Source organism: Lathyrus oleraceus, chromosome 6 (assembly GCF_024323335.1).
Source record: "Lathyrus oleraceus cultivar Zhongwan6 chromosome 6, CAAS_Psat_ZW6_1.0, whole genome shotgun sequence".
NCBI lineage: Eukaryota > Viridiplantae > Streptophyta > Magnoliopsida > Fabales > Fabaceae > Lathyrus > Lathyrus oleraceus.
Window position 1 is genome coordinate 337053891 of NC_066584.1, and position 72089 is coordinate 337125979.

Genomic DNA, 72089 nt, shown 5'->3' on the forward strand with positions numbered 1-72089 from the left:
CAACCGCGACAGCTGACGACTCTGCTGGGGATTTCTTATACTTTTCCTAAAGAGAGTCCATCCTAACCTTGGGTTTTAGGGTTGTGCTTGTTTCTCTGCGTATTTGGTTTCTTTTATTTCTCTTTTTTTTATTTGTTTAATTTATTATTTATTATATTGTTATGCCTATAATATCATATTGGTTGGGATTTTCAAAGGTGTGAAGCTAAAACTCAGGCTTGAGAAAAAATAATAAGCTTAAGAAAGGGGTCATCCTGTCTTGACCACTGGGGTTCTCATCATGTGGGATCTTTTATGACGATTCCGCCTAGAGTAGATCAATTCAAAAGATTTGTCATAATAAGGCTAGAACTTATTCATGATGGAACTTTGAATTTGGTCTATGACTCTAGGGACCTCTTCTAGAACACCCTCAAATCAGGGTGACCTTATGTTATCAACCCGCAAGGGTCGTTACTAAGGTCCTGCCTAGATGAGACTTATCCCGAAAGATTATCATAGGAAGGCTTGTTCCTTCTTATGGTAAAACAAGGGTATAGTCCATGAATCTAGGGCTACCATCTTACCATAAAACTTTATATCCTACAAGTGAGGGGATTGGGTAGTCTAAACCTAGATCTGGCATATAATAAGGTGCTGGTGTAAGCCCTGGAGGCCAATACTTTTGGTACTTGTATCGAATTATTTATTAATAATAAAAGGATTTTTTCTTTATTATTTTTTTTAATAAAGTCCCTACAATAGCTAGTCCGTTTAATGTATCAAGTGTGACTTAATCATGAGATTCCATTAAACATAAGGACACTATTCTTAAAGTATCCGTAGTCGAGCTTTGTTATGAAGTGGGATAACGTTAAAGCATGAAGACTATTATGTATACAGACTGATGATCACATCTCATGAATCATGGATAAGGAGTTATCAAGTCTTAAACATAGGTATGAATATTAGGAGTAATATTTATATTGGATTAACCCGCTATGAGAATACTACATAGAATGTTATACAAAGTGTCATAAGTTATTCTCACGGTGATAATGGTGTATACCACCATTCGACCTGAAACCACTATGGACCCTAAATGTAGAGTCAAGTGCTTTACTGTTGATCAAACATTATCCGTAACTGGATGACCATAAAGACAGTTGATGAGTACTCCATGAAGCATGCTGGAGGACATGAGTGACCTAGATGGAATTTTCCCATCCTGTGTAACAGGATAAATGTCTAAGGGCCTAATATTGAACTGGACAAGGATGACACGATATATGTCTTGTGTTCAATATTGACATAAGGGCAAAAAGGATAATTGTACATATAAGTATTATCATAAAAGGATTTGTCAGATCACATGACATTTTCGTGTCTTGGGTAGCAGTGATGTGTTGTTAGATAGCGCTCACTGTTTATTATGTTAAATATGTGATTTAATATAATTGCCAATGTCGTAAAAACCTACAGGGTCACACACAAAAGGACGGATTGATGATAGATAGAGTAAATAAGGAACACCGTAAGGTACGGTGCACTTAAGTGAATTGTAGAACATCGTAAGGTATGGTGTACTTAAGTAGAATACGAAATATGGTAAGGTACCACGCGCTTAAGTGATTTTGGTATATCATAAGATATGACCCACATACACTTAAGTGGGTTTTTTAGCGTGCATCCCACATAAGTGGTTCTATAAATAGAACCCTTGTGCAGAAACATTAGTTCAGATGAAATTTCGTTTCTCTCTCTCTCTCTCTCTCTCACTCACTCATTCAAATCCTTCATTCATAGCAGCTAGCACTGAGACTTAAGGAATACGTTCGTGTGGACTGAGTAGAGGTGTTGTCACCATTCAACGTTCGTGATCACTCCTTAGACCTGCATCAAAGGTTTCAATCGTCACAAGAGGTAACGATTCTATCATTGATCATGCCCATTCGTAAGGATCACTAAAGGAGAAAATTTTAAATTTACGCTGCATTTTGGATCACTATTCTCCTTCATAAGGAACCCACCCTTAACTAGGTCATGCTTGCATATTACCTTACATATCCCGAAACCCATTTCGGTTTCCCATGCCAATCATTATACCTATCTATAAGGAACCTTCTTAAACAAGGTGTCCTTATATTTGGCACTATCCTTAAACCCATATGTGGGTTCTATTGTTGGTGTAAGCCCTAGAGGCCAATACTTTTGGTACTTGTATCGAATTATTTAAAGGTATTTTCTTTATTATGGTTGATTAATAAAGTCCCTGGAATAGATAGTCCATTTAATGTATTAAGTGTGACTTAATCATGAGAACACATTAACATAAGGACATTATTCTTAAAGTATTCGTAGTCGAGCTTTAGTGTGAAGTGGGATAACATTAAAGCATTAAGACTATTATGTTTGTAGACTGATGATCACATCTCATGGATCATGGATAAAGAGTTATCAAGTCTTAAACATAGGTATGAATATTAGGAGTAATATTTATACCGGATTGACCCGCTATGAGAATACTATATAGAAAGTTATGCAAAGTGTCATAAGTTATTCTCATGGTGATAATAGTGTATACCACTCTTCGACCTAAAACCACTATGGATCCTAGATGTAGAGTTGAGTGCCTTATTACTGATCCAACGTTATCCGTAACTGGATGACCATAAAGACAGTTGATGAGTACTCCACAAAGCATGCTGAGGGACATGAGTGTCCTAGATGGAATTTTCCAATCCTGCGTAACAGGATAAATGTCTATGGGCCCAATATTGAACTGGACAAGGGTGACACGGTCTATACCTTGTGTTCAATATAGACATAAGGGCAAAGGGGTAATTATACACATAATTATTATCACAGGAGGTTTTGTCAGATCATATGACATTTCCGTGACTTGGGTAGCAGTGATGTGTTGCTAGATACCGCTCACTGTTTATTATGTTAAATGCGTGATTTAATATAATTGCCAATGTCGCGAAAACCTATAGGGTCACACACAAAGGACGGATTGATGAGAGATAAAATAATTAAGGAACATCGTAAGGTACGGTGTACTTAAGCAGAATACGAAATATGGTAAGGTACCAAATACTTAAGTGATTTTGGCATATTATGAGATATAGGCCAAAATGCACTTAAGTGGGCTTTTTGGCTTGAAGCCCATACAAGTGGTTCTATAAATAGAGCTCTTGTGCAGAAGCTTTGTATGGGAATACAACACAACTGAAGAGTTGGAATTTCGTATCTCTCTCTCACTCAAATCCTTCATTCATAACAGCTAGCACTGCGATTGAAGGAATCCGTTCGTGTGGACTGAGTAGAGACGTTGTCATCGTTCAACGTTCGTGATCGCCCCGTGGATCTGTATAAAAGGTTTTGATCATTATCAGAGATCTGCACCAAAGGTTTGAATCGCCACAAGAGGTAACGATTCTATCACTGATCATGCCCATTCATAAGGATCACTAAATGGAGAAAATTTTAAATTCCGCTGCGCCTTGGATGGCAATTCTCCTTCATCTATATCCATCATAATCCCTTAACCTGGGTGGGTTCTCCTATCAGTCACTATCCTAATGTGACACTTGCATTGCATCTCAAAAAAACTTGTAGCATACCTTCAAAATTAATTTTTTTTTGCATACCCATGCATTTTCATACATACACATACATTTGTGCATCCTTTCCGCTTTCGCCCCTATCCAACCGTCATCTAGCTAGCAAGTCTCCTGATGCCCCTACCACCTTTTGACAAATAACCTCGTTACACAAGCAACCTTTCTAAGTATTAACCATTCCATTACTCACCATAGGGGTACCCGTTAAAAGCATTCAAATCATCATATGAATCATCATCATGCATCAATCATGTCACTCCACTCTAGCATCTAATCATGCATATCATCTCATTCATCTGGCATATTCCTAAAACATGATTTTTTCCTCCTCATAAAAGCCTAATCCTACTTGGCACCTCACAAAAGCCCAACCTTCCTTGGCATTCAATACACTCATAAAGCCCAACTCTACTTGCCACACCATAAAAGCTCAACACCCTACAAAAGTTCCGACCTCCCTTGTCATTTACCCAAAAAGGCCAATCTTGTTTGGCATCCAACATTCTCAAAAATCCCAAACCCATCCTCATTAATAATTCCAGAACCCAGGCTTCAAAAGTCACTTTTCGAAGGTCCCGCTTAACTCTTCACTGAAAGAAAATAAGACATATTCTTCGAAATAATATATCATCCATGGGAAAATCATCCACGACATCTCATTCATGCATCATATCAGGCCTAACATATCCATAAATGTGGAGCATTATGCCATATAAACTCTAAACAACATACATAACATAAAATAACGTGCATGCATAACATATCATAACATACATAGCATAGGCTGTGACTCAGGACTCATCATAAGAGTCTGGATCCATCCCTAGCTAAGTCGGCGATAGATCTCAGTCCAAGATTCTCCCCAACTTTTTTCTCACTGTACACCCTATTGAGTCGGTCTTAAGGACAAGTCCCTAGCAAGTATCCTTGGAACTCATTCTCCAAACAGAGAATGCTTAGCAACAATATCTCTAGTATGCCCTAATGGTATACAATTCCCTCACCAAATCCTTGCAAGGATTTCTTAGGACTTCCCCCAGCACTCATTCTCCTTAGGGAACCTAGTCTGGAAGCCTATTCCCCAGTAGACAGTCGTCTTTATGTGACACTAGTCCTCTCCAATAAAGACATTGAGTTCTTCTATCAATCTCTTTTTTACACCATTTTTCTCAGAGAACTCCCCAACAGAAGTTTTTTCTCTAGTATTATGCATGATAATATCGTATTTATGGTTCTTACACTATGGTCACTCACTTTGGTTTTCATGCTGTTGTCATCCAGTCACTTCGGTTCTTACATCGTTTATCAATTTGTTTGTACGGTCTCTTATACCATTTTCCATTTCAGTTTATGGTTCTTCTACTACTATTATTTCCTTCATATTTTTCGAGTCTTTCATCAATTTTCTTGCCAATAATGAGTTATCGGTTCTTATACTGATGGTGATCGAATTCCAATCCCCAGTTATACCAGTATAATTCCCCAAGTAGGAATGCTTATTAGTCTTCCTCAGTAAGTAACATCTCAATAAAATCTTTTCAATAAAGGACTTCCCCAGCAAACTCACTCACCGTGAGTTGTCAAAGGAATCTATCCAGTAGTCAGTCATCCTGAATGATCGTTATCAACTATTGAGCGGGTCTTCACCTCCCACATCTCTAACTTATTAACATATGCCACACACGGGACACGTTCCATATACCACATTTGTCAAGGGATTTTACCAAAAGAGTTTTATCAAAGGGGTTCAATCAAGGGGTTTCCATCAGAGCATTATCCACCAAGGGTTCATCAGGGTTTTACCAAGAAGTTTCAACAAAATGTTATTATCAAAGAGTTTCATCATGGATTTATCAAAGGGTTTCACCAGAATTTTCTATCAAAGGGTTCTACCATAATTTTATCAAGGGATTTTATCAAAAGGGTTTATCAGGAATGTCATCATAAGATTCCATTAAGGGGTTCTGCCAGAATTTTACCAAGGGGTTTCGTCCAGAGTGATCGGGGTATCAGTAGAGTACTACCTGATTCCTGTGAAATGATCAGATGATCATGGTAATCGTAAGCAAGTTGCACCGAGAATGTTAAAATTGATCAAAAAAGGTTTCATAAAGAGGTTTCATCAAAGGTTCCATTAAGGGTTTCATTAGGGATTTCATCAGATTTTTATCAGAGGGGTTTCATCAGGGTTTTATCAAAGGGTTCCACCAGGGTTTCACCATGGGTTTTACCAAGGATTTTATCAGGTGTTTCATCAAAGGATTCTATCAAGGGGTTCTATCAGGAGTTTCATCAAGGGGTTTCGTCAAGGGGTTTCACCAAATTTCTATCAAGGGATTTCATCAAAATGGCTCTATCAAGGGTTTCATCTAGGGATTCCATCTGAAGTTTCATCAAAGGGGTTATATCAAAGGGTTTTCATCAAAAAATTATCCACAAGGGTTCACCAGGGTTTCACCAAGAAGGTTCAATAAAGGTTATTTTCAAGGGGTTCTATCAGAATACTATTAAAGGCGTTTCATCAGACCTTCATCAAGGGGTTCCACCATATTTTTATCAATGGGTTCTACCAAAATTTTATTGAAGGGGGTTTCATCCAGAGTAATCAAGGTATCAGTAAAGTCCAACCTGATTCTAGCAACATGATCGAATGATCATAGGAATCGTGTGCAAGTGTCACTCGAAGAGGTTGAAATTGATCAAAAGGGATTAATCCAAGCCAGGGATTTGTCAAAAGGGTTTCATTAAGGTTTTATCATCATGGGTTCCATCAAAAGTTGTACCAGGGGTTTCATCAATAGTTTTGTCAGGGATTTTATTAAGAGTTTTATCAGTGGTTCAACCAGGGTTATCAAATAGCGACTTGAGAATCGTCTGAGTCCTGCCCGATTTCTATGATTATGGGAATCATATGCAAGGAGGTATTATCAAGGATACATCAAAGTGAGATGCCAACAGAGCACCAAGGATTGGTAAATCCTTGCTCGGCTCCGTAGTTTATTAACCCCACGGTTAAAATTAGACTATCTCTTTATATTTGACCATCTCTTCCTTGAGAAGATGAAGCCTCATCATCATCATCATCATCTCGGTTTGAAGCTGATTAAATAGGGGCAGTTGTCATATCCTAAATTTTGACCACTATTTATTTCTTGTTATTGACTTAGAATCTAGGTCATTGACATGTTTTGGGCCCTTTATAAGGCATCTGATCAACCCCAATGACCTAAAAAGTAAAACGGGAACCATTTTAACTTTTTAGTCTCTCTTAGGGATTTGTTTTAATTCATGGATGTTTGGAACATAATAATTTGAGGATTTATGCTAGAGGGATATTACCATTTGTAACTAGGACATTTTGTTTTATTAAAACACATTAGTAAAAAATAATAATTATCATGATTATTTGTTTTAATAACAGTGATATAATATATCATAATAACATTATTAGTTAAATGGTGATAGATTAATATTAATACTATTTTTATTTTTTTATATATTAATATTAAGTTATATTATTGTTATTTAGGAATAAATTAATCTTGGGATTAATTAGGGTTAAATTAATTTTTTTAATCAAATTATCATTAATTGATATATTATCAAATTAAGATCATAATGAGGTTATTAGTATTATTATTAAGCTTATTATTAAGATTATTATTATATACTCGCTAATGCTGTTTTATTTCTGTTGGTTCTAAGTGTTGGCAACAATTTTGGTAAAACAAAGAGTGTTCACAAGATGTTGTCTGTGATGTCTTAACATAAGATATCCTATGTACCTGATGGAGTTTAAATGGAAAACATAATTATGCAGGATTGTTTCAGGATGTCATACACAATGTCATGACATCTGACATGTTTGTACCTGCTGGAAACTATAAATGGAATTATGCAATTATACAGGATTGTTCCAGGATGTCAGACCCGATGTCATGACATCCTGTACACAGAACATTCAGTATGAATGTCTGGTGTTTTGTGATTGCGCATTTAATGGCAATCTGTGTATGATTGAAGATCTGATTTGCAGGCGCATTCAATCATTGATTACAACCTGATTTACTTATTTTCCAAGGAGATCTAACCAGCTGTCATGAGAAGATTTAATTGGAAAATAGTTTAGGGTTTTCAAGATGTCCAAGCCCAGCTGAAAGCTTCTATAAAAAGGGACTTGGAAAACCTGATTTCACAGACAACCAATACTGAGCGAAATACTGAGAGAGAGCTAGGGTTTGTGTCTTGTTTAGTCGTGAGACTTGTAAGCCATTCAAGTCATCCTTAGATGATTGAATTGGTCTGATTTGTGGTTGTAATTTGTCACTCAAAGCTTGTAAGCAAGAGTGTGTGTCTACTTGATCAAAGTTGTTAAGTAAGATCAAGTGTGTGTCTACTTGATCAAAGTTGTTAAGCAAGATCAAGTGTGTGTCTACTTGATTGAAACTGTGAAGTAAAATCAAGTGTGCGTTATTGAAAAGTGTTTTCTTTTCTCAAGGAATTGTTGTTTAAAATCACAGGTGTGATTGTAGGGAAGTGAGTGGGTTCTCATATCTAAGAGTGCTTAGGTAGAAATTGCACGGGTAGAGATTAGGTGAGAAAGACTATAACTTGTTGAAGTGTACGGAGAGTCTTTGAACTGATTCTATTTTAGTGGATTTCCTTCCTGGCTTGGTAGCCCCCAGATGTAGGTGAGTTGGACCGAACTGGGTTAACAATTGCTTGTGTCTCTTGCATTACTATTCTTTATCTTTATCATGTTTGCATAACTCAGATATTAGTGTCGTGACATTACCTTCGACATCTCATATCTGATACCAGAATTTCAATTTCGAATAAATAGAATGATCTAGTTAGTTTCAAAAGGAGTACAAGGAGTTACAAAGGGGAAAGTCATGAGTTTGAATCTCACCTTTATCACTTTTAGTGTTTTTTCCCTTTTATTTGTTTTTTCTTTACTTCTAACTTTTCTATTTTATTTTTAAATCACAAAAATAGCATTTTTTATCATTTAATTATTAATTTTCATATTTTTATTTAAAGTATATTTTAAAATATTATTTTTGCATTAAAATCATGATTTTATGAATAAAATCTCAAAAAAAAAATCTAAAATCTAAATCATTTATTATTATTATTATTAGGTAATTAGCTTATTTTCATTTATTTAAAATATTTTTTTATCTAAATTCACCAAGCTATGAATCCATTTAGATTCTAAAAATAGACAATCTCATTAATATTTTAACCTAATTTTATCTATAAATAGAACTCATTTTTCACACTTTTCATGATCCACAATTTACAAACCCATTGTCCCAATATTGTTGCTCTTCACACTGAAAAACAACAACATCTAAACCCTAAACCTTCAAAATCCATAAGCAAAAAAAGGAAGAAAGAATCTCGCACCACATGAGAACAAGAAGAGGAAATAGAAGGAGTTTTAGGCAGAAAAGGAAAATAATGAGAAAAGAGTCGACACCTTTACTGAAAATCAAGAAAAACCTCCTCCTTGTAGGGCAAGAAGGAGTAGAAGAAAGAGCCGAATTTTACTGTTTAACTAAGGACAATCTCCTCCCCATAGGTCAGTTCTCCTTACTCTCCCAGTTATATAATTGTTTTGATATTTTGTTTCTTGGGATTTAAGGTTAATCTGTGGAATAATTTATGGGATAAAAAATTAGGGATAAGAGATATAATACTTGGGTTTATATAATTACCATTTTAATTTATTTTATTAAATAAAATAATAATTATACTTATGCAAATAATTAAATGAGATAATTTTAGGAATAATATGGGATAAAATTATGGGATAAATTTTTAGGAATTTTAATCAGGGATATGATATTTTGTTACTTTATAATCATATAATATTATTATGGGTTTATTTTTTAAAATTAAAATAATCATCATATTTTTGTAAATTAACTCAGAGATAAAAATCGAGGATAAGAGATATGATCTTTGGGTTTATATAATTAAACTTTTAATATGTTTGTTAAAATAACTATATATATATATATATATATATATATATATATATATATATATATATATATATATATATACATACATATATATATATATATATATATATATATATATATATATATATATATATAATATCATTATGAGTTCACTTTCTTAAATAAAAATAGTTAGATCTTTCTTTCAATCAATCAAAAGAGATATGTCATATAAATATATAATATTTATTTTCATAAATAAATTAAGTATTATATTTTTTTTGTAATCAATAATGGGGATAATCATAGGATAAATCTCTAAGAAAATTTTAGGGTTTAAGGGATAAAAGAAAATAGGGATAAGGGATATAATATTTGGATTTATATAATTAACCTTTTAATACTTTCATTAAATAAATATATAATATCATTTTTCTTAAATAAATTAATAATTATATGTTTGCAAATAATCAATTGGGATAAACTCAATCTAAACTCACCTCAAACTATAAGTCATCTGCCCTAGTGCATTGAGACATTTTTCAAAACCAATTACTTCTCCTCTCCCGATGCATGAGAACTTTTAAGGGATAAAAAGAAAAAACAAACAAGCATTTTTAAGACGAACTACGAGGCTTTGATCCTTTAATAAATTTGAGGGTACGTACGCATAGAGTTGGAAGACTCTAGCGAGTATAATAATCAAAAATAATTTTTAGGGCTTCCCTTATTAAAATAATAAAACATTTTTGTAAATAAATAAATAATTAAATAATTAATAAATATTAAAGCAAATATTCCTTAGAAACACACTTACCCTAGGATTAAAGAAGGATCCCATTAAGTACAATGGAGGTAAGGGGTGCCTAACACCTTTCCCTGACTTATCCGACTCCCGAACCTAACATCTTACTCTTAGTTCATAGGTTTTATCATTATTTCCCTGTTTCTTAGGAATGAATAAAAGATGGTGGTGACTCTGTCATTTTTCCAGCCGCGATAGGACCTACACTTCACAATAGGAGAGAACACATCATTGAAGTCGAAACCTTCTTTCTAAGTTAAACCCATTGCATCCAATATTGCCTTGTATCTCTTCTATGTCACTCCTTTGATTCCTTCCTTAACTTTTAAAATCCACTTACAAAAGACTGACCTGGCTCCAGCAGGTTTCTTGATCAGTTCCCAAGTGTGGTTATCATGAAGAGACTCCATATCATCATCCATGGCCTTCAGTTATTCTATCTTATTTCTAATCCTCATAACTTCTTTATAGTCTCTAGGTTATTCACCTAGAACCTCACTTGCAGAGATTAAGGCATAAGCTATGAGATCTGCATACCCAAGTCTTTGAGGTGGTTTGATGACTCTTCTCGGCCTATCTTTTACAAGAAGGTTGTCATCGAAAATTTCCTCATCTTCCTCAGTATCTTCATCATCTTGTGCTTCTTCTTCAACTTGATATGAGATACACAATTCAATATCGACATGCTCCATCTCAACAGTAATCTCTTCTTGTTCCATCTCTTTTTCAGATATCTATGCACTTCGACTAACACCATCAGTTTTCTTGAAAGCCATCTTAGCTTCATTCGAAACTATATCTAGACTGGTGATACACCTCCTATAACATGGCTTTAGGCACCATAGCCTATAAGCTTTGACTCCTCCAGGGTATCAAATGAACATGCATCTCAGAGCTCTAGGTTCAAACTTATCTTGCCTAATATGAGCATAGACTATGCAGCCAAATACTCTAAGTTTGTTGAGATCTGGTGGGTGTCTCGATCAAACTTCTTCAAGTGTTTTCATATCTAACACAGTCTAAGGAAATCATTTTATCAGATATGTTGTTGTCGAAACAGCCTCTACTCAAAACACCTTATTTAACCCAACATTAATCAACAAGAATCTAACTCTTTCTAAAATGGTTTGATTAACCTTTCAGCCAAACTATTTTATTGGGGAGTACCTGCAGTAGTTCTGTGCCTTGCAATACCAGAGGCTACACAAAAAATGTTGAACGCCTCATTGCAAAATTCAAGGCCATTGTTGGTTCTCAACCTCTTGACCTTACTTCCAGTCTGATTTTCAATCAGAGACTTCCAAATTTTGAAGTTATCAAAATTTTCATCCTTAGTCTTCTGGATGAATACCCATAACTTTCTGGAATAATCATCAACTATGGATAGAAAATACCTTGCTCCTGAATATGGTGGACACCTCGCTGGCCCTAAAAGATCAACATGGATGTAATTTAGGGATCCATGTGCTCTTTGTTTGCGTTTATTGAACTCCACAATGCAATATTTTCCAAGTACACAAGATTCACAAAACTTCAGCTTTTCGACCTTGTCTCCACCAAGTAGATTTTGTTTCCCCAATTCGACCATACCCCTTTCACTGATATGGACCAATCTCATGTGCCAAAATTTTGTCTTCGAGAAAGGTTTCATGGATGCAACATCTGCAGAATCACTGACAACTTCAGCCTCAAGGGTATACAAGTCTTGTTTCTTCACACCTCTTAAGACTTCCTTCGACCCCTTCATGACTTTTAGAATACGTTTGTCTCCTTTGAAAACATATCCTTTCTTGTCAGTTAACCAAGAGAAATCAAATTTCTTTATAATCAGGTGCATACCTGACTTCAGTCAAGAACCTTATTGACTCATCATAGAGCTTGAATCTCACAGATCCAACACCTACAATCTTGCAAGCTTTATTGTTTCCAAGCAATACGGATCCACCATCTTGATCACATAGTTCCTCGAACAAGTCTTTGTTTGGAGTCATATGCCAAGTTCAACCTGAATCCATAATCCATTCTTTACTTGAGTCGCCGCTTGAAACCATAAGAACATCAGATGGGTCAAAATCATCTTGAATAATGGTTGTGTTGCCATTATCCTTACCTTCATGATCTTTCAGGCATTCAGGACACACTTTTCTTGTATGACGCTCTTTCTTACAGTGATAACATCGAATACCAGATGCATCACCACTATAAGATTTATGCTGACTTTTACCCTTCTTCTTCTTGAACTTGCCATCTCTCTTTGTGAATTCCGCCTTAATCGGCAGACCTTCATCAATCGAAGATGGCCTGTTCTCCTTTCGTTTGTTCAAATCCTTAGAGTACAAGGCTGATTGAACTTCTTCAAAGGGCGGAGACTCTCTACCATACAAGAGACTTTCTTTGAAGTGAGCATGTGTTATGGGAAAAGAACACAATAATAACAACGATTGATCTTCATCCTCGATCTTTACATCAATATTTTCAAGATCAAGAATCAGCTTGTTGAACATATCCAACTGCTCATCAAGAACTTTATCTTCACTCATCTTGAATTGAATACAGAGCTTGCTTCAGGTAGAGGCGATTGACCAATGATTTGGTCATGTACAAACTTTTGAGTTTCTCCCAAAGACCCGACACTATCGTCTCCTTCGAAACCTGTCGAAGAACTTTATCACCAAGGCTCAATAAGATGGCGTTGTGCGATTTCTCTACCGCGGTCTAATTTTCTTTATCTTTTAACGCAGCGTCCATGGCCGCGGCTCCCTTCAACGCTTCTAAGCAACATTGCTGAACCAGTAGGACTTTCATCTTAAAGCGCCACAGACCGAAATCGTTAACTCCGGTGATCTTTTCAATATCATACTATCTTATCCATGCCACCACGCCAATTTGTTGTGAAAATGATGCCGAAAATACAAAGTATAGTTGATTTCTTGGTCGGTAAGAAACCCATAAGAGTAGAAAAGAAGAAAACAATAAGAACATAATGAAATTGATTATAAGCTACTATTCTTTACTTTCTCTTTGAAACGAGATTACAAGTGTTACAAAATAGAAAATAACCTCTCTCACCCTAATTAGGATTTGCATTGTGCAATGATGAGAGACTAGTATGCCATTTATAAGAAAACTAACACACTAAACTAATTGGCTTTTACACACAAGTCCATTACACAAGTTAACTTAGAGAACAAACTAACTTAAACAATTAGATATAACAAACATGCCCAATTCGACATGCTAACAAACCTAGCATACTTCGACTACAACATGTGAATAAACTTTGATGGTATATTAAGGTCCTATCGAATTGTCGAGACAAGAAGCTACCATTCGACCATAATAAAGTTCAACCCAATATCTCACAGTTCGATTTTATGAATGACTAATCAATCTTCTTAGCAAACTAGATTCTTTCATTAGAAATTTTGTGTTGACGAGTAGCATAAATAATAGAAAGTTAATTACTAGGTCTTGGAAGGTTATTTGATCATCTTTGTCTAGTCACATAAGATTTATACAAACTTTCTAGTAGAAGTTAGAGATCTCAAATTCAAAACTTGACCATGACTCTCATGATAATAAATCTTTAGAAAACTTTCCACACAAGAAATGATATTGCTTTTAAAATGGTAACGTTGACTTTGATAAATATATTCTTCATGTTAAGCAATTAGTCTATATGACATCTACTTCTTTCAAGGAGCACATGTACTTCTCAATTCACGAGTTTATAGTTATTAAATGATTTGACATCAAATGTCGACCTCCTAATGAACCTAGAATTATACAAGTTAATTGGTGATTTTCTAGTCATAATTGGATTAAGCGAAACAAAGATGGAACTTCAAGAGAAAATCCTGAAATATCAATTTGTGGTGACATATTTATAGATAATTTAGTAACATTCTTGGGAGCTTTTTCGGATAAGATTATAGTTTTAAGCTCCTTTCAAGCGAAATTGTATGGAATCATGATTCCTATTAAATACGTTACCAAGAAGAATCAGAGAAATCTTTACCTTAAAACTGACTTAATGCTGGCTATTTGTGCATTTTTAATTTGAATATTGTCCATTGACATTTTTTAATTAAACGGAAGAATATTTTACACTATATATTTCTTTTGATTCAATATATCTTACATTTTCAGAGAGAGAAATGCATTTGTAGATAGATTAGTAAATGCAATTTTTTTTGATGATTCTGACACTTAATGGAATTCACGTATTATTTATGTTTTTGAAAGTTTTTTAAGAAATAAATTGGATATGTTCAACTATCGTTTTTGTTAATTTTTTGATGGGTTAGGTTTTATGTCATCTATCCTTTTTATTTTTTATTAAATAAAATATATTTATTATTATTATTTAAATAGAAATAGAATTGGTGATTGAGACGAATAAAAGTGAAATGGAGGGAGTAATGGATAAATTAATAATAAGTTAATTGAATTAAACCAATGGTATATTAAAAATGGTGATATATATATATATATATATATATATATATATATATATATATATATATATATATATATATATATATATATATATATATTTTAAAATAATTTTTTTTCTTTAAATTAACGAATTTTTGATTTTGATTTCTGTATCTCTATTTTGTTTAAAAAAACTGACTTGGTTAACGAAGCACGTCACATATTTTGTTTTTCTTTTTTCATTTTTTTATTAACGTATTTTCACGTCAGCTTATTTTTTTAATTTGATGTTAAATGCTGTTTATAAAAATGGTGTTAAGAAGAGTTGGACCCATGACAATTGGATTAAAATTGCACTACTTGACCATTAGATCAACCAACAAATTTATTTAATTTATTACTACAAATTTATATATTGTATAAATAAAATATTTACTATTTAATTCATTAACATGTTCAATAAACTATTGGAATATATTACTAGAATATATTAGTGGAATATATTACTGGAATATATAATTTGATATAAACTATTTAATATTTTCGGTATTTATAATTTATTATTGAATATATTATTTAATGTAAACTATTAAATAGTATTAAGTAGTTTATTACTGGAATATATTTATTTAATTAAATTTAATAATCATTTTAATATTTTAACTATTAATTACTAATTAAATTTTATTAAATAATTCAACCATTTAATATTTAAACTATTAATTAATGATTAAATAGTAATTAATAAATAGTAAATAATTATTTTATATTGTTTTATATCATTATTAAATAGTAATTAATAATAGTAATTAATGATTAAATAATTAATTATTAATCAATTTATTAAATAGTAATGTTAAGGGTTATTGATAACTTTTATAAATTCATTTCAAAATGACAAATAAATACTGAAGTTAATTATTTGACATATTAAAGGTCCAATAAATAAATAAATAATAATTGACCTGTTCCACGGTTGAGCAGTCGAATTTGGTTTTTATTTTCAAAAATAGATTAAGACATAGCACTTCTATGAAAATGATGTTGCCGCATGTCACTTTCTAACGCTGTTGGCGTTTGCGTATTGGGTCATTAAGTGGCTGCTCCCCGTCTTATCTTCTTCTTTTAATTAAACAAACTCTTTTGATATTATGTTGCTTTCCAAAAGGACTATTTGATATGTGTGTTTTGTTATATTCAATAAATCCAGATGGATAACGTCACAGAAGAAAATGGATGATTAAGAAGAAACTAAAAATAAGAAACAGATGCATAAGAAGGATATGTTTATCATGATGTGATTCGGATAATGTATTATACAGTGTTTGTTTTCGATTCTTTATGAAAAATTATTCTAACAACTTTTAAATATCGTAAACAGTGTGAATATACCCTAAAAAAAGTTTCTTTCCCGTTTGGTTGTGGAAAGATTTTGTCGTCTTCTTAGGTGGAACGTGGGTCTTTGATTTTATGTTAGGGTTTAAGATTGACTCCACGGATTTAATTGTCGTTATCTTTAGTATGATGATGATACATTAATTATTGCCAAACCATTGAGAAAGAATTTTTGGACTATTAAGGCTATGTTTAGAGGTTTTTAGCTAACTTTTAGTCTTTGGGTAAATTTTTCCAAGAGTTGTCTTATTGGTATTGTGAGATATTGGATCGAACTCTAATATGGTCGAAGAATAGTTTATTGGTTCGACAATAGGATTGTTAGTATGTCGAATTGGGCTTGTTTGTTATGCCAAATTGTTTAAGTTAGCTTGTTCTCTAAGTTAACTTGTGTAATAAGTCTGTGTGTAAAAGTCAATTAGTTTAGTATGTTAGTTTTTTTTATAAATAGCATATTAGTCTCTCATAATTGTACAATGTAAATTCTAATTAGGGTGAGATAGGTTATTTGTTATTCTATACACTTGTAATCTTGTTTCAAACAGAAAGTAAAGAATATAAGTTTATAACCAATTTCATTGTGTTCTTATTGTTTTCTTCTTTTCTATCCTTGTGGGTTTCTTACCGATCAAAAAACCAATTATACTTTGTAATTCTGACATCATTTTCACAATAGGTATTAATGTGTGCTTTACTTTTTTAGATTTAACTACTGATTTTCTGAATTACTACCATGAAACTCTCCCTTTTAAGTATCTCAGTCTCCCAGTTAGGTTGAACCCCTGTTTAGAGGCAACTTGGAAACCTCTTGTCTCCACCTTGTTTAGACGTCTGTTTTATTGGAAGCATAGGTTTATTAGCCCAAGAGGTAGGGTGACCCTCATTGATTCTGTTATGAATGCTATTCTTATTTACTTTCTATCTTTCCTCCAAATTCCAGTCAAGGTTTGGAAGAATATTGTTAAGCTTCATATGAGGTTCTTGTAGTGCAGGATTAGTGGCAATGATACTATTCCTTGGGCTAGTTTGAGAGATGTGTGTAAACCTAAGAGGCACGGTGAGCTTGGAGTCTGTGACTTTCGTTTAGAAAATTTAGCTCTCTTAGACAAATGAATGTGGCGTTTGATTTCTAAGTCCACTTATCTTTTGGGGGATATTTTGACTTCTAAATATGTGATTCAGGTTGTCACATCCTTTAGAGAAGGTAGGGTGTCAAGACTCTCATTCGGTTCTCCTTGGTGGAAAGGTGTCTCCTTTATAGATTCTAAATTTACCGAGTCCTTGGATTGGTTTGTGGATAGTTTAAGGCGGAAGGTGGGGTCATGTATGCAGACTTCTTTTTGGAATGACTCTTGGGTGGGGCTCATCCCTCTTAGAGTTACTTTTGATGGGTTTTTCCCAATTTCTGAGCAAAAAAGGAGTAATGTGGTTGATATTGTGTTTGGGAAGATATGGTTATGGTGTAAAATTTTCTCTGGAGGAGAACTTTTTTTGACTATTTGCAAGATATGATGGATGACATCATCCTGACCATTAAGAGTCTTACTCTCTCATTGGATAGTCCTGATTGTCGGGTGAGAATAATATCTACATTGTAGCCTCTACTTACGACAATCTTTTTTAATCTCATGCGTCTAATTCCACATCTCCTTATAGTGTTAGTTGTTTATTAACTTCCATTTGGGGTATTTGGGCTCCCTTGAAACTGGTGGTATTTTTTTGGGAACTTTTCCTAGATAAGATCTCAATCAAAGAGAATTTGCACATTAGGCATGTCACTTTAGATCTTTCTAGTCTTTAATGTTGGTTTTGTGTTGGGTCTTTAAAGTCGGCCTCTCACTTGTTCTATTTTTGCAACCCTCTTATGTAATATTTTTTGGGGTTAGGGAGGGTAGTGGTCTTACCAAGTGACATTCTATCTTTGTTTGAGATATTCTCCTCTTTAGCGGATTTGACTAGGATTAGGGGAAGTCTTATCCGCTAGCTTCAACAACTTTTTCCACTATATGTAGTTGATAAAGCTGCATGAAGAAAGCTAGTTTTTTCCCGTGATTTTATAGAGTTTGTTTCAAGATGGAGATTTGTGAGATATTAGATTGAACTCTAGTATGGTCGAAGAGTAGCTTCTTGGTTCAACAATTGGACAGGACCTTAGCATGCCATCGAAGTATTTTCACATGCTGTAGTCGAAGTATTCTAGATTTGTTAGCATGTCGAATTGGGTCTGTTTGTTATGCCTAATTGTTTAAGTTAACTTGTTCTCTAAATTAACTTATGTAATGGGCCTGTGTGTAAAAGCCAATTAGTTTAGTATGTTAGTTTTCTTATAAATAGCATACTAGTCTCTCATCATTGTATAATGCAAATCCTAATTAGGGCGAGAGAGGTTATTTGATTTTCTATAACACTTGTAATCTTGTTTCAAAGAGAAAGTAAAGAATAGCAGTTTATAACCAATTTCATTGTGTTCTTATTGTTTTCTTCTTTTCTACCCTTGTGGGTTTCATACCGATCAAGAAACCAATTATACTTTATAATTCCGACAACATTTTCACAATAAATTAGTGCGGTGAGCATGGAGAAGATGTCGTCAACAAAGCATGAGATTAAAAAGTTCATCAGAGTGACTGATTTTGGTCTTTGGCGCTTGAAGATGAAAGCCCTACTGGTTCAACATGATTTTTTAGAAGCGTTGAAGGGAGCCCCAACCATGGACGTTGGGTTAAAGGAGAAAGAAAATGATTATGGTAGAGGAAACCCACAACGCCATCTTATTGAGTTTTGGTGATAAGGTTCTTCGACAGGTTTTGAAGGAGACGACGATGTTGAGTCTTTTGGAGAAACTCAAAAGTTTGTACATGACCAAATCATTGGTCAACCGCCTCTACCTGAAGCAAGTCCTGTATTCATTCAAGATGAGTGAAAACAAAGTTCTGGATGAGAAGTTGGATATGTTCAACAAGCTGATTCTTGATCTTGAAAAAAAAACAAGGATGAAGATCATGCGTTGTTACTATTATGTGCTTTTCCCATAACACATGCTCACTTCAAATAAAGTCTCTTGTATGGAAGAGAGTATTTGATCTTTAAAAAAGTTCAAGCATCCTCGTACTCTAAGGATTTGAACGAACGAAAGGAGTACATGTCATGTTAGACTGGTGAAGGTTCGTCGGTTAAGGAAAAATTCACAAAGAAAGATGGCAAGTTCGACAAGAAGAAGGGTAAAAGTCAGCAGAAGTCTTATAGTGGTGATGCATCTGGTATTCGATGTTATCACTGTAAAAAGAAGGGTCATACAAGAAAAGTATGCCCTAAACTTCTAAAAGATCATGGAGGTAAACATAATGGCAACACAACCATTGTTCAAGATGATTTTGACTCATTTGATGTTCTTGTGGTTTCAAGAGGTGGCTCAAGTAATTAGTGGATCGTGGATTCAGGTTGCACTTGGCACATGACTTCAAACAAAGAATTGTTGAAGGAACTATGTGATCAAGATGGTGGATTTGTATTGCTTGGAAACAATAAAGCTTGCAAGATTGCAGGTGTTGGATCTGTGATATTCAAGCTCCATGATGAGTCAATAAGGTTGTTGACTGAAGTCAGACATGTACCTGATTTGAAGAGAAAATCGATTTCTCTTGGTGAATTCGACAAGAAAGGATATGTTTTCCAAGGAGAGAAAGGTATTCTAAAAGTCATGAATGGGTCGAAGGAAGTCTTAAGAGGCGTGAAGAAACAAGACTTGTATACCCTTGAGGCTGAAGTTGTCAGTGGTTCTACAGATGTTGCATCCACGAAACCTTTGTCGAAGACAAAAATTTGGCACATGAGATTAGTTCATGTCTGTGAAAGGGGTCTGGTCGAATTGGGGAAACAAAATCTACTTGGTGGAGACAAAGTCAAAAAGCTGAAGTTTTGTGAACCCTGTGCACTTGTTAAATCTTGCAGAGTGAAGTTCAATAAAGGCAAACAAAAAATACATGGATCCCTTGATTACATCCATGCTGATCTTTTGGGGCCTGCGAGGTGTCCATCACATTCAAGAGCAAGGTATTTCTATCCATAGTTGATGATTATTCCAGAATGTTATGGGTATTCATCCAGAAGACTAAGGATGAAGCTTTTGAGAACTTCAAAAGTTGGAAGACTCTGGTCGAAAATTAGACTGGCAGGAAGGTTAAGAGGTTGAGAATCGACAATGGCCTTGAATTTTTAAAGGCGTTCTACATTTTTTGTGCAGCCTCTGGTATTGCAAGGCACATAACTACTACAGGTACTCCCCAACAAAATGGTTTGGCTAAAAGATTTAATCGAACCATTTTAGAAAGAGTCATATGCATGTTGATTAGTGTTGGGTTAAAGAAGGTGTTTTGGGAAGTAGCTGTTTCGACAACAACATATATGACAAACAAATGTCCTTCGATTGTGTTAGATATGAAGACACCTGAAGAAATTTGGTCGGGACATCCACCAGATCTCGACAAACTTAGATCATTTGGCTGCATAGCCTATGCTCACATTAGGAAGGACAAGGTTGAACCTAGAGCTCTGAGATGCATGTTCATGGGATACCCTAAAGGAGTCAAAGCTTATAGGTTATGGTTCCTAGAGATAACTCACAAGAGGTGTATCACCAGTCAAGATGTAGTTTTCAATGAAGCTGAGATGGCTTTCAAGAAAATTGATGATGTTAGTCAAATTGCACATATATCTAATGAAGAGATGGAACAAGAAGAGGTTCTTGTTGAGGTGGAGCATGTTGATTCTAAATTGCGTATCCCAGAACAAGTTGAAGAAGAGACACAAGATGTCAAAGATACTAAGTAAGATGAGGAAACTATCGATGACTACCTGTTGGCAAGAGATAGGCGGAGAAGAGGCATCAAACCACCTCAAATACTTGGGTATGCAGATCTCATAGCTTATGCCTTAATATCTATAAGTGAGGTTCTAGATGAAAAACCTATAGACTATAAGGAAGTTATGAGGAGTCCAAATAAGATTAAATGGCTGAAGGCCATGGATGATGAGATGAGGTCTCTTCATAATAACCACATTTAGGAATTGATCAAGAAACCTGTTGGAGCCAAGTTAGTCAGTTATAAGTGGATTTTCAAAGTTAAGGAAGGAATTAAAGGAGTGAAGTCGAAGAGATATAATGCAAGATTGGTTGCAAGGGGTTTCACTCAGAAATAAGGTATCGACTTCAATGATGTGTTCTCTCCTGTTGTGAAGCACATGTCCATTCGAATGTTACTTACCATAATGGTACAATTCGACCTAGAACTTGAACAAATAGATATGAAGAATGTTTTCTTATATGGAGATCTAGATGAAACAATTCTAATGAGGCAACCTAAAGGGCATGCAAAAAAGGGTAAGTAATATTATGTGTGAAAGCTGAATAGATCTTTACATGGACTGAAACAATCTCCTCGATAGTGGAATAGGAGATTTGACAAGTTCATGGCACACATAGATTTCATTAGAAGTCTGTTCGACCAATGTGTTTACTTCATATTTAGACCTGGAAATTCAATTGTTATTTTATTGCTTTATATGGATGATATTCTCATGGAAAACAACAATGTCGAGGATGTAATGACGGTGAAGGCTGAACTCAATAAGGAGTTCGATCTGAAGGATCTAGGAGCAACATCCAGGATTCTTGGGATTGACATCTGAAGAGACAGAAAGTAGTCAAAATTATGCTTATCTCAAGAGACATACCTACGGAAGATTCTCGACAAGTTTAATATATCAAATTCAAAGCCTGTTGTGACTCCGACAAACCCTCAATTCAAGCTGAGTATAGATCAGTGTCCCAGTACTAAGGTCGAAAGAGCATATATGAATAACATCCCATATGCTAACGTAATAGGATCTTTGATGTATGTTATAGTCTGTACTAGACCCAACATAACATATGCAGTAAATCTTGTAAGAAGGTACATAGAGAATCATGGAAAGGCTCAATGACAAGCATTGAAGAGGATTCTAAGGTACATAAATGGGTCTCTGAACAGAGTCATGATTTATGGTGGAGCATGTGCTGAAAATAGTAAAGCAGAATTCGAAGGGTATGTCGACTCTGATTATGCAGGTTGTATGGATTCTAGAAAATATATTTTTGGATATGTGTTCACTATGTTTGGCACAAAAATAAGTTGGAAAGCAACAATTCAGAAGGTTGTTGCCTTATCAACCACTGAAACGGAATATATCGTCTTCACCGAAGTTATGAAAGAAGCATTGTGGCTTGAAGGTTTTGCTAAGGAACTAAAACTTCAAGGTCGAGTTATCACTGTTAAATGTGATAGTAAAAGTGCTATACACCTTTCGAAGAATTCAACCTATCATGAGCGAACCAAGATCATCGATGTGAGGCTGCGTTTTGTTAGAGGGGTAGTCGAGCATGGAGAAGTCCAAGTGCTGAAGGTTTCGACAGATCACAATGTTGCTGATATGGTTACCAAGACATTACCAAGTTACAAGTGTCATACCCCAAAATTTGCCCTCCCCTTGTCATTCTTCATCCAACCTTGGGCTTAAGATTCATTTGTATTCATTCATGCCTCGTTCATTCATGTTAATACTTTCTAACAAGCATCACAAATTCAAAGTTTGTGGTTAATTCAAACTAGGATTTTGTATGAGGATTGAAAAATTTCTCATCATATGGAATGCAAACCCTAATTTCATGCTCTCTAGGATCTTGATTCATGGAGTTCATATCATGAAACTCATTTATGCATTCAAACCATAATCCTTGAGGCATTGGCTTAGAACGGTAATCCACATGGTTCATAGTCCAAAGTGACACTCATTTATGCATTCAAACAGTTGACCAAAGTCAACAAACTAATTTATGACTAGTTTAAGTTTTGGTTCATAGTCCACATGGTAATCCATTCCATTTATTAGGGTCATTTGTCACTTATGTGTTTTTTTTATTTGCATTACATTAATAAAGTGCATTTAAAGTGAAAGTTATGGACATAAATTACATTAATTATAACTTGCATACACAATTTGAAATGGCAAGCCAAACCAATTTGACTATAAAAATAGCTTGCATTCATTAACATTTGCATACAATTTGAATTGAAAACATTAGATCAAAATTGATTAAAATAAGCTCAAAGCTTTTGTTACATTTGAATATTTATGCAAAGTCCATATAAAAGTCCTATATCACTACATGATATATTAGCCTTTGCTTAAAGGTTGAAAAGGAAATTGCTCCTTGTTTTCCTAAGCTTGCAACCATCACCTTGCTTTTAATGTACTTCCAAGCTCCCACATGCACCAACCTACAATATCACAACCACAACGGTTTAATTCGCAGCATGATAATCAACCACTAACAATTTTGAGAATAGGAGTTAATAGCAAGCTACATAGTGTAATCACAAACTAACTGCATATTAACTATTTTCATCAAATTAATCAACAGAAGTAGGGAATAACAATTGACAGTCCAAGTGTATTCTAACTAACAGTTTTACTAATTAGCATGCTACACCATACACTAACAATGATTAATAATCCAATTTCATTAACAAAAATCAAACCATTTAATACAAGACTAACTACTTAACTGTTTCACCATCACAGTTTTTTTAACCAGATCAATATAACAATACATTTTCACTAACTGTTTTCACTCTTTTTCATCCAACGGCAACATTTAAAATGGCAGTAGAAGCTCATTTATTTACAACAAAATCGATTCAAGAATAATCTGATTCAAAGAATATGTAATAACAATAACAACTTGCGTTTCATTCACTAACCCCAATTGAGTTCAATTCACCTCACTAACAGAGTTGAAACCTAAAAATCAAAACCAACTAACCGTTCTGCTGCTAATCAACAGATTTCTAACTGAACTCTCCTAAGGAATTCAGCAGGCCAGAACTAAGTAATTAACGGAGTGAACTCTGCAACAAACTTGCACTATCAATTCTAACAGATCGATAACTCTGTTAGTTTCAATCGCTCTATATATTGCACTCATCATTCTTCATTTTTGGGGATCATCATTCTTCACTCAACCAAAATCATCATCTTCTTCACACGCACAACTTCACAGTTCCAGAGATCTCTCATACTCCCTCTCATTCATACCTCTCTCTCACACGCAAGTCGAGCAGAGGAAAGCAAGAAGAACAAGGTAGAGTATAAGAGGATTGAAGCAACAGAAGAAAGCACGAAGAAGATGAGATAGTATCACTGCGTATCTGATTCGAAGCAACTCTGATTCATCTTCTTCAATATATCATCACGCCGGAAAAAGCCTCTATTTCGAAGGTATTTATTCTTCCACCTTTTCGCTTATTTATAGTTACCGCTGCGTAAAGATCCTCTTGAGGAATAATCACCCTAAGATTATTGTTTGATTCCACGCGAATGCGTCATTTAATTTTGGTTGCAAGAATTAGGGTTCACGCCGACATCGCCTCCGGCGGTGGCGAAGTGCAAACCACCATCAAAATTACATCATTGAGATCTTCTTTACATCCTCATGGCTTACACCCCTTTGTGCAGTGATTCAGCGCCTGGGCCTAAGGCCTCAGGCCCAACCATCTTTTTGGCTCTGTGCCCTAGTTCGTGGGCCTGCACCCCGCCCTCAATCTTAAGTAATTAATCATTTAAAACCACATTTAATCATGCTTAATCAAATTCTGTTTTTGTGTTTAATATAGTTAATCAAGATTGTTAGTTCATAGATTAATTATAATTGTGAGGTTAATTAATTAATTGTGATTACTAGAATAATTATAATTATGATTAATCGATTAATAGAAACCTTTAGAAATGTTTGGTTTTAGTTAATTAGACTTAGCCTATATTTTTAATCTTATATTCATGTATTGTTAGTTAATTGGTTTTAATTAATTCTAAATAATATTGATTATTAATTCCATTAATTAATTTATGTACATTGACTATTTTATCCTTAGGGTTTAGGAAACTCTTGATTTTTTTCATGATCCCCTTAGTTAGGGTTTTACTTAGAACCACCTGATTAACTAATTAACTCATTAGGTTGTTGTACAAAACTCAACTGATTCCTTAAAATCCCACTAATTAGTGTTGATCAAAGGTCACGTTGATCAACCAAATCCTTTGCATCATGCTTAAATTCTCAAATCTATTCAAGTGATCAAAAGTCCCTTGGTCACTTGATAGGGCAAGTCCATTGTGCTCAAGCTGTACCGGATATGCTGGATCTCAGGAGCGCAAAACCTCAATATTCAAATCCAAGTTCAAGACTTCAAAGTCAATACCAATCAAGTATATCTGACAAAATGGACTACTCCTCAAGTACAACAAAGGTATCAACCCTTGTCAATCATGATTCAAGTTGTGTGACATGAGCCTTAAGAAATAGAGAAGGAGTGAGTGGAGAACTCCTTAACTTATTCTGAATATCTTTGTGTAGATGTTTAATTAGCTGCATTATATGGTAAAACACTAGCTGGATTCTAATGTCTTGACTGATGTCATGACATGCTGTGGAGATGTCTGTTTGACTGCATTGTAGGTTAGAATATCTAGCTGTACTCTGATGGCTTGGCTGATGTCATGACATTCAGAGTAGTGTACTGCAGGTTTAGCTAATACATGATTTATTGAATATCAAACTGGATGTTATGATATTCATCCCTGTCAGCAGATACTGAGGAATAGAACAGTGGGTGTTCTGCTATAACTCAGCATTTAGTTTCAGACTGTTTATCAAGAGGATAACAGACCTGGCATAAGGCCTACTGTCTGGATGTCAAACTGGATGTTATGACATTCATTGACAACATTTACTAAACAATAGGCAGATTGGTTTTCTGCTACATTTCAGTATACAGCTCAGTCTGCTTATCAAGAGGATAACAGACCTGATGTAAGGCTCTATGTGTGAATGTCAAATTGGAGGTGTTGACATTTATTATTGTACGCTGATACTGAAGTATGGACAAATTGGTTCTGTACAGTACAACAAATTGTACAGTCTGTTTTCAGGAAAAACAGACTTAGCATATGGTTAATGTTCTGGACGTCAAACTGAATGTTGTGACATTCATTCCTGACAGCATATGCTAAATTGTAGGTTGTTTAGTTTTTCTGTTTCAGCATTTTTCTCAGGCTAAAATCCAGGAAACCAACAACCAAGCTACAATTAAGGAACCTAACAAATAGCCTATGTGTTAGCACACTAATATGTGGAAATTAGTTAGAATCCTATGTGGTTTTTTTGTGTGGAGGTCTTGAGATATTTTAGGAACTAAATATGGAGATATTTTAGGAACTAAAAGATTGAAGACCTTGTTTGTAGCAGAAAGTTTCTGTTGATGTTGTAACAGCAAAGAACAAGTTTGCTGCGATTTCTGAAGGCCCAAATCCAGTTGGGTGATTAGGTTATAAATAGCATATTGTAACCTAGTTTTTGTAAGCCTCTTAGAATGAAAATTTAGGGGTGTGTGTGAGGTAAACCTCCCAATCTGTGGGAAGGTTACCATGTGTTTCTCAGTGTTCAAAGCTGAGAGTATTTGTAACTCAAAGCCTGTAGGCAAGAGTGATTATGTTCTTGAATGAAGCTGTGAAGCAAGTTCAAGATGTTTTGCATTACATTGTAATTGTTGTGATAGGAATGGAAACTGGAGGTTTCTATCTAGGAGTTCCTAGGTATAGATTGCATTGGGTAGGGATTAAGTGAAGAGTTGTAAATGGGGGAGTTTAACTCTGAATTAATACTGCTAATAGTGGATCTTCTTCCTGGCTTGGTATGCCCCCAGACGTAGGTGATGTTGCACCGAACTGGGTTAACAATTACTTGTGTTTTACCTTCTGCATGTTATAATTTTGTCTGCTATAAAATAAGGTAAACCTATAATGTTGTAACAGATGATGTTCAAATCAATGTTGAGACATCATGCTGTTAACTGTGCAGGCTCAACAGAAGTAAGTGCTATGTTTGATCTCTGTTGTGCCTTTGTACCAGATGGACAGAACTGGGTGTTCTTCCATTCTATGGTGATATAGTAGCAGATGTCGTGACATCTGTGAATGTGTGCATATCAGTACTAGGTTGTAATTTGTATAACTGTCTTGCTGTATTAGTAACAATGTTAGATCAGATGTCATTACTTGGAGTAGAACATCTAAACTCTGACTACACCAGAATTTTACTTTGGGTACGGGACGAATAACCCAGTTGCTAATCGTATTCACCTATATTCATAGACTTCATTGTAGCGGTGTATTCGTCGCTATATGATTTATCGATTAAACCATAAGCAAGGTATACAATGAAATTTCGAGTCGCCACCGCACTTTTATTTATCCAAAGGATTGGCTAAAAAGCGAACAAAAGCCTAAGAAGTTTTACACGTAGAAAACTAATAAAAAGATCAGAGAGTCTGGGTAAGGGGTAAATTACGCAATGGGAAGGTGTTAGGCACCCACTACGTCCTAGGTACTCCTAGGGAGCCCTTTTCACACTTGTTGTAAAAGATTGTTATTTGTTATGACATAAATATTGTGCAAACATGATTGGGATGATGAGAAAAGAATATACAATTTTTATTGGGTTTGAACGGATGAACCCGTTGCCTACGTACCTTCCATCAAAGGTAAGGATCAAAACGCCGTAGTTCGGCTAAAAGATTTCCAAAAGTTAGTTGGGTTCAATTTTAAACACAAACCCTAAGGTCTTACGTTATCCACAGGAGAAAACTCAACCTTATGTAATCAACAAGTCCACCATGTGAGAACAGCTTCAACTTGTCAGGGAGGGGTTAACCCTATAATAGGCAAGGAAGACTTACAATTCAATCAACTAAGGACAAAGGTGAGATTAACATCAACCACTAAGATAAATCAAACCTATAGCTCATGTATGAAAAGATTAACAATGGACAAAGCCAAAACAAGTGAATGGGTGAAGTTAATTGATTGTGATTATGAAAAGGGAGTCAAAGTATGATTAAGATTAATTCAAAGAAGTATTATGAAATGGAGTTTGAAAAAGTCAAGGACTTGGGTCCAGGTTTTTAGTTAGAAAACATGAAGATGTTTGCACGATATCTATGTCAAGTTTGAAATCCAAGTGTGAAAAGGTTTAGGACATAATGAGAATGAATGGATGAAGATGGAAAGTAAAACTTCTCAGGAGGTTCACTTCTTGAGATCATATAGAAGATGATTCAAGGGTGTCCTTTGGAATAGGTAATAAGCAATAATAACCTAAACAAACAAATGATACCGGATGCCACTCAATGGTCTTACTCCAATCTCACAAACAAAAGCGGATATCGGATACCAATAGCTGGATTTACACCAATCTCCTAAAACAGAAAGGGATATCAGAGGCCACTCAATGGTCTTACACTAATCTCCTCAAAGGGAAAAACAAGAATGAAATATGGAAATCAACTGTATCTGGACTTAGGTTAACTCCACATATGATCATAGGAAAGCAAATGCCAACTTGCGGGGCTTACAATTGCATCCTCTCATATAAACAATGCAACAAGCAAAGATAAGATGAGTGGCCAATGTGATGGTCTTATACTCACTTCCATATCATAGGAACAAATGCCAAAGCAATGGACTTACAATTGTCCTCAATGGGTAAACAACAATGACAATGTCACACAGACAAAAGAGATGATCATGCATTAATGGCAATTGATGATAAATTCATAACATACAAGCAAACAGGTGCATATGAAGCAATCAATCAATCAATGAGAATCAAACAGCACACTCTATAGCCAAACAAGGGGGCTCACACAAGAGGGTTTGACTATGAAAGTCCACTGTAATAGGTAAATGTCGCTCTTAACCTTGCCATTGAGAGGCTAAGGTGAAGCAGATGAAAGGAGATGAGGGGTGTGCCTCATTGCTTCTATCCCTAATCAGGGAGAGCATGTAAATATAAGAATGTGGGGGAGTTCAGAAAGATGGAACTCTCTCCCCATTATTGACTCGATAGATCTTGGGTTTTTATCTCAATGCTTCAACCATGTAATGGGAGCAAGGAGAAGACTCACTGAATAGTAGGGGATAGGTTACTTATCCCTTTGATCTACCAATTGCCTTACTTGAAGGACTTTTCCTGCTTGGGACAAATTTAAACACACACAAGCATCGCCTCTTAAGGAGGACTTTAGACAGTTTGCCCGGCCAAATAACAGGCCGGGTCTCCAGACTACATGAAGAGAGAGTAATTATACCTCAAAAGCAAATTGCTAAATAGCAAAGCAAGCAAATAAAGCAACTAAAGGGTACCTGAAAAAGTCAAACTAATCAGTAAACAGTTCAACAGTTTAAATCAAAAGGAAATGAATCAAACAGTTAAATCAGAGGGACCAATGTGCAAAGCACAAGACTCAAGTCACATGAGTCACACCTACAAAACAAAGGTTAGCACATGATATATAATCAAGCTCAATCAAATTGGCAATGGTTCTTTGAGGCATTACTGCTTAACCTGAAACAAGTGAACTCAACATAAGCCAAGAGACCACTAGGACAAGCCTCGGGTCAAAAATAAATGATAAAAATCAAAACAGCAAACAATATCCAATCACAAACAAAATCAAACATTTAAGAAGCCAAACCAATTGGTCTCAAGTTTATATCATGCATCATCATCATTTTATAGACCAAAGAAGTCAAAACATGGCAAAAGGGAGCACATAGAGGTCAACAGAAGTACTTGGCTCAAACCCAAACATAATCAATTCCAAAAATCATGAAATAATTCATGCTCAATCACAATCCACATAATGACATGCATATAAAATTTCAGCTCAATTGGATCATGGGAAGATGGTCAATTAAAATCAGGAAGTCAAACAAGTTTCAAGCATGCACAAAAAAGTCAAACATACATGTGTCATCTTCAAAAAATCATAACTAAATGAAAACAGATGAGAAATGGATGGGATTAACACCAATGCAAAGCTCAAGATGTCTAGTATGCACATGTAAAGTTTCATGATCATCCAATAAGATATGAGAATTTCCCAAATGAAATGGCAAGAGGCATCACACAAAGTCAACAATTGACCAGGCAGGAAAGAAAAATCTCAAACAAATTAGAAATGGCATAATTAATTCCAGGAAAATTCACACATCAACTAGACATATAAGAGATGGCTTATGCAAAATTTCACATTATTTGAAGGCCAGGAAGCATGTCAACAAAAATCATGAACTTGCATATCATTGGTGTGACACAAATTGTCACACCCTACTTCAAAAATTTATATCTCACAAACCACATATGATAAATGCACAAACTTTACATCAAAATGAACATGAATGAGTGTAGATTAACCACAAAAAATTTCAGGGTCATTGGATGCATCATCATTATTTCACAAAAGAAATGGCAAAAGGTACAAATTAAGCATACATGTCAAGAAACCTAGAGCCATTAACAATCCAACCAATCAAAAATTCAGCAAAAATCATGATAAAATAGTGGACATTCATGTGATCATGATGGAAAAAATTTCATGAATTTTGGAGTTGAATTGAGTGAATTATGAATTTTGTAAGATGGGTGATCAATTGGAAGAACATGGATAAAATAACATGAATTAGTGAGTCAAACAAGTTGACCAGTGGCACGGTGGTAAATACCACCCTCACTAATTGAAACGGTGCGCATCAGACCATGGCCATGAAATGTTTTAATTGGTTAATACCAATGGAACAGTACCAACAAGCAGAAAAAACCAACAACAGCAGCCAATCGCATATGAGTTCATGTTCTGGGCAGGTGATTAGGGTTTTGGAACAGCAGGGCAACACCATCTTCATGCTTATTAACATCAAAAAATGAATTTCCACAGAATTTGCACAAAAAGCATGGCAATGAAACAGTTCATGCAATCACAACATAAACAACAGTCAAGCATATGCAGCATATCAAATAGCTTCTGGGTTTGAAAATCTCTAGGGTTTCAAAACAGTAGCTTCAACTTCATCAAATCATGAAAAACAATTTGCCCAGAAATCAACAGCAAGCATACCATTCAAACAAACAAACTTCAAACATTACAAATCCAAAAACCACTTGATTTGGAAGAAATGGAGGAAGCAGCTGTTGTTTTGATGATGTAGCTCGATACAGATGAAGTTGATGGTTGATAATGGTGACTGCTTGAAGAAATCGAGCTCAGCAAGGCCTGGACATGTTCAAATCAAGAATCACCATGGTTGGAGCTTTGGAAAAACAGAACGCAAGGTGAACTTCCAGCTGAGATTTTATGCTTGAAATGGCTCTCAAACGTGGGCTAGATCATGGAACAACCAAGGATTGCTCGAGTGTTTTGGAGGTTTGAGCAGAAAAATGCCAAGATCATGAAATCGAAATTAAGAGAGAATGAAAGTTTTTTGTGTGTTAGAGGCTGCTACTAGGGTTCATTTCTGCAGAAAATGAACTATTTATCTTCTGTTTTAAGTCTGCTAATCAAAATGCTAATCATCATTATCCCAAAAGAACCAAATTGGACATTTGCTAAGTTTTTACCAAATGGAAAGGAGGGTGTAGGTTCTGTCCGAATTTGGGCTTGGAACATGTTTCAAATATCAATTTAAATGAATCCCAATTGGCCAAAGTGAGTGAAAACCTTTAATTCAAAAAGTCAACTCTTGGTCCACTTGAATTTTAAATGGAACAAGTCAAAAAATGCCATTTTGATTGGCAAGGTTTTGGTACATGATGTTTATATTTTTGGAAAGAGGGGAACAAATGTGGTTTGTAGGAAAAAACCCCACCAAATTTGGCCTTTTGGTTCATGAGATATGGCTTGTTGAAGTTCAAAAAAAAGTGAAAATGAAATGATCATATCTTGCAAACCATTCATGGGATTTGGGAGTTCTTGGACTTTTTGAAAATGGGAGAACAAGATCTTCAACTTTCCTGTTGGGCAAAAATTCATTTGAAGCTTGTATCATGATGTAAGTTTAAGATCAAGAAGTTTCCATTTTTGGCAGTTAAAATTACAGGTCCAGTTTCTATTTTTGGAAATTTTCTGATTAGCTTCAAATTCTTCAATGATATTGATTGCCATGATATATGAGGCCTATTGGGACATGAATAAGCTCTCTCAAACCAAATCCATCCATCAAAACTATCAAAATCAACCACAGTTGACCAACTTTGACTTTCTAGGGTTTTTGACTGTCTGTGCATGAACTGATGGCTTCTGAACATCCAACCCTTGACTTGAACACTTCAAATGGACCTCCAAGATATGTGAACTTGTTGGACAAACCCTAGGGCCTTGGCTCCTTGAGAAACACCCTTGCTTGCTTGGTTGACTGATCTCCTGATCAGTTTGACCTAATTCTTGACTTGCTTGCTCTTGAGGCAACTGGGGACAATGCAATGCTATGCCATGGATCATGATATGCTATGACTTAATATGAAAATGTATGTACAATGATAGGTGCAAATTTGAGGTGCTACATTCATCACAATTCGAATCAAATAATTGTCAAGTCTTCTTCCACAATAAGCAACATTGTATCATCAGGATCAACAATCAAAATCTCCTATCAGCTACTTATCAATCCTGATTCAAGTTGTAAGTCATGAGTCTTAAGTAACTAAGAATGATGAGAGTGGAGCATTCCTATCCTTGTCTAGAATATCTTTGGGTATCGAACGAATGAGCCAATTGCTCAAGGTATTCGCCTTCGTTCATAGACTTTAGTGCAATTTGAGTCATATAATTGACAAGTCTTCTTCAAGTACATCAATCATTCTTCACTCTTTGGATCACTAATCATACTCTCTTTTACATTCATATATTCTTTGGATTAATTCCCTTATGATCAAGTCTTTGAATCCTAATCAATCAATCTAATCATTGTTTGCCTTGTCAGTCCTCTTGTGCTTTGGCAAACCTTATTCAATCATTGTGAGCCTTATCATTCCTCTTGTGCTTAGGCTCAATCTATTCAATCATTGTTTTTCTTATCATTCCTCTTATGCTTTGGCAAACCCCCAATCATTGTTTGTCTTATAAGACCTCTTGTGCTTAGACAAATCTGTTGAGCTATTTTTTCTTGTAAACCCTCTCGTGTGTTGGCAATTTATCTCCCATTAATTATTCTCGTTCTAAGATCTCTCGTGCTTAGGCGAACCCTTATGATCTTTTTTCCATGTAAACACTCTTGTGTGTTGGCAAATCATCTCTTATTCATTGCTTGTCTTATAAGACCTCTCATAATCCAAACCAGACATGTCTTGATAGTGAAGGAGAAGAGCGATCCAAAACGCAACGGAATTTAAAATTTCTCCTTTAATGATCCTTACGAATGGGCATGATCAGTGATAGAATCATTACCTCTTGTGGCGATTGTAACCTTTAATGCAGATCTACGGAGCGATCACGAACGTTGAACGATGACAACGCCTCTACTCAGTCCACACGAACGGATTCCTTCAATCTCAGTGCTAGCTGCTACAAATGAAGGCTTTGAGTGAGAGAGAGAGAAACGAAATTGTAACTGTCAAATGCTTCTACACAAGGGTTCTATTTATAGAACCATTTGTGTGGGCTGCAAGCTAAAAAGCCCACTCAAGTGTATGTGGCCCATATCTTATAATATGCCAATATCACTTAACCGCGTGGTACCTTACCATATTTCGTATTCTACTTAAGTACACCGTACCTTACGATGTTCTACAATTCACTTAAGTGCACCGTACATTACGGTATTCCTTAGTTACTTTATCTCTCATCAATCCGTCCTTTTGTGTGTGACCCTGTAGGTTTTCGCGGTATTGGCAATTATATTAAATCACGTATTTAACATAATAAACAGTGAGCGGTATCTAGCAACACATCTCTCCTACCCAAGACACGAAAATGTCATGTGATATGACAAATCCTTCTGTGATAATACTGATGTGTACAATTACCCTTTTGCCCTTATGTCTATATTGAACACAAGGCATAGACCGTGTCATCCTTGTCCAGTTCAATATTGGGCCCATAGAAATTTTTCCTGTTACGCAGGATGGGCAAATTCCATCTAGGTCACTCATGTCCCTTAGCATGTTTCGTGGAGTACCCATCAACTGTCTTTATGGTCATCCAATTACGAACAACGTTTGATCAGCAATAAGGCACTCGACTTTACATCTAGGGTCCATAGTGGTTTCAGTTCGAAGGGTGGTATACACCATTATCACCATGAGAATAACTTATGACACTTTGCATAACATTCTATATAGTATTCTCATAGCGGGTCAATCCAGTATAAATATTACTCTTAATATTCATACCTATGTTTAAGACTTGATAACTCCTTATCCATGATCCATGAGATGTGATCATCAGTCTACATAATAGTCTTAATGCTTTGATGTTATCCCACTTCATAATAAAGCTCGACTACAGATACTTTAAGAATAGTGACATTCATTGACAGCATTTACTGAACAATAGGCAGATTGGTTTTCTGCTACATTTCAGTATACAGCTCAGTCTGCTTATCAAGAGGATAACAGACCTGATGTAAGGCTCTATGTGTGAATGTCAAATTGGAGGTGTTGACATTTATTATTGTACGCTGATACTGAAGTATGGACATATTAGTTCTGTACAGTACAACAAATTGTACAGTCTGTTTTCAGGAAAAACAGACTTAGCATATGGTTAATGTTCTGGACGTCAAACTGAATGTTGTGACATTCATTCCTGACAGCATATGCTAAATTGTAGGTTGTTTAGTTTTTCTGTTTCAGCATTTTTCTCAGGCTAAAATCCAGGAAACCAACAACCAAGCTACAATTAAGGAACTTAACAAATAGCCTATGTGTTAGCACACTAATATGTGGAAATTAGTTAGAATCCTATGTGGCTTTTTTGTGTGGAGGTCTTGAGATATTTTAGGAACTAAATATGGAGATATTTTAGGAACTAAAAGATTGAAGACCTTGTTTGTAGCAGAAAGTTTCTGTTGATGTTGTAACAACAAAGAACAAGTTTGCTGCGATTTCTGAAGGCCCAAATCCAGTTGGGTGATTAGGTTATAAATAACATATTGTAACCTAGTTTTTGTAAGCCTCTTAGAATGAAAATTTAGGGGTGTGTGTGAGGTAAACCTCCCAATTTGTGGGAAGGTTACCATGTGTTTCTCAGTGTTCAAAGCTGAGAGTATTTGTAACTCAAAGCCTGTAGGCAAGAGTGATTATGTTCTTGAATGAAGCTGTGAAGCAAGTTCAAGATGTTTTGCATTACATTGTAATTGTTGTGATAGGAATGGAAACTGGAGGTTTCTATCTAGGAGTTCCTAGGTATAGATTGCATTGGGTAGGGATTAAGTGAAAAGTTGTAAACAGGGGAGTTTAACTCTGAATTAATACTGCTAATAGTGGATCTTCTTCCTGGCTTGGTATGCCCCCAGACGTAGGTGATGTTGCACCGAACTGGGTTAACAATTACTTGTGTTTTACCTTCTGCATGTTATAATTTTGTCTGTTATAAAATAAGGTAAACCTATAATGCTGTAACAGATGATGTTCAAATCAATGTTGAGACATCATGCTGTTAACTGTGCAGGCTCAACAGAAGTAAGTGCTATGTTTGATCTCTGCTGTGCCTTTGTACCAGATGGACAGAATTGGGTGTTCTTCCATTCTATGGTGATATAGTAGCAGATGTCGTGACATCTGTGAATGTGTGCATATCAGTACTAGGTTGTAATTTGTATAATTGTCTTGCTGTATTAGTAACAATGTTAGATCAGATGTCATTACTTGGAGTAGAACATCTAAACTCTGACTACACCAGAATTTCAATTGGTATCAGAGCAGGCATCCTGTTCTGTTTCTGGATGAGATCCATGGGTGATACCTTCTGGTATCTTGCAAGGAGTTATGTTAGTACTGATGGTGGAACCGTTGGAAGCTTCTGTGATTACCCTGAATGGTCCCGTGAAGTAGGTGGATGGACTGTTCATGACTGGAATGGTGTGTACCTGTCTCTGGAGGTTGGCAATTGGCCTATGTGTGGGACACCTGTGCTAGTATTGAATCATATTCAAGCCTGGTATGTTCTTGGAGGCTGATCTGGTGAAGGGTGTGTACATAAGTTGAGTTGTATTATGATTTCCGCTGCATAATACCTGGCAAAACTCAAACTCTGATGTAGTTTCTCCTCTTGTGGATGAAAGGTTGCTGTATTCAAGATTTCATCATAACCTACTGAAGATGTCAAAGATACTTGAGTCTCCTCAAGTCCACCCATCATGACGTTCTCTCTTCAGGATGGTAAGAATCACCTGATCACTGATTCTTTTACACTCTTGGGTAGTGTATATGAAGAACTTGAAGATTTTCAAGGAGGGTTTGTTCCAAGCAGGTGGAACTAATGTTCTATGTGATGTTAGAACATGCTGTTCAACAAGTATGCACCTACTGGTTGAAGAGCAGATGTTTTTAGGCGTCAAACAAAGAGATACTTTTGTTTGGAACCTACTACTGACCTGTAAGAGGAGACATCTGTGTGTGCTAAGTTGACAAGGGTAGGGTCAACTGGGTGTGTGCTCAAGAAGGTCACTTTTAGAAGTCTGATCTCTAGAAGTGGAGTTGGTTGAGATGTGACATTGTGCAATCTCCGCTGTGTGCCTTTTTCCTGTAGATTGATCAGGGTTGGATAGTTGTTCCCTGAAGTACTATGGTGTACTGGAAGATAAGTCCCCTGGATGATAGAAGTCAATAATGGGGTAACCTGACTGCTATTACATTTAAGAGGATTGGGACCATGAATCTTGTTATTCAAACACCACGATCAGAAGTGGCAGTTCTTTCAAGGAGTGAGAATATGAAGATTCAGTGGTTGGTTGAGGTAGTATGCTCTGGCAATGCATATCTACTATTAACTGGTGTTGTTTTGTTGTCACTAGTACTTATGGTCAGCTGGAGTCTGATTGGTGTGATTGAAGTATGTATAGGTATAACTCATAGAGTTAGTTGCCACTGGTAGGGATGGTGTATGTCATGTTGAGACATTTGTGTACAATGCATGGATATTGGTGTGGAGTGTCCATGTTTGTTAATTTGAGGGGGAGTTTGGCTAACCTCCTCACGTTTGGTCAGCCTGGGGTCTGGTTGGCTGTTGACCTGTGTCACATGGGTTCTGGCTGTTGTGTGACACAGTTGCAAGGAAGGATTCATCTCTCTCATTCCTAAGGGTGAATCTAATCTGGAAAGATTCTCAAAACTGTTGAGGTGCTTGCAAGCAGAAGATCTTGTCACAAGAAGAGTATTTTCAAAGTATTCTTATGGTGGAAGTATCTGAAAGGATAATTGGGAAAGGATTTAAGATCAATGTCTACTTGTGCCAAGTACAAGTATTTAATTGATTGTCCTTGGAGCTCCAGATAACTGATGTTCTTAAAGATGTTGGAACATCTATTCGTCAAGACCCTGTGCAGAATCACAGGAAGGCTAGTACATTGGCTTATGATCTATCTCCTTGGTGGCAGCAAGAGCATATGATCTCTGAAAGGGTTTCCTGGCAAGAAACATGTTCAGCCTTGTGGTGTACAAGAAGAAGAAGACATCATAGTCTTGATGGTGGTTACTTGGATCAGTTTATTTTTGATCTAGGTAAGGAAGTGCATTGGCTAATGCACACTGTGGAGTTAAGAACAAGTGGCAACATTCTTAACATCATGGAAACAGCTTTACCTTAGGAAGTAGAATCCTTGGTATAGCTGAAGGGTTAGTCTCTAACTGGTCCTTCTGAAGACTCATGCATCAGAGTGTCTGATGTCTTTGGAGAAGAAGCAGGAATTCATCAAGGTGTGAGCTTGGATGACTTAACTGCAAACCTGCAGGATGGAGGTTGTTTACTCAAACTTGGTTCCACAATCAAGTCTGTGAGAACATTGAACTCTTGTTCTGTGAAGGGAGGAAGTTCTTTCAAGTGGCAGAAGAAGGAGCTGAATTCAACAGCTAGATGTCAAAACACAATGTTGTGACATTTGGTTCAACATCAGATTCTTAGTTGGTGAAGTGGCACATCAACTTGAGATAGAAGGGTCTACAGGGCTGTAGATTGGATACTTCAAAAAGGTCGTCCTCGTTGCAGTTCTTTGGAGTTGCTGGATAGAAAGGATGTTACATGTTCATGTCTTAGAAAATCTAAGTTTTGTTCAACATGTAGCTTGAAGTTCAAGTCTCACTTGGAAGTTCAGAATATCTTTGGGAGATGTCTGATAGACGTGGAGAGGTCAAAGAATGGCATTTGACTTTTTCATATGAGGATTCATAAAGGAGGTAATCAACCAGTGGCATTTGGTCTATCTCAGAAGTGAGTTCGAAGAATCAAGATAATCCACATATGGCAGCTGATTATTCTTGAGGAAAGTCTGAGGCAAATTACTTTTGTGTAGAAAAGTAGTAAGTTGAAGACAAAAGGAGGTGTTTTCTATTCATCTCTTGGAGCTTGTGGTAGGAGCTCTGAGCTATCTATGGAAGATTATCTCTCGTAATGGGATGAGAATGTATATGTCCCAATTTATGTCTGGGTTCTTTTGGATCAAGCTGGTGACTCAGTGATATCTGAAGATTATCAGATGGTGTTCCTTGTTATGTTGTGAAGGATGTCCTAACTAATGTTAGAACACTTTGTGAAGTGGTTTTCTGTTCTGGCTAGAAGAGAGATTGACACAGAGTGTGGATGTGTTCAACCAAGAGGGTTGAACAGAGGGTGTTCTCTTGAAGACATGAAGATGCGTCTTATGTTTTCCATTCATCAAGTGGTCTAGGTTCTCTTTGAATCAGGAAGTATGTGAAGGTCCAACTTTGGGGTGTTGGATATGTTCATGCGTGATCTCCAAGTTTCAAGAGGAGAGTTGGTTGTTCATGACAGGGGGAGTTCTGTCTTTGCGCTGCAAGTAATCATCAAGCTTGTGGTCTATGTGTTCTCAGATAACAAGGTATGGCACCTTGTCAGTTAGTGGGATGATGTGGTGTGTGTCAAGGCTGAGTGAGCAGAAAAATGTCTGACCGGATGTCATGACATTGCCTTGGACAATATTGTTATTTCCTTCCAAAACTTACAGTCATAAGGAAATATGGATGTTGTGTGTCTCATTATGATATATTAGAATGAGCCTGTGTGTTACAGTTGTGTGGTACAGGGGGAGTAACCATCTACTGTTGTTTTGGTTGTAGTGGTGCTAGATGTCAAGCTACCATTGGATATAAGAAAGTGGTTTAGGAAAGAGTGTGTGACTACTTGATCCAAGTTGTGAAGCAAGATCAAGTGGGTGATGTCTTGATCAAAGTTGCAAAGCAAGATCAAGAGGGGGTATTCTTGATTAAAGCTGTGAAGTAAAATCAAGATTGTCTGTCTGACATTTGTGTGTAATTCTGTTTTATTTTGGTCTGTAATTTAAAGTGTTGCTTTGGCAACATTTTTGACAAAAAGGGGGAGAAACACCTGTGATGCCACAAGACAACAGATTATGTGTTAAACAGATATTGAAGATCCTCTAATCCAAAGGTTGTGCTGCAGCTGTTGTTCCACTTCTAATGAGTGTGAGTGTGCTGCAACTCTGAGTGTATTAGCTAGGTTAATTTCCTGCTAGATGTGAGATTTCCGCTGCTATGGACACTGTTGTGAGAACCAAAGTGTTTTAGCGAAAAATTTGCCAAAGGGGGAGTTTGTAGATGTTTAATTGGCTGCATTATATGGTAAAACACTAGCTGGATTCTAATGTCTTGACTGATGTCATGACATGCTGTGGAGATGTCTGTTTGACTGCATTGTAGGTTAGAATATCTAGCTGTACTCTGATGGCTTGGCTGATGTCATGACATTCAGAGTAGTGTACTGCAGGTTTAGCTAATACAGGATTTATTGAATATCAAACTGGATGTTATGATATTCATCCCTGTCAGCAGATACTGAGGAATAGAACAGTGGGTGTTCTGCTATAACTCAGCATTTAGTTTCAGACTATTTATCAAGAGGATAACAGACCTGGCATAAGGCCTACTGTCTGGATGTCAAACTGGATGTTATGACATTCATTGACAACATTTACTGAACAATAGGCAGATTGGTTTTCTGCTACATTTCAGTATACAACTCAGTCTGCTTATCAAGAGGATAACAGACCTGATGTAAGGCTCTATGTGTGAATGTCAAATTGGAGGTGTTGACATTTATTATTGTACGCTGATACTGAAGTATGGACAAATTGGTTCTGTACAGTACAACAAATTGTACAGTCTGTTTTCAGGAAAAACAGACTTAGCATATGGTTAATGTTTTGGACGTCAAACTGAATGTTGTGACATTCATTCCTGACAGCATATGCTAAATTGTAGGTTGTTTAGTTTTTCTGTTTCAGCATTTTTCTCAGGCTAAAATCCAGGAAACCAACAACCAAGCTACAATTAAGGAACCTAACAAATAGCCTATGTGTTAGCACACTAATATGTGGAAATTAGTTAGAATCCTATGTGGCTTTTTTGTGTGGAGGTCTTGAGATATTTTAGGAACTAAATATGGAGATATTTTAGGAACTAAAAGATTGAAGACCTTGTTTGTAGCAGAAAGTTTCTGTTGATGTTGTAACAGCAAAGAACAAGTTTGCTGCGATTTCTGAAGGCCCAAATCCAGTTGGGTGATTAGGTTATAAATAGCATATTGTAACCTAGTTTTTGTAAGCCTCTTAGAATGAAAATTTAGGGGTGTGTGTGAGGTAAACCTCCCAATCTGTGGGAAGGTTACCATGTGTTTCTCAGTGTTCAAAGCTGAGAGTATTTGTAACTCAAAGCCTGTAGGCAAGAGTGATTATGTTCTTGAATGAAGTTGTGAAGCAAGTTCAAGATGTTTTGCATTACATTGTAATTGTTGTGATAGGAATGGAAACTGGAGGTTTCTATCTAGGAGTTCCTAGGTATAGATTGCATTGGGTAGGGATTAAGTGAAGAGTTGTAAATGGGGGAGTTTAACTCTGAATTAATACTGCTAATAGTGGATCTTCTTCCTGGCTTGGTATGCCCCCAGACGTAGGTGATGTTGCACCGAACTGGGTTAACAATTACTTGTGTTTTACCTTCTGCATGTTATAATTTTGTCTGCTATAAAATAAGGTAAACCTATAATGCTGTAACAGATGATGTTCAAATCAATGTTGAGACATCATGCTGTTAACTGTGCAGGCTCAACAGAAGTAAGTGCTATGTTTGATCTCTGCTGTGCCTTTGTACCAGATGGACAGAATTGGGTGTTCTTCCATTCTATGGTGATATAGTAGCAGATGTCGTGACATCTGTGAATGTGTGCATATCAGTACTAGGTTGTAATTTGTATAACTGTCTTGCTGTATTAGTAACAATGTTAGATCAGATGTCATTACTTGGAGTAGAACATCTAAACTCTGACTACACCAGAATTTTACTTTGGGTACGGGACGAATAACCCAGTTGCTAATCGTATTCACCTATATTCATAGACTTCATCACAATTCGAATCAAATAATTGTCAAGTCTTCTTCCACAATAAGCAACATTCTATCATTAGGATCAATAATCAAAATCTCCTATCAGCTACTTATCAATCCTGATTCAAGTTGTAAGTCATGAGTCTTAAGTAACTAAGAATGATGAGAGTGGAGCATTCCTATCCTTGTCTAGAATATCTTTGGGTATCGAACGAATGAGCCAATTGCTCAAGGTATTCGCCTTCGTTCATAGACTTTAGTGCAATTTGAGTCATATAATTGACAAGTCTTCTTCAAGTACATCAATCATTCTTCACTCTTTGGATCACTAATCATACTCTCTTTTACATTCATATATTCTTTGGATTAATTCCCTTATGATCAAGTCTTTGAATCCTAATCAATCAATCTAATCATTGTTTGCCTTGTCAGTCCTCTTGTGCTTTGGCAAACCTTATTCAATCATTGTGAGCCTTATCATTCCTCTTGTGCTTAGGCTCAATCTATTCAATCATTGTTTTTCTTATCATTCCTCTTATGCTTTGGCAAACCCCCAATCATTGTTTGTCTTATAAGACCTCTTGTGCTTAGACAAATCTGTTGAGCTATTTTTTCTTGTAAACCCTCTCGTGTGTTGGCAATTTATCTCCCATTAATTATTCTCGTTCTAAGATCTCTCGTGCTTAGGCGAACCCTTATGATCTTTTTTCCATGTAAACACTCTTGTGTGTTGGCAAATCATCTCTTATTCATTGCTTGTCTTATAAGACCTCTCATAATCCAAACCAGACATGTCTTGATAGTGAAGGAGAAGAGCGATCCAAAACGCAACGGAATTTAAAATTTCTCCTTTAATGATCCTTACGAATGGGCATGATCAGTGATAGAATCATTACCTCTTGTGGCGATTGTAACCTTTAATGCAGATCTACGGAGCGATCACGAACGTTGAACGATGACAACGCCTCTACTCAGTCCACACGAACGGATTCCTTCAATCTCAGTGCTAGCTGCTACAAATGAAGGCTTTGAGTGAGAGAGAGAGAAACGAAATTGTAACTGTCAAATGCTTCTACACAAGGGTTCTATTTATAGAACCATTTGTGTGGGCTGCAAGCTAAAAAGCCCACTCAAGTGTATGTGGCCCATATCTTATAATATGCCAATATCACTTAACCGCGTGGTACCTTACCATATTTCGTATTCTACTTAAGTACACCGTACCTTACGATGTTCTACAATTCACTTAAGTGCACCGTACATTACGGTATTCCTTAGTTACTTTATCTCTCATCAATCCGTCCTTTTGTGTGTGACCCTGTAGGTTTTCGCGGTATTGGCAATTATATTAAATCACGTATTTAACATAATAAACAGTGAGCGGTATCTAGCAACACATCTCTCCTACCCAAGACACGAAAATGTCATGTGATATGACAAATCCTTCTGTGATAATACTGATGTGTACAATTACCCTTTTGCCCTTATGTCTATATTGAACACAAGGCATAGACCGTGTCATCCTTGTCCAGTTCAATATTGGGCCCATAGAAATTTTTCCTGTTACGCAGGATGGGCAAATTCCATCTAGGTCACTCATGTCCCTTAGCATGTTTCGTGGAGTACCCATCAACTGTCTTTATGGTCATCCAATTACGAACAACGTTTGATCAGCAATAAGGCACTCGACTTTACATCTAGGGTCCATAGTGGTTTCAGTTCGAAGGGTGGTATACACCATTATCACCATGAGAATAACTTATGACACTTTGCATAACATTCTATATAGTATTCTCATAGCGGGTCAATCCAGTATAAATATTACTCTTAATATTCATACCTATGTTTAAGACTTGATAACTCCTTATCCATGATCCATGAGATGTGATCATCAGTCTACATAATAGTCTTAATGCTTTGATGTTATCCCACTTCATAATAAAGCTCGACTACAGATACTTTAAGAATAGTGTCCTTATGTTTAATGTGATCTCATGATTAAGTCACACTTGATACATTAAACAGACTATCTATTCTAGGGACTTTATTAAACAAACATAATAAAGAAAAAACCTTTTATTATTAATAAATAATTCGATACAAGTACCAAAATTACTGGCCTCTAGGGCTTACACCAACAATCTCCCACTAGCACTAGAGCCAATCGGGCATACGCCTAATGCCCATAGATCTAGTATGGCCATCATGCTTCTGCTGCGCAAGAGGCTTTGTCAGTGGGTCAGCAATATTGTCAAGTGTAGGTACTCTGCATATTTTTACATCTCTTCTATCTATTATCTCTCGAATGAGGTGATAACGCCTAAGTATGTGTTTGGATCGTTAGTGAGATCTAGGCTCCTTAGCTTGTGCGATAGCACCATTGTTATCACAAGAGAGACCAATGGGATCCACAATTCTAGGAACTATGCCAAGTTCACTAATGAACTTTTTGATCCAAACAACTTCCTTTGCTGCACTTGAGGCAGCAATATACTCGGCATCGGTTGTAGAATCAGCAACTGTATCTTGCTTTGAACTTTTCCAGCTCACAACGCCACCGTTTAAGAAAAACACATAACCAGATTGCGATCTAAAGTCATCCTTATCTTTCTGGAAGCTAGCACCGCTGTATCAAATTACAGTCAACTCTTCCTGACCTCCATATATCAAGAATGAGTCCTTAGTCCTTCTCAAATACTTAAGGATATTCTTGACAGCTACCTAATGAGCATCACCAGGATCAGATTGGTACCTACTCATTGCACTCAAAGCATACTAGACATCTGGTCGAGTACATAACATGGCATACATGATAGATCCTATTGCAGATGCATATGGAATCTTATTCATGCGATCCCTTTCTTCCTTAGTTGAAGGGGATTGTGTTTCTGATAGACACAAGCCATGTTGCATAGGTATGAATCCTTTCTTGGAATCATTCATATTAAAGCGTCTCAGCACTTTGTCTATGTACGTACTCTGACTTAGGCCAAGCAGTTTTTATGATCTATCTCTATAGATTCTGATTCCTAATATATAGGCTGCTTCACCTTGGTCCTTCATAGAAAAGCATTTCCCCAACCAAGACTTTACTTGTTGCAGGGTAGGGACATTGTTTCCAATGAGTAATATGTCATCTACATATAATACCAAGAAAACGATCATGCTCCCACTAACCTTCTTGTAGACACAAGGCTCATCTTCGTTCTTGATGAATCCATATTGTTTTACTGTTTCATCAAAACGAAGATTCCAGCTTCTGGAAGCTTGCTTCAATCCATAGATTGATCTTTGTAACTTACATATCTTTTGGGCTTCTTCTGGTATGTCAAATCCTTCAGGCTGTGTCATGTACACATCCTCAAGAAGATTCCCATTAAGGAAAGCAGTTTTGACATCCATCTTCCATATTTCATAATCATGATATGCAGCGATAACAAGTAAAATCCGAAGAGATTTAAGCATTGCAACTGGTGAAAAGGTTTCATCATAGTCAACCCCATGAATTTGTTTATATCCTTTTGCAACCAGTCTTACCTTATAGGTATGTACCTTACCATCCATGTCAGTCTTCTTTTTGAAGACCCACTTGCATCCTATAGGGTTAACTCCTACAGGAGGCTCTACCAAGGTCCAAACTTGGTTTGTGTACATGGAATCCATTTCAGATTTCATGGCTTCTAGCCACTTCTCAGACTCAGGACCAGTTGTGGCCTCTTGGTAGGTCACAGGCTCATCTTGATCCATGAGTAATATATCACCTTGATCAGTTATGATATATCCATATCTCTCAGGTTGGTGACGTATCCTGCTTGACCTACGCTGGTCTTGTTCTACTTGAGCAGGCTGCTCTTCCACAACTACTTGTGTTTCCTGCTCTAATTCCTCCATAGGTGTATCGATGCTTTGTGATTCTTGAATTTCTTCAAGCTCTACTTTCCTCCCACTGATTCCTTTGGAAATAAAATCCTTTTCTAGGAAAACTCCAGTTCGAGCGACAAACACTTTGCCCTCAGAAGTATTGTAGAAGTAATACCCTCTTGTTTCTTTAGGATAACCCACAACTAAGCATTTGTCAGATTTGGGCTCAAGCTTAGTTGAAATTTGTCGTTTCACATAAACTCGCAACCCCAAATCTTCATGTAAGACATATGTGGTTTCTTACCACTCCATATCTCATATGGTGTCTTCTCAACCTTTTTGGATGGAACACGGTTAAGTGTGTAAGCTGCTGTCAATAGTGCATGTCCCCAAAAGGAGTTTGGAAGATCAACGTGACTCATCATGGATCGGACCATGTCTAACAGGGTTCGATTTCTTCTCTCAGATACACCATTCCATTGGGGTTTTCCAGGAGGAGTAAGTTGGGATAGGATCCCACACTCTTTCAGATGGTCATCGAACTCTAGGCTTAAATACTCACCACCTCGATCTGATCGAAGAGTTTTAATATTCTTACCTAGTTGGTTTTGTACTTCATTCTTGAATTCCTTGAACTTTTCAAAGGACTCTGATTTGTGTTTCATTAAATACACATACCCATATCTACTAAAATCATCAGTAAATGTGATGAAGTATTGAAAACCTCCTCTGGCTGGTATGTACAATGGTCCACATACATCAGTATGTATGAGGGCCAAAAGATCATTAGCTCTTTCACCTTTTAATGTGAATGAAGACTTTGTCATCTTTCCAATTAAACAAGATCTGCATGTCTCATATGATTCATAATCAAAAGAGTCCAAGAGTCCATCTTTATGGAGTTTGGAAATGCGTTTCTCATTTATGTGGCCTAATCGACAATGCCAAAGGTAAGTTGGATTTAACTCATTAGGTTTCATCCTTTTAGTATTAATGTTATAAATAGGCATTTCAAGATCAAGGACATATAGTCCATTGTCTATTTATGTAGTAGCATAGAATATATCATTCAAATAAATTGAGCAACAATTGTTCTTTATTATAAATGAAAAATCAAACTTGTCCAAACAAGAAATGGAAATAATATTCCTGCTATTTGCAGGTACATAATAACAGTTCTCTAACTGAATTATTAAACCACTAGGTAAAGTCAATACATAAGTTCCTACAGATAAAGCAGCAACCTTTGCTCCATTGCCAACTCGTAGGTCAACTTCACCTTTTGCCAAATCTCTACTCCTTTTTAGCCCTTGCACATTGGTAAAAATGTGAGAACCGCATCCAGTATCTAATACCCATGATGCAAAAGTAGATAAATTAATTTCAATAACAAAAATACCTGAAGTTGAAGTCTCTACTCCATTCTTCTTATCTTCCAGGTACTTTGGGCAGTTTCTCTTCCAGTGTCCGGTCTTACCGCAATGGAAGCAGGTGCCTTCTTTTGCTATGCCTCCACTAGGCTTCAAAGCAGCAGTAATGAGTTTGGGTTTGGCAACTTCCTTGCCTTTCCCTTTATCACCCTGCTTGGTGGGTCTTTTGTTCTGTCTCTTTCCATTTCCGATCATCAGAATGGACTTCCCTTTTGACTTCAGATTCTGCTTAGCAGTTCTTAACATGGCTAGCAGTTCAGGAAGAGATTTGCCCATATCATTCATATTGAAATTTAGGATAAATTGACTGAATCTATCTGGCAACGATTGCAAGATTAAATCAGTCGCAAGTTCCTTTCCGAGGGGAAAACCCAACCTCTCAAGGTTCTCCACATACCCTATCATCTTGAGCACATGGGGACCTACAGGGGCTCCCTCAGCTAACTTGCCTTGAAAAAGGGCTTTTGAAACTTCAAACCTTTCATGCCTTGCTTGCTCTTGATAGAGCATCTTCAGGTGTTCGATCATATCGAACGCTGCCATGTTCTCATGTTGCTTTTGCAACTCTGAGTTCATGGTAGCTAGCATGAGACAAGCAGTTTCATTGGCATCATCAACATGCTTCTTATAAGCATCTCTTTCTGCCTTAGGTGCAGAACTAGGAGGTTCCTGATGACACTGAAATTCACCGTATTTTCGACTCTGATTTCGCATGCATTTTAGTTGTTTTATTATGATTTTGTTATGTTATTACTATGTTTTTCTTTGTTTTCAGGTTTTCAGTCTAATCGGAGCCCCGATCAAGAAAAGGAGTGAAAATGAGCTAAAAAGACTAAAATTCAGTATTTTGCACTTGTGGCTCCCACTGTGGTTGGCGCCATGGGTCCAGTCATGACGTGTCATAGCTCAACTTCCCTCAACTGCCACGTCTCCCACTATCTCCACTTGGGCGCCACAATTTTCCCTTGTGGCGGGCGCCATGGTGTTACGGCGGGCGCCACAAGAAGAAAGTTTTTCCCTACAAATTTCAAACTGAAGGGCATCCTTGTCATTTCCATTATTTTCCTTGCCTATAAATACAGACTCGTTTTCATTTGTTTCACCATCCAAACTTAGAGCAAACTTAGTTTCACTTAGGCATATATTCATTATTTAAAAAGTGGTAATCGCTTCGCATTGGGGTGTTGCCACAATTGTGTAATCAAGTTTGTGATCGAGTCTGTAATCGAGTTTGGAGCACTTTTGAAGGAAGTTAATCCTGCCGCCATTTTCATTTTCATTTCATATTTTATTAAACCCTCCGATTGGAGCAGGTTTTTATTGCTTTACCTTTATCTACTTTATTTCCCGCACTGTCTTACTTTCATTTATTTCCCGCACTGTCTTTATTTCATTTATTTCTCGCACTCACACTACTTTCATTTATTTCTCGCACTCGCACTACTTTTTATTTATTTCCCGCACTCGCACTACTTTTATTTATTTCTCGCACTCGCACTACTTTCATTTATTTCTCGCACTCGCATTACTTTCATTTATTTCTCGCACTCGCACTACTTTTATTTATTTCTCGCACTCGCACTACTTTTATTTATTTCCCGCACTCGCACTACTTTTATTTAAATTAAAATGCACTTTTACTTTACCATGTCTAACTAAACCTATAAAGGTTAGAATGTAAGGATCGTAATTGAACCGATAATCCGTACAATTGTTCGTAGAAACACTTAAGGGCTATTTTGACTTTCAACTTAAGTTTTCCCGCACTTAATATCCGTTGGGTAAGATCAAAAGCCGTCCAACGTATTTTTAAACTTAATTGTTTTTAACTATTTCAAATACAGCGAAAGCGCTTTGATTAGTTCATTAGGAGTTTTTAACTTAAAAAGAAAAGTGATTTTAAAACTATTTTCGGACGCGTTTATAAGTGTAGAGTCTGGTTCGTGAGAGCCTCTTTTGGTTAGGAAATCCAGATTAAAATACTTTTCAACTTAGTCAAGGTGCTATATTTCTTAAAAATAGGTTTACTAGTCTAACGCAAGCGCACCTTTTTATAAGTGACAATAAGAGGGTTTGATTAAGGAGTACAACTCGGTTCTGAATACGCAAAAGCGATAATTCCCGTTAAATTGATTCTTTTCAAAGTAGGAAACACTGCCCATAAGTAATTCTATTAGCAAGTACTTGGATTATTAATTGATTATGTGAATTACATTCGAGCCTATCTTTATTAATTGAACTTTACTCAACACTTTACTTTTCATTGTACACTCTTAAAAACCCCTATTTTGTTTACCTTAGATAAACACCGTAACAATAGATAACGATAGATTGACACTTGGTCTCTGTGGATTCGACAATCTTTTATATTACTCTGACGCGTTCGTATACTTGCGAAAAGCACGCATCAAGTTTTTGGCGCTATTGCCGAGGACCAATTTCGTCAAAATTTCATACCCTGTTGTTATATCGTTTGGACTTAGGTTATTACCCGCCGGTCAATGCGAAGAACTCGCAGCACCGGAAGCTTAGTATATCCTCTGGCGGAACCTGAACGTTACGCTTGTGCACATTTATTTTTCCATAGAATTAGGAGAGTTATGGCCGAAGATCAAAACCAAAGACCTCTTAAGGATTTCGCCTAACCATCCAACGAAGAACCTAGTTCTAGTATAGTAAACCCAACCATCCCAGCTAATAATTTCGAACTTAAACCCTCCCTGTTGCAACTAGTGCAACAAAGACAATTCGCAGGTCTCGCTACTGAGAACCCAAACCAACATTTAAAAATCTTTCTCCAATTAGCAGACACTTTTAAAACCAATGGAGCTTCTTCTGAGGCAATCCGTTGAAGATTATTCCATTTTTCCCTTAGAGATAAAGCCCTATCTTGGTTAGATTCCCTTCCACCCAATTCCATAACGACTTGGGATAACCTTAGAAGAGTACTCCTTGCTAGATACTTTCCCCCAAGTAAGACTGCCGTTCTTCGAAACCATATAACTAGATTTACCCAGAACCAAGGAGAATCGCTGTTCGAAGCTTGGGAGAGATATAAAGAGCTGTTAAGAGCATGCCCACATAATGGTTTAGAAAATTGGTTAATCATTCAGACCTTCTATAATGGACTTCACTATAACACTAAGATGACCATCGACGCTGCCGCAGGCGGTGCACTGATGAACAAACCTTATCTTGAAGCTAGTGCCCTCATCGAAGATATGGCTCAAAACCATCAATCATGGGGAGTCGAACGAGCGACAATTGAGAAGAAGGAAGTCCAAGGAGGAGTACATGAGTTAAGCTCTATAGACATGATGCAAGCTAAAATGGACGCATTAGCCCTCAAGGTCGAGCATATGTGCGTAAACCCGAATACTGCAACCGCAGTTTTGTCGGATTGTGAGATATGTGGAACCAAAGGACACCAATCTGTAGAATGCATTCTATTAAACGAAACCCACTATGAGCAAGTGAACTACACCCAAGGTAACCCATATTCGAATACCTATAACCCTGGATGGAGGAATCACCCAAACTTCTCCTATAAGAACAATAACCCTATCCAAAATAATGCGCCTCTGAGACAACCAGGTTACCAAGCCCCAAGATCAAATCAACCTATGCAACCCGTACCACCAAAGTCGAGCCTTGAGAAAATTATGGAAAATTTTATCACTGCTCAAACCCAACAAAACAAAGAGTTCACAAACCAGAATATTCACGTTAACGAACTGATTACCCAGTTAGGAACCAAGGTTGACCAAATAGTTACTTATAACAAGATGCTTGAAACCCAGATCTCTCAGGTAGCTTTAAACCAAGCCCCCCAGACTACACCTGGAGGACAGTTCCCTGGACAACCTCAACAGAATCCGAGAGGGCAAGCCAATGCCATTACCCTACAAAGTGGGAACGCTTATGATGAGCCACCAAACCCAAGATTGAGTGAACCCAAAACTTCTAAGGAATATACTGAACCCACAGACGAAGTAAAAGAACCAGGGGAATCTGAAAACCAGGAAGGTCAAGAAAAAGGAGAAGAACCTAAAGACAAAACTTATATACCACCCCCGCCATATAAACCACCTATACCATATCCGCAAAGACTCAAACAAACCCAGATCAATAACCAGTATCAGAAATTTATTAAGGTTATAGAAAAACTTCACGTAGAAATCCCTTTCACAGAAGCCATCACCCAATTACCTTCTTATGAAAAGTTTCTCAAAGACATCCTTACCAACAAACGTAGACTCGACGATCCGAAACCCTTGGAATGCAATTCTATTTCCGAGAATAAGTTAGCCAAAAAAGATAAAGATCCTAGAAATTTCACCGTTCCTTGCCTTTTGGGAAGTCATGTCATCGAAAAAGCTTTTCTAGACTTAGGAGCTAGTGTGAGCTTAATGCCTCTAGCAGTTTGTGAGAGGTTAAACTTAGGAGAATTACAGCCTACTAAGATGTCACTTCAGTTAGCCGATAGATCTGTTAAGTATCCGATAGGCATTCTAGAAGATGTCCCTGTTAGGATAGTTCAGTTATTTCTCCCTACTGATTTTGTTGTCATGGACATTAAAGAGGACAATGATATACCAATCCTTCTAGGTAGACCGTTCTTATCAACTGCAGGAGCCATAATAGATGCCAAGAGATGAAAGTTGACCTTTGAGGTAGGTGACGAGAAAATAGAATTTATACTTTCGAAATTTCTTATGGCACCTGTGATGGGACACGCATGTTATGCCATAGATATCATTGATGAATGTGTTAGGGAATTAGAACAAGAAGAAATCATAAAAACAATTAAGTTGCCATCAACTCTCATACTGGAAGATGATGACTTTAGGAAACCCTACATCGATGATAACCTTTACGAATGTTTATCCCTTACCCCAGATCCTATGCCATGCCCTAAGAAACCAACCTTAGAACTTAAGGAACTGCCTAAGAACCTAAGATATGAGTTCCTCGATGAAGAGATGAACCGTCCAGTTATAGTCAGTGCTACCTTGAGCCAAGAGGAAGCATGCCAACTTTTAGACGTTTTACGAAGATATCCCTCAACCTTAGAATATAATATCTTTGACCTGAAAGGTATAAGCCCATCCGTATGCATGCATCGGATTTCGCTCGAAGAAGATTCAAAACCCTTCAGAGAGCATCAGAGAAGAATAAACCCTATAATGAGTGATGTCGTTAAAAAAGAAGTTCTTAAGTTACTTGAGGTAGGTATAATATACCAGATCTCAGATAGTAAGTGGGTGAGCCCTGTGCATGTAGTACCTAAAAAGGGAGGCATCACAGTCGTGCAAAACGATAAAGGCGAACATGTAGCAAAACGGATGGAAGGAGGATGGCGGATGTGGATAGACTATAGAAAGTTAAATAAAGCAACCAGGAAGGATCATTTCCCTTTACCATTTATAGACCAGTTGTTGGAGTGTCTAGCCAGACACTCTTACATGCATCAACATACATTCACATGCATCAACATACATACATAATGAAACAGTTATGGCCCCTAGCGTAATTGTTCTCCCAAGCCAATGAGAGAACCTAAGCTAACCTAATAACGATCTAAGCTTCTCCAAGCAAGATCTTCAAGGTTGTCCTCCTTTGATATTGAATTCTTCTCTTTCTTTATAACATTACATTACATAAAAGAAACTCGTTTTACATACGAGGGAGTGAGATGAGAAAAGAAGTTACATTAAGAGATTAAAAGAGAGGCACGACACGCAGGTCGTATTTTAAAACCCAAAACAAAATAAAGGAAAACTAAGGCCATAACCGATCACCACAAGACAATAATAATAAACACATTATTATTATTAAGTTTAATTCTTTTAATTAATTAAAACCAAATTAAATTTCGGCGACCGATCACACTATGCAGAGTTAGCCGGGGGTCCGCTGTCCGGTCAGCGGGAACGGGGGTTCCGCTGCCGAAAATTTTAATGAACAATTCATTTGAAATCGACGTTGTTTTTCGCATCAACACTTGATACTTTAAAGCACAACTCTTGCGCAGTCACAACCCTAATCGCATAACTCTTCGACAACACAACCCTTGTACCGTCATTAACCCTAATGCACCAATTTCAGACCGTCAAACACATCTCGATTGTTGATTCAATATGATTGATCAACACGTCATTGCTTCACCATACTAATGTCGGATCAAGAAGCAAATGACCATTGATCGCTCAAAAGAAAATAACCATTAAGTGTTTGAATGAATGAAACAGAAACAGTATATCATATATACCGTATTTTGCATCAGGATTACTTATATCATATATATAACTTGATCGATCTCAATTTAATTACTCGTTTATTCTTTGATTCATTTTGTCTTTTAATCGTATTAATACAGAAAATATAGAAAATAAACAGCTATCAGATGCATGGTTTCGTAAGTGGCTCTGATACCACTGAAGGAGAAGGGTGATCCAAAGCGCAACGAAATTTAAAATTTCTCCTTTAATGATCCTTACGAATGGGCATGATCAGTGATAGAATCGTTACCTCTTGTGGCGATTGTAACCTTTGATGCAGATCTACGGAGCGATCACGAACGTTGAACGATGACAACGCCTCTACTCAGTCCACACGAACGGATTCCTTCAATCTCAGTGCTAGCTGCTACAAATGAAGGCTTTGAGTGAGAGAGAGAAAAACGAAATTGCAACTGTCAAATGCTTCTACACAAGGGTTCTATTTATAAAACCACTTGTGTGGGCTGCAAGCTAAAATTCCCACTCAACTGTATGTGGCCCATATCTTATAATATGCCAATATCACTTAAGCGCGTGGTACCTTACCATATTTCGTATTCTACTTAAGTACACCGTACCTTACGATGTTCTACAATTCATATAAATGCATCGTACATTACGATATTCCTTAGTTACTCTATCTCTCATCAATCCGTCCTTTTGTGTGTGACCCTGTAGGTTTTCGCGGCATTGACAATTATATTAAATCACGTATTTAACATAATAAACATTGAGCGGTATCTAGCAACACATCACTCCTACCCAAGACACGAAAATGTCATGTGATCTGACAAATCCTTCTGTGATAATACTTATGTGTACAATTACCCTTTTGCCCTTATGTCTATATTGAACACAAGGCATAGACCGTGTCATCCTTGTCCAGTTCAATATTGGGCCCATAGACATTTATCCTGTTATGCAGGATGGGCAAATTCCATCTAGGTCACTCATGTCCCTTAGCATGCTTCGTGGAGTACCCATCAACTATCTTTATGGTCATCCAATTACGGACAATGTTTGATCAGCAATAAGGCACTCGACTCTACATCTAGGGTCCATAGTAGTTTCAGGTCGAAGGGTGGTATACACCGTTATCACCATGAGAATAACTTATGATACTTTGCATAACATTCTATATAGTATTCTCATAGCGGGTCAATCCAGTATAAATATTACTCTTAATATTCATACCTATGTTTAAGACTTGATAACTCCTTATCCATGATCCATGAGATGTGATCATCAGTCTACATAATAGTCTTAATGCTTTAATGTTATCCCACTTCACAATAAAGCTCGACTACGGATACTTTAAGAATAGTGTCCTTATGTTTAATGTGATCTCATGATTAAGTCACACTTGATACATTAAACGGACTATCTATTCTAGGGACTTTATTAAACAAACATAATAAAGAAAAAGCCTTTTATTATTAATAAATAATTCGATACAAGTACCAAAAGTACTGGCCTCTAGGGCTTACACCAACAGATAGGACCAAGCAAACACATCTGAATATTCTCGAAGAAGATCAATCAACCCCTTCTTAGCCTCTAGACGCAGTTGAGATCCAATCTTAACTTCCTTCACATCATCTTCGGAACCCAAGTCGACTAGCTCAATCTGCTCTTTGAACGGCTGAATGACTTCTTCCTTATGCTCAAGTAGACATGATAATTCATCAGATACTTCATCATCATCAATCTCTTCCACAACCTCAAACACAGGGAAATCAAAGTTTGGAGAGGGAGTAGGATCATTGTATTCAATGGGTTTGGGAACCAACCTGCATAATGATTTGATATTTTGATTTTAGAGAAGTGAATTATGACCAAATATTATGCAGATGGACAATTATTATTTATTTATGTTTTTGGTGATTACCATTTTCAGAAAGGCACAAAGTAAAAATAAAACATCATAAATGTGGATGAATAGAATTGCATTTTATTAATGATAATTGAAAATGCCTAACAATGTTCACTTCTCCCTTAGGCATAAGGGAAGGATTTTTCTTAAAACATGAAAACAAATTACTTAGAGCGGTGAACGATAACAGGAATATCAACAGCAACCCAATTGTTGTAAGTCTCTCCACGCGTCACAAAATTGGCGCAGTCTTCATCTTCATTACCCTTAATCACAACAGCCGAGTGTTGTTCATTACCATGGATGAACCCTCTGTTAGATACCCAAAAGTGCTTATTTGAGCTATCAAATATGGGCATCTTTCACTCCATTTCCTTGCTAAAGTGTTCAAAACCACCTTTGTTTTTGATGAATTGCAATACAATGATAAATGATCTTGGGACCTTTGATTTGTGTGTTATTGTGCAGGAATTAGGCATGAAATAATAGAAAATAAAGCCACAAGAAAGTTGGCAAAGGAACCAAAGAAAGGATGCATTCATCAGCTAGCTCGCTAGGCGAGGGCTGTGGCGAAGAGCTCGCTAGGCGAGCGCCCAGCGAGAACCCAGCGAAGAGCTCCAGTATTTTACAGTGACAAACATCAACAAACTCGCTAGGCGAGCTGCCAGCGAAGGGTGTAGCGAACACGTCCAGACTTGGCCAAAAGCGCAGCCAGCACTCACTCGCTAGGCGAGCCATTAGCGAGCTCCCAGCGAGCAATTACAGTAGCAAAACCTCCTAAGCTCGCTGGAGCGAAGGGTGAAGCGTGGGCTTCGCCTAGCGAAGGTTTTGTTCGCCTAGCGAACATGCCAATCTGGCAGAGGTTATTTCTTTAGGTGCAGGTGCCTCAGGTGCCTCATTTTGGGGCTCGCTAGGCGAGCCATTCTGCTCGCCTAGCGAGCATGACAGCTCAGTAGCAGCTCTATAAGTAGCAAGGGCTACTTTTTGGAGCCATACTTTTACACCTCCATACTTTTGTACTTTTTAGATATTTTCCAGCATTGCTCTAGAGATTTTTTGTGACCTAGAAATCATTTCTCTTCATCTCTTAACAATCTTTCACAAAAAGAAGGTGGATTCCCATCCAATCTCGATTATTCGACTCGGATGTTGATCAACCTTCTTCCGAAACTTGTTGACCAAGCTACCATGAAAATGAGTAGCTAAGTTCTTCATTTTGTCAAGGTTAGATGTAGATGATCATTAGCTTTATGTGTAAATGGGATGATCTTCATTTGTAAACTCTTTAATGGTGAATATATGGTGAAAATTTTGTTTTATTGAAAACTCTTTGTGTTAGTTTATGATCGAGAGATGTTTACCAACTTTTTACCTAGGTTTTCATCCAATCTTGTTTGTTAGCTAGAGATAGTAATGAATGATTTTGTTCACCATAAGGTTGAACCAAAAAGTTGTCATTTTGATAGATTGTGTTAGAGATAAACAATGGATCAAAATGGGAAAACTCACAATGTGTGTTAGAGATAAACACATTGGGAGGACTTTGTGAAATAGTTTATCATCTAAAGGAGTTTATAAGTTTTGTTGATCGAACATATACATGCAAAGTGATCGTCGAACCCTAACTTTGGCAATATTTCTCAAATATTAAAACCAAATCTTTTACCGCATTTTATTACACTTTTATGCAAGATACCGTGACTAAACCCAAAAACCCCCTTGTTACTACGAGTTAAGAATTGAAACAACTGTCGAACGGCGGTGATATCTCACAATCCCTGTGGAGACGATAACAAAAACCCGACACTTAAAATTACACTCAACAAAATGGCGCCGTTGCCGGGGATTGTGAATTGATATTGCGAGCATCGCAATAGTTGCTTAATTTTTAGCTTTCAAATTTTTGACTTGTGCTTGTAATTTGTTTGGTTTAGTGTGCAGCTTTCGTTTTATGCGAGGGCAGATTCCTGTGGACGAACTTCTTTTTGATCCCGAGATCGAAAGAACCACAAGGAGGCTGAACAGCAGAACGAGACGAAGGAGGCAACAAGCTAGACAACGACAAGAACAAGGAGAAAGTTATTCTACCACACATCCACCACCGTTCATACCTATAATGGAACCACCACCACCGCCCATTTCCACTCCATGTGTAAACAGTCCAAGGAATACTGCTCAGTTTGCCAACCACACGGGAAGGCAAGCCGAGATGAAAACGGGAACTCTTTATTTACTATATGGAAGTCCATTCACCGGAATGGACCATGAAGATCCCTTTGCTTTTCTCACCAAATTTTACGAGATAACATTGACGGCCGGAGTTGATCAAGCTCAAGAGCTCCCGTTGTTCAAAAGATTATTTCCCCACGCTTTGCTAGGCAAAGCAAAAGATTGGTACTTAGATCAAACACCAGCCGTCATGACAGACTGGAACGTGTTGGAAGAGAAGTTCATCGAAAGATTTTTCTCCCATAACCGGTTCATGGAATCCAAGACGGCCATCTCAGTGTTTTCACAAGGAACCAATGAATCATTAAATGAGGCGTGGGAAAGATTCAAATCCATGCTTCAGAAATGTAAAGGGCATGGTTTTGATGAATTGACTCAAATCCATATTTTCAAAAATGGACTTCAACCAAATTGCAAGACGTTGTTGGATGCTACATCGGGTGGTTCTTTATTGTCTAAAAGCGCCGAAGAAGCTACAAATATCATAAATCGAATGGCTCTAAATGATCTTCAAAGTCAAAGTAGAGGCAACTCTTTGAAGAAGCCGGGAGTGCTTGAACTTGGGACGAACGATGCCATTCTTGCCCAAAACAAACTGATTTCACAACAAGTGGAACTCTTAACGCAGCAAATAAAAGAGTTGAGAGAACCTTCAAAAGCTAAATAAATAGCTTGTTGTGAGCTTTGCAAAGGTGAGCATGACACCGAATTTTGTCCACCTCCCGGGTTCGAAGAAGTAAACTACATGGCGAACCAACGGGACTACCAACCAAGACAACAACAACAACAACCTTATCAACCACATCCTCAAAATCAACAACAACACTTCCAAGGGAATCAAGGGTTCCAACCTAGGAGTAACTATTACCATAACCAAGGTTATGGGGGTGGTTCTTCTAGCCGTCAAAACCCTCCCCAAAATCATTATCAACCTCAACAACCGCCGGTCGTAACTTCAAAATTAGAAGAGACATTGACACAATTTATGCAAATGTCAATGGCTAATCAAAAGAGCAACGATGCGGCAATTAAAAATATCGAGACTCAAGTTGGACAACTTGCTAAGCAACTAGCGGAACAACAACCCGGTCCTTCTTTTTCGGCGAACACGCAAACAAATCCTAAGGAGCATTGTAAAGCGATCACGACAAGAAGTGGGAGGGAGTTGATTAGTGAGAATAAAAAAAGAGATGAGAGTGAACAAAGAGAGGAAAAGAAAAAAAATGAGGAGGAAATATTGAAGGAAAATATTGATGGTGAAGTGGGGGAGTGGAGTGAGGAGGAAGAAGAAAAGAACGAAAAGAATGGTGAAGTTGAAAAGAAAAAAAGTGTGGAAATTGAGAAAAATACGAGTGATGAAGTAATGGGGGAGGAAGTGAAAAAGAAAAGAGCGAGAAGTTCTAGAGTTGCTAAAGGAAAGGAGGTAGTAAGCGCTACTCCAATCCAAAACCTTCCTTATCCACATGCTCCATCTAAAAGGGAGAATGAACGACATTACGCCCGGTTCATGGATATTTTTAAACAATTGCAAATCAACATTCCGTTTGCCGAAGCCTTGGAGCAAATTCCCAAGTATGCCAAATTCATGAAGGACATACTTACAAAAAAGCGGAGGTATACGGAACCGGAGACCATTGTCCTAGATGCAAGCTGTAGCGCAATTATTCAAAGGACGCTTCCGAAAAAAGAGGTTGATCCGGGACGAGTTACTTTGCCGGTTAAAATTGGTGATATCTATGTGGGAAAAGGACTAATTGATTTGGGGTCAAGCATTAATCTTATACCATTGTCTATTGTAAAGAGGCTTGGCAACATTGAAATTAAGTCCATCCGGATGGCGTTGCAATTGGCCGATAAGTCGACTACCCATCCTCATGGCGTAGCCCAAGATGTTTTGGTTAAAGTCGATAAATTCTTTTTCCCGGTCGATTTTATTGTTATTGATATGGAAGAGGATGATGATGCTCTGCTCATTCTGGGCCGACCGTTCATGAAAACCGCGCGCATGATGATAGACGTTGACGACGGTTTGATGAAGGTGAGAGTCCAAAACGAAGAAGTTACTTTCGATCTATTCGAAGCAATGAAGCATTCAAAAGATAGAAGTGATAGCTTTCGCATCGATGTGATCGAAGAGGAAATTTTGGAGGTTTCTAAGCATATTCATGAGATATCTCCTATGGAGTTAGCTCTTGATGACTCATTTGAAGTTTTCACAGTTGAAGAAGAGCAAGCTCTTGATGAATTCTTAAGGGAACTTGATGGTTTAAACAAACTACAACCGTGGGAAGTTGAGGAGGAAGACTTGAAGAAGGAGGTTAATGACGAAAAAGCGCCTATTGAATTGAAAATGTTGCCTTCTACTTTGAAGTATGTATTCCTAGATGAGACCGAAGCAAAGCCGGTCATCATAAGCAACCTTTTGTCAAATGATGAAGAAGCCCGTTTGATCAATGTGCTAAAAAAAATCAAGAAGCCATGGGTTGGACTCTTTCCGATCTAAAAGGAATTAGTCCTTCCTATTGCATGCACAAGATCTTAATGGAAGAGGATTTTAAGCCGGTAGCTCAACCACAACGCCGCTTAAATCCTACTATGAAGGAGGTTGTTAGTGTTGGTGTAAGCCCTAGAGGCTAATACTTTTGGTACTTGTATCGAATTATTTATTAATAATAAAAGGCTTTTTCTTTATTACGTTTGTTTAATAAAGTCCCTAGAATAGCTAGTCTGTTTAATGTATCAAGTATGACTTAATCATGAGATCACATTAAACATAAGGACACTATTCTTAAAGTATCCGTAGTCGAGCTTTAGTGTGAAGTGGGATAACATTAAAGCATTAAGACTATTATGTTTGTAGACTGATGATCACATCTCATGGATCATGGATAAAGAGTTATCAAGTCTTAAACATAGGTATGAATATTAAGAGTAATATTTATACCGGATTGACCCGCTATGAGAATACTATATAGAAAGTTATGCAAGGTGTCATAAGTTATTCTCATGGTGATAATAGTGTATTCCACTCTTCGACCTGAAACCACTATGGATCCTAGATGTAGAGTCGAGTGCTTTATTGCTGATCCAACATTGTCCGTAACTGGATAACCATAAAGACAGTTAATGGGTACTCCACAAAGCATGCTGAGGGACATGAGTGTCCTAGATGGAATTTGCCCATCCTGCGTAACAGGATAAATGTCTATGGGCCCAATATTGAACTGAACAAGGATGACACGGTCTATGCCTTGTGTTCAATATAGACATAAGGGCAAAAGGGTAATTATACACATAAGTATTATCACAGAAGGAATTGTCAGATCACATGACATTTTCGTGTCTTGGGTAGCAGTGATGTGTTGCTAGATACCGCTCACTGCTTATTAAGTTAAATGAGTGATTTAATATAATTGCCAACGTCACGAAAACCTACAGGGTCACACACAAAGGACGGACTGATGAGAGATAGAGTAACTAAGGAATACCGTAAGGTACGGTGCCCTTAAGTGAATTATAGAGCATCGTAAGGTACGATGTACTTGAGTAGAATACGAAATATGGTAAGGTACCATGAGCTTAAGTGATTTTGGGCATATTATAAGATATGGGCCAAAATACACTTAAGTGGGCTTTTAGCTTGAAGCCCACACAAGTGGTTCTATAAATAGAACCCTTGTGCAGAAGCAAAAATTTGCGGTTGCATTATTTTCGTTTTCTATCACTCTCTCTCTCTTTCACTCAAAGCCTTCATTCGTACCAGCTAGCACTGAGATTGAAGGAACCCGTTCGTGTGGACTGAGTAGAGACGTTGTCATCGTTCAACGTTCGTGATCGCTTCGTGGATTTGCATCAAAGGTTTTGATTGTCACAAGAGATCTGCATCAAAGGTTTCAACCGTCACAAGAGGTAAATATTCTATCACTGATCATGACCATTCGTAAGGATCTCTAAAGGAGAAAAATTTTAATTTCCGCTGCGCTTTGGGTCGCAATTCTCCTTCAGTGGTATCAGAGCCTCTTACGAAACCATGAATCGGATAGGTGTTTAATTTCTGTATTAATATGATTAAAAGACAGAATGAATCAATTAATTAAACGGGCAATTAAATTTGGCATCATGAGTGTACGAGTTGGATGATTGATGTTGACTATGCTTCGGAATCCGACATTAGTATGGTGAAGCAGCGATACATCGATCGTCCATAGGTTACGCAATTGAGACCGATCAACTTATATATGATATAAGTAATCCTAATGCAAAATACGGTATATGTGATATACTGTTTCTGTTTCGTTCATTCGAACACTAAATGATTGTTTTCCTTTGAGCGATCAATGGTCATTTGCTTCGGAATCCGACATTAGTATGGTGAAGCAATGACCTGTTGATCAATCATACTGAATCAACAATCAAGGTGTGTTTGACGGTCTGAAATTGGCGCAATAGGGTTGGTGACGGCGCAAGGGTTGTGCCGTCAAAGAGTTGTGAATTTAGGGTTTTGGAACACGTCTGTTGACTGTTTCAAAGTTTGTTATTTTGGCTGCGTGAAGCTCGTGTGACGAGCGTGTTGACTGTTTCAAAGTTTGTTACTTTGGCTGCGTGAAGCTCGTGTGACGAGCGTAACAGGCGTAACAAACTGGATGTGTGACGGTCGTAACACACCCATGACGGTCGTCACACTCACATTGCTTGTGACGGTCGCCGAAATTTAATTTGGTTTTAATTAATTAAAGGAATTAAAATTTAATAATAACAATGTGTTTATTATTATTGCCTTGTGGTGATCAGTTATGGCCTTAGTTGTCCTTTATTTTGTTTTGGGTTTTAAATACGACCTGCGTGTCGTGCCTCTCCTTTTGATCTCTTAATGTAACTTCTTTTCTCATCTCAAACCCTCGTATGTAAAACGAGTTTCTTCTGGAATGTAATGTTATGAATAAAGAGAAGAAGACAATGTTATGAAGAAAGAGAAGATCTCAATATCAAAAGAGGACAATCTTGAAGATCTTGCTTGGAGAAGCTTAGAGAAGAATTCAATATTAAAGGAGGACAACCTTGAAGATCTTGCTTGGAGAAGCTTAGATCGTTGTAGGTTAGCTTAGGTTCTCTCATTGGCTTGGGAGAACAATTGGGCTAGGGGCCATAACTGTTTCATTTTGTTTGTATGTATGTTGATGCATGTGAATGTATGTTGATGCATGTGAGAGACGATTTATATGATAAACAAGCCGGTGAGATCATAACAATTGCAATTCCCTCAAACTAAAATATTAAGTTTATGCTTTCCAAGTTTTAGCACTCATCAAGACTAGTATCGGATAATGTAGGTTTCGCCAAAGCGAGGTGCATGTTCTATATTAGTAAGGTGCGATGGGATAATTGTAATATCCAACTGCTAAAACAATGGGTCAAACTTAACTAAACAAATTATGATGATATTATATGTGTTTGCTTTCCAAGTTTTAGCACTCATCAAGACTAGTATCGGATAATGTAGGTTTCGCCAAAGCGAGGTGCATGTTCTATATTAGTAAGGTGCGATGGGATAATTGTAATATCCAACTGCTAAGACAATGGGTCAAACTTAATTATAATAAGATCATATATGTTTTAGAAGCAAGAGTTGGGAATAATCCATATGATGGATTGGAATAAGGAGTTATTCACCCAACTGAAATTTTCGAGAGTTGTATGAGATACAACTGGAAGGAGTTCCTACCTAAATAACCTAGTTTTGTGTAATCCGCCTACGCGGACTTAGAACGAAGTGAAATATGGATCTCGACCCACTAGAAAATCTTCCAACGGGATTTTCCGAATCAAGTGATGAGGGTCATTTGTTTTGAGTAAAATAGTGGGAGCATATTTGATTAAAGGCCTAATTAAATATGTCAATGATACTTATATTTTCTTAATTCTTATGTAGATTACCATGACAACAAACACCTCTAACAACATCTTGCGATCAATCCTTGACAAGGAAAAATTGTCTGGGACAAATTTCCTGGATTGGCACCGAAACCTGAGGATTGTCCTCAAACATGATAAAAAGCTGTATGTCTTGGAGACTCCTGTTCCTGAAGAGGAACCTCCTAGTTCTGCACCTAAGGAAGAAAGAGATGCTTATAAGAAGCATGTCGATGATGCCAATGAAACTGCTTGTCTCATGCTAGCTACCATGAACTCAGAATTGCAAAAGCAACATGAGAACATGTCAGCGTTCGATATGATCGAACACCTGAAGTTGCTCTATCAAGAGCAAGCAAGGCATGAGAGGTTTGAAGTTTCAAAATCCCTTTTTCAAAGCAAGTTAGCAGAGGGAGTCCCTGTAAGTCCCCATGTGCTCAAGATGATTGGGTATGTGGAAAACCTTGAAAGGTTGGGCTTTCCCCTCGGAAAGGAACTTGCGACTGATTTGATCTTGCAATCGTTGCCAGATAGATTCAGTCAATTTGTCCTAAATTTCAATATGAATGATATGGATAAATCTCTTCCTGGACTGCTAGGCATGTTAAGAACAGCTGAACAGAATCTGAAGACAAAAGGGAATTCCATTCTGATGATCAGAAATGGAAAGAGACAGAAGCAGGAATATTATTTCCATTTCTTGTTTGGACAAGTTTGGTTTTTCATTTATAATAAAGAACAATTGTTGCTCAATTTATTTGAATGATATATTCTATGCTACTGCACAAATGAGCAATGGACTATATGTCCTTGATCTCGAAATGCCTATATATAACATTAATACTAAAAGGATGAAACCTAATGAGTTAAATCCAACTTACCTTTGGCATTGTCGATTAAGCCACATAAATGAGAAACGCATTTCCAAACTCCATAAAGATGGACTCTTGGACTCTTTTGATTATGAATCATATGAGACATGCAGATCTTGTTTAATTGGAAAGATGACAAAGTCTCCATTCACAGGAAAAGGTGAAAGAGCTAATGATCTTTTGGCCCTCGTACATACTGATGTATGTGGACCACTGAACATACCAGCCAGAGGAGGTTTTCAGTACTTCATCACATTCACTGATGATTTCAGTAGATATGGTTATGTGTATTTAATGAAACACAAATCAGAGTCCTTTGAAAAGTTCAAGGAATTCAAGAATGAAGTACAAAACCAACTAGGTAAGAATATTAAAACTCTTCGATCAGATCGAGGTGGTGAGTATTTAAGCCTAGAGTTTGATGACCATCTGAAAGAGTGTGGGATCCTATCCCAACTTACTCCTCCTGGAACACCCCAATGGAATGGTGTATCTGAGAGAAGAAATCGAACCCTGTTAGACATGGTCCGATCCATGATGAGTCACGCCGATCTTCCAAACTCCTTTTGGGGACATGCACTATTGACAGCAGCTTACACACTTAACCGTGTTCCATCCAAAAGGGTTGAGAAGACACCATATGAGATATGGAGTGGTAAGAAACCACATATGTCTTACATGAAGATTTGGGGTTGTGAGGTTTATGTGAAACGACAAATTTCAACTAAGCTTGAGCCCAAATCTGACAAATGCTTATTTGTGGGGTATCCTAAAGAAACAAAAGGGTATTACTTCTACAATCCTTCTGAGGGCAAAGTGTTTGTCGCTCGAACTGGAGTTTTCCTAGAAAAGGATTTTATTTCCAAAGGAACCAGTGGGAGGAAAGTAGAGCTTGAAGAAATTCAAGAATCACAAAGCATAGATACACCTATGGAGGAATTAGAGCAGGAAACACAAGAAGTTGTGGAAGAGCAACCTGCTCAAGTAGAACAAAACCAGCGTAGGTCAAGCAGGATACGTCAACTACCTGAGAGATATGGATATCTCATAACTGATCAAGGTGATGTATTACTCATGGATCAAGATGAGCCTGTGACCTACCAAGAGGCCATAACTGGTCCCGAGCCTGAGAAGTGGCTAGAAGCCATGAAATCTGAAATGGATTCCATGTACACAAACCAAGTTTGGACCTTGGTAGAACCTCCTGTAGGAGTTAACCCTATAGGATGCAAGTGGGTCTTCAAAAGGAAGACTGACATGGATGGTAAGGTACATACCTATAAGGCAAGACTGGTTGCAAAAGGATATAAACAAATTCATGGGATTGACTATGATGAAACCTTTTCACCAGTTGCAATGCTTAAATCTGTTCGGATTTTACTTGCTATCGCTGCATATCATGATTATGAAATATGGCAGATGGATGTCAAAACTGCTTTCCTTAATGGAAATCTTCTTGAGGATGTGTACATGACACAGCCTGAAGGATTTGACATACCAGAGGAAGCCCAAAAGATATGTAAGTTACAAAGATCAATCTATGGATTGAAGCAAGCTTCCAGAAGCTGGAATCTTCGTTTTGATGAAACAGTAAAACAATATGGATTCATCAAGAACGAAGATGAGCCTTGTGTCTACAAGAAGGTTAGTGGGAGCATGATCGTTTTCCTGGTATTATATGTAGATGACATATTACTCATTGGAAACGATATCCCTACCCTACAACAAGTAAAGTCTTGGTTGGGGAAATGCTTTTCTATGAAGGACCTAGGTGAAGCAGCCTATATATTAGGAATCAGAATCTATAGAGATAGATCACAAAAACTGCTTGGCCTAAGTCAGAGTACATACATAGACAAAGTGTTGAGACGCTTTAATATGCATGATTCCAAGAAAGGATTCATACCTATGCAACATGGCCTGTGTCTATCAAAAACACAATCCCCTTTACCTAAGGAAGAAAGGGATCGCATGAATAAGATTCCATATGCATCTGCAATAGGATCTATCATGTATGCCATGTTATGTACTCGACCAGATGTCTCGTATGCTTTAAGTGCAACGAGTAGGTACCAATCTGATCCTGGTGATGCTCACTGGGTAGCTGTCAAGAATATCCTTAAGTATTTAAGAAGGACTAAGGACTCATTCTTGATATATGGAGGTCAGGAAGAGTTGGCTGTAATTGGATACACCGATGCTAGCTTCCAGACAGATAAGGATGACTTTAGATCGCAATCTGGTTATGTGTTTTGCTTAAACGGTGGCGCTGTGAGCTGGAAAAGTTCAAAGTAAGATACAGTTGCTGATTCTACAACCGAGGCCGAGTATATTGCTGCCTCAAGTGCAGCAAAGGAAGCTGTTTGGATCAAAAAGTTCATTAGTGAACTTGGCATAGTTCCTAGCATTGTGGATCCCATTGGTCTCTACTGTGATAACAATGGTGCTATCGCACAAGCCAAGGAGGCTAGACCTCACCAACGATCCAAACACATACTTAGGCGTTATCATCTCATTCGAGAGATAATAGATAGAGGAGATGTGAAAATATGCAGAGTACCTACACTAGACAATATTGCTGACCCACTGACAAAGCCTCTTGCGCAGCAGAAGCATGATGGCCATACTAGATCTATGGGTATTAAGGGTATGCCTGATTGGCTCTAGTGCTAGTGGGAGATTGTTGGTGTAAGCCCTAGAGGCCAATACTTTTGGTACTTGTATCGAATTATTTATTAATAATAAAAGGCTTTTTCTTTATTACGTTTGTTTAATAAAGTCCCTAGAATAGCTAGTCTGTTTAATGTATCAAGTATGACTTAATCATGAGATCACATTAAACATAAGGACACTATTCTTAAAGTATCCGTAGTCGAGCTTTAGTGTGAAGTGGGATAACATTAAAGCATTAAGACTATTATGTTTGTAGACTGATGATCACATCTCATGGATCATGGATAAAGAGTTATCAAGTCTTAAACATAGGTATGAATATTAAGAGTAATATTTATACCGGATTGACCCGCTATGAGAATACTATATAGAAAGTTATGCAAGGTGTCATAAGTTATTCTCATGGTGATAATAGTGTATTCCACTCTTCGACCTGAAACCACTATGGATCCTAGATGTAGAGTCGAGTGCTTTATTGCTGATCCAACGTTGTCCGTAACTGGATAACCATAAAGACAGTTAATGGGTACTCCACAAAGCATGCTGAGGGACATGAGTGTCCTAGATGGAATTTGCCCATCCTGCGTAACAGGATAAATGTCTATGGGCCCAATATTGAACTGAACAAGGATGACACGGTCTATGCCTTGTGTTCAATATAGACATAAGGGCAAAAGGGTAATTATACACATAAGTATTATCACAGAAGGAATTGTCAGATCACATGACATTTTCGTGTCTTGGGTAGCAGTGATGTGTTGCTAGATACCGCTCACTGCTTATTAAGTTAAATGAGTGATTTAATATAATTGCCAACGTCACGAAAACCTACAGGGTCACACACAAAGGACGGACTGATGAGAGATAGAGTAACTAAGGAATACCGTAAGGTACGGTGCCCTTAAGTGAATTATAGAGCATCGTAAGGTACGATGTACTTGAGTAGAATACGAAATATGGTAAGGTACCATGAGCTTAAGTGATTTTGGGCATATTATAAGATATGGGCCAAAATACACTTAAGTGGGCTTTTAGCTTGAAGCCCACACAAGTGGTTCTATAAATAGAACCCTTGTGCAGAAGCAAAAATTTGCGGTTGCATTATTTTCGTTTTCTATCACTCTCTCTCTCTTTCACTCAAAGCCTTCATTCGTACCAGCTAGCACTGAGATTGAAGGAACCCGTTCGTGTGGACTGAGTAGAGACGTTGTCATCGTTCAACGTTCGTGATCGCTTCGTGGATTTGCATCAAAGGTTTTGATTGTCACAAGAGATCTGCATCAAAGGTTTCAACCGTCACAAGAGGTAAATATTCTATCACTGATCATGACCATTCGTAAGGATCTCTAAAGGAGAAAAATTTTAATTTCCGCTGCGCTTTGGGTCGCAATTCTCCTTCAGTTAGAAAGGAAGTTGTCAAGTTATTGGATGCGGGAATGATTTACCCGATTTCGGATAGTCCATGGGTTAGTCCTGTGCATGTGGTTCCGAAGAAAGGTGGAATTACCGTGATCCGAAATGACAAGGATGAGTTGATCCCTACTAAAGTTGCAACGGGGTGGCGAATGTGTATCAATTATAGGCGGTTGAATACCACAACTCGAAAAGATCATTTTCCACTCCCGTTCATGGATCAAATGCTTGAAAGACTCTCGGGGCAACAATACTATTGTTTCTTGGATGGCTATTCCAGGTATAACCAAATTGCGGTTGACCCGGCCGATCATGAAAAGACGGCTTTCACATGTCCGTTTGGAGTTTTCGCATACCGAAAAATTCCCTTTGGGTTGTGCAATGCACCGACGACTTTCCAAAGATGTGTGCAAGCCATTTTTGCCGACCTTATTGAGAAAACAATGGAAGTCTTCATGGATGACTTCTCGGTATTTGGTGGTTCCTTTAGTCTATGCTTGGCAAACTTGAAAACGTGCTTGAAAGATGTGTGAAGACCAATCTTGTGCTTAATTGGGAGAAGTGCCACTTCATGGTGACCGAGGGGATAGTGCTTGGCCATAAAGTCTCTTCAAGAGGGCTTGAAGTTGATCGTGCTAAGGTTGAAGTGATTGAAAAGTTACCTCCTCCGGTGAATGTGAAGGGAATCCGAAGCTTTTTGGGGCACACCGAGTTCTATCGGCGCTTTATCAAAGACTTCTCAAAGGTAGCTAAGCCTTTGAGTAATTTGCTAGCTAAGGACCAGGTATTTCTCTTAACCGATGAATGTTTGCAAGCTTTTGAGATTTTGAAAGAAAAATTGGTTACCGCTCCAATTATAGTCGCTCCAAATTGGAATTTAAATTTTGAGCTAATGTGTGATGCGAGCGACTATGCAATCAGAGCGGTATTAGGCCAAAGAAAAGAGAAAAATTTTCATGCGATACATTACGCAAGTAAAGTTCTTAATGAGGCTCAAATTAACTATGCCACCACTGAAAAAGAATTACTTGTGATAGTGTATGCGCTTGAAAAGTTTAGGTCTTATCTTATAGGGTCTAAAGTCGTAGTGTATACCGACCACTCGGCGATTAAATATTTGCTCACCAAACCGGATTCGAAGCAAAGGCTCATCCGTTGGATCCTCTTGTTGCAAGAATTTGATGTTGAAATCAAAGACAAGAAAGGATCGGAAAATTTGGTGGCGGATCATTTATCTCGATTAGTTAATGTGGAGGTTACAGCTTCAGAGAAGGAGATCCGGGAAGAGTTTCCTGATGAAAAACTTTTCAAAATTCAAGTTAGGCCGTGGTTTGCAGACTTTGCGAACCACAAGGCTAGTGGTTTTGTGCCTCCCGACCTAACTTCGAACCAAAAAAGGAAGTTTCTTTCGGATGCCAAGTATTACGTATGGGATGACCCGTACTTGTTTAAGTTGGGTAGCGATAACCTTTTAAGGAGATGCGTTACTGGCGATGAAGCGCAGAGCATCCTTTGGCATTGTCACAACTCGCCTTACGGTGGACACTATAATGGGGTGAGAACAGCCACTAAAATCCTTCAGTCAGGATTTTATTGGCCCACTATTTTCAAAGACGCACATACCCATGCGCAAAGTTGTGATAGTTGCCAGAGAAGCGGTGGGATTGGTAAGAGAGACGAGATGCCTCTCCAAAACATCCAAGAAGTCGAAGTATTTGATTGTTGGGGCATCGATTTTGTAGGACCATTCCCACCCTCTTATGGTAACGAGTATATGCTTGTCGCAGTTGATTACGTTTCTAAGTGGGTTGAGGCGATTGCCTCACCTCGGGCGGATGCGAAAACGGTAATAATTTTTTTGAAGAAAAACATATTTTCCCGTTTCGGAACCCCCCGAGTGTTGATAAGTGACGGAGGGTCACACTTTTGTAATGCACCTTTGGAAAGCATTTTAAAACATTACGGTGTATCACACAGAGTGGCAACTCCGTATCACCCACAGGCTAATGGGCAAGCCGAGGTCTCTAATCGTGAGATTAAGAGAATTCTCGAAAAAACTGTGTCAAATTCGAAAAAAGAGTGGTCACAAAAATTGGATGAAGCGTTATGGGCATACCGTACCGCCTTTAAAGCTCCAATTGGGCTCACTCCTTTTCAATTGGTGTTTGGTAAAACTTGCCATTTGCCGGTTGAATTGGAGCACAAAGCCTTGTGGGCTCTAAAATTTTTAAATTTTGAAAAGGATTTGGCCGGTGAGAAAAGGAAGGTGCAACTGCTTGAGTTGGAAGAGATGCGCAATGCCGCATATCACTCAAGTTGGTTGTACAAAGAAAAGGTAAAAAAATATCATGACAAAAAGCTTCGAAAGAAAGAATTTGTGCCCGCACAGTTGGTCCTATTGTTCAATTCCAGGTTGAAGTTATTCCCCGGAAAGTTGAAATCAAAATGGTCCGGGCCATTTCGGGTCAAAGAAGTTAAGGAGTACGGAGCTATTGTCATTGAGGACATGGAAAAGAAGGAGAGTTGGACCGTTAATGGCCAACGTTTGAAGGTTTATCTCGGCGGTCATGTGGATCGCGAGAGCTGTGCTATTTCTTTGGATGCTCCTCTGTGAGCATCGCACCGTCGAGCCTATCCGACGTTAAACAAGCGCTTGTTGGGAGGCACCCCAACATTGTAAGTATTTACAGTTTTTCTGTGTTATTGTAATGGGATTCCAATTGTTAAAACAATGCTGAATGTACCATGAATGCTGTTTTTGAAAAGGCAAATGTTGTCATGCTCGCTAGCTGCTCGCTAGGCGAAGCAGTAGCGAGCGGATTCGCTAGCTGCTCGCTAGGCGAAGCAGCAGCGAGCGCTGCGTGGCAGCACTAATCTAATTCTCAGCAGACCACTCTTTTGGGCCCATAACCATTTTTAAAGTGTTGCACTCACGAACTCTGAACTCACACTCACAAACACTCTCTCACATTTCATCTAACAACTCTAAACCCTAACATTGCATCCCTAACCTCCTGTGCATTTCAAATTCAACAGATCTCAAACCAGGTTTGCCCTTTCTTCATTACTTTCTGTTTCCAATTTCTTGAAATTTCTGAACATGAGACATTTAGGGTGAAGTTGGTGGTGTGGGAATCTTTAGGTTTTGCATGTGGGTTTAGAATTACATGTATCCTAGAACGATTCTTTGCATGACAAACCATTTTGTTTCTGAAAGGGATACCATGAGACTTAGGTTTTTCTGGAATTTGGTTGTTAAACATTGCAGAACCCAAAAACCCGTAAGATTCTCTAGCAACTCGCTAGGCGAATCAGTGGCGCGCATTCGCTGCCACTTCGCTAGGCGAACCTGTAGCGAAGCTTCGCTCGGTTCTCGCTAGGCGAAGCAGCAGCGAGCATGACAGTAGTTGGAATTCTGGTTTTGCTTTCTAATCTGTTTTGTGTTTGTGTTGTTTCCTCTCTATGTCTGTGCAGATGAAATCCAGATCCGGAGCTTCGAAAAAGAGAAAGGGAGGGAACACTTCCCGTCCCGTACTAATACAATTCGACACCGACAAATTTGTCGGGCCAAAGCAAGCCGCAAGATATATTGCTTTGGAAAAGCGAAAGATTTTGCCGGAAAAGAGATTTTTAATCAACCCTGAAGGCACGAACCGAACATTCGCCGGGTTGATTAACAGAAAAAAGTGGGATCGGTTAATTTCCCCCCTGGAGCATTACGATATCGCAACAGTGCGTGAGTTCTACGCGAACGCACTGCCGAATGATGACGAGCCACTCACATGGACGTCTAGAGTGTCCGGCCGTCCTGTTGCGTTCGATCGGGATGC

General features: G+C 37.5%; 2 long non-coding RNA genes and 1 other non-coding gene across 3 annotated transcripts; 1 reads left to right on the top strand and 2 right to left on the bottom strand.

Moving 5' to 3' along the window:
* Window positions 1-23271: 23271 nt before the first annotated feature.
* Window positions 23272-23948, bottom strand: LOC127093123 (uncharacterized). Its single transcript, XR_007792433.1, has 2 exons — window positions 23819-23948; window positions 23272-23530 (listed from the first exon to the last, which is right to left on the bottom strand). It is a non-coding gene; the product is annotated as an uncharacterized LOC127093123 (long non-coding RNA).
* On the top strand, window positions 23486-48336 carry LOC127093122 (uncharacterized). Its single transcript, XR_007792432.1, has 2 exons — window positions 23486-24530; window positions 47784-48336. It is a non-coding gene; the product is annotated as an uncharacterized LOC127093122 (long non-coding RNA).
* Window positions 48337-49992: 1656 nt separating this feature from the next.
* Window positions 49993-50099, bottom strand: LOC127099196 (small nucleolar RNA R71). Its single transcript, XR_007793733.1, has one exon. It is a non-coding gene; the product is annotated as a small nucleolar RNA R71 (small nucleolar RNA).
* Between the last annotated feature and the right edge of the window lie 21990 nt (window positions 50100-72089).